The sequence below is a fragment of the Hordeum vulgare genome, chromosome 1H (genome assembly GCF_904849725.1).
Source record: "Hordeum vulgare subsp. vulgare chromosome 1H, MorexV3_pseudomolecules_assembly, whole genome shotgun sequence".
NCBI lineage: Eukaryota > Viridiplantae > Streptophyta > Magnoliopsida > Poales > Poaceae > Hordeum > Hordeum vulgare.
The window spans coordinates 58,270,818-58,342,906 of NC_058518.1; the positions used below are offsets into that span (position 1 = coordinate 58,270,818).

General features: G+C 43.0%; 3 protein-coding genes across 4 annotated transcripts; 2 read left to right on the forward strand and 1 right to left on the reverse strand.

Annotated features, from left to right (window-relative positions):
- The first annotated feature begins 29,110 nt into the window (after positions 1-29,110).
- Positions 29,111-33,340, forward strand: LOC123423347 (aspartic proteinase). The gene is made up of 12 exons (XM_045107843.1): positions 29,111-29,312; positions 29,722-30,081; positions 30,199-30,259; positions 30,354-30,448; positions 30,535-30,647; positions 30,749-31,022; positions 31,403-31,516; positions 31,647-31,711; positions 31,815-31,956; positions 32,057-32,176; positions 32,732-32,820; positions 32,907-33,340. Exons 2-12 carry the CDS (start codon positions 29,743-29,745, stop codon positions 32,989-32,991), a joined length of 1,497 nt encoding a protein of 498 aa, XP_044963778.1. The 5' UTR covers positions 29,111-29,312; positions 29,722-29,742; the 3' UTR covers positions 32,992-33,340.
- Positions 33,341-33,409: 69 nt separating this feature from the next.
- Positions 33,410-35,547, forward strand: LOC123423501. Its single transcript, XM_045107862.1, has 4 exons — positions 33,410-33,831; positions 34,776-34,826; positions 34,917-35,050; positions 35,127-35,547. Exons 1-3 carry the CDS (start codon positions 33,501-33,503, stop codon positions 34,946-34,948), a joined length of 414 nt encoding a protein of 137 aa, XP_044963797.1. The 5' UTR covers positions 33,410-33,500; the 3' UTR covers positions 34,949-35,050; positions 35,127-35,547.
- A 2,281-nt stretch (positions 35,548-37,828) lies between these two features.
- Positions 37,829-40,638, reverse strand: LOC123423658 (1,4-dihydroxy-2-naphthoyl-CoA thioesterase 1-like). Of its 2 annotated transcripts, XR_006621357.1 has the most exons (4): positions 40,398-40,638; positions 40,095-40,286; positions 39,208-39,423; positions 37,829-38,260 (listed from the first exon to the last, which is right to left on the reverse strand). XR_006621357.1 is itself a non-coding variant. In XM_045107887.1 (3 exons), exons 1-3 carry the CDS (start codon positions 40,572-40,574, stop codon positions 39,271-39,273), a joined length of 522 nt encoding a protein of 173 aa, XP_044963822.1. In that variant the 5' UTR covers positions 40,575-40,634; the 3' UTR covers positions 39,154-39,270. The 2 variants fall into 2 exon arrangements, 1 of the variants encoding a protein (XP_044963822.1); XM_045107887.1 differs by lacking the exon at positions 37,829-38,260 and having other exon boundaries at positions 39,154-39,423; positions 40,398-40,634.
- Positions 40,639-72,089: the final 31,451 nt, after the last annotated feature.

Sequence of the window (72,089 nt, forward strand, 5' to 3'; positions counted from 1 at the left end):
TCACCGTTGCTCCACGTTGCCTGCGTCGCGTCGGTGCTCGAGGACGCCGTCGGCTTCGCCGCCATGCGCAAGAGCCGCGCGCTCCTCGCCGGCAAGTTCTGGCCCGCGGCGGCCGTCTTCCTCACGCTCGACGCCTGCTTCGTCGCCCTACAGCTCGCCTTCGCCCGGCTGGTGTTGGGCGACGCGTTGGGCATCGGCCTCGGCTTCCAGGTGGCCGCGGGGGTGGCCATGTTCCTGGATCTGTCGGCGGTGGTGCCGCTGACGGTGATGGCGCAGCCGGTGGTCTACATGGTGTGCAAGAACCACCACCACGAGGTGGTCGACAAGGTCCCACTAGTAGAAAACAGGGCTACCGTTCGGCCCTGGCCAGCCCATTAGTCCCGGTTCTTCAAGAACCGAGACCAATGGGGGGGTATTAGACCCGGTTCGTGAGCCTAGGGGGGCGGCCGGGGCCTCGTGGGCATTGGTCCCGGTTCGTGTGGAACCATTTGTCCCGGTTCGAGACACGAACCGGGACCAATGGTCCTCGCTGCTGGCCCACAACCATTGGTCCCGGTTCGTGGCTTGAACCGGGACAGAAGGGTTGGCTTTAGTCCCGGTTCATGCCACGAACCGGGATAAATAACTTGCCTACATATACCCACCGCCGCGGCAGAGCACTCCACAATGCTCTGTTTTTGTCAAGCCGGCGAGGGGAGGGCATTTGGGTGCTCTAGTTCACCTCCTATGCACATGAGGTGTTCGATGAAATGCCCGAGCCACACTAGTTAAGCTTTCTCCTCTCGAAACTCGACCTTCGAGCTCCATTTTCAATGAGATTTGTCTAGATTTAGCGGTCCGTCACGCCCCGTCCCCGCCCCGTCTTCACCACCGTCGATCGCCCGCGCCGATCTCGTCGCCGGCACCACGGTGGTGAGCCTCTTGTTCTTATCTTCTTTCTGAAAGAAAAAAATTCTGACTTCAGATAGATACTTGTCTAATTTTCTTACTTTTATTATTCCTTGTTATTATATACTGTGATGGTTTTGGTATCCGCCCCCGTCGGCCCTCGTCCTGTCTATGATTCAGATGTGGTATATATTTTATTTTCATAACTATTTGGTTCATTTATTGTTTATGACAATTATGCCGACCAATGTGACATAGATTTTATTTATGTAGGAGGTTGTTGAACCGGAAATTCCAACCGACCCTATTGTCGAGAGGTTAAATTTAGTTGAAGAAGAAAACAATTACTTGAAGAAAAAATAAGAAAAATTGAGGAGGAGAAGATGATATTGGAGTTGCATGTTGCGGATGTCGTCGATGATCACAAGATCAAGATGGATGCAATGCCGTTGAAGATTAAAAAGATTAGAAAATATGCCATTCATACCGAGGCTTGGTATCATTATGCAGTTGGATCAGTTGTTACCTTGGTTGCGATTATGATCGCATTTGTTTTTGCATTGAAATGTTTTACATAATTTCAATGTATGTTTTAATTAGATGCTCTCGAGAGCTATATGTTGTTCAATGAGAACTATGTATGTACTTTGGTTTTAATGCTCTGGAGAACTATGTATGTACTTTGGTTTCAGAGTTCATTTCAAATGCTTTTCAACTTCATGGTCTTACAGCTTTGAATGGTGCATTTTGAACACAGAAAAACAAGGGAGTTCAAATAAGTTCAAAAAAATTGAAATCCCTTTGTTACACACGAGTTTCCGTATGAAACCCTCATACTTTGAAAGAGATTGTCCGTTTTGTACACGAAGTACATCCAGTTTTTGCCGTAAGCCTCTCTACTTTCTTGCACATGCTATGTGGGTGAAATGATGATACCATGCCAACTTGGAACCTTTTGAGAGTTCATTTCAAATGCTTCTCAATTTCATGGTCTTATAGCTCAAAATAATCAGTAAATGCATGAAAAATAACAAATGAAGTCAGAAAGGGTTGTAAATTGATGATGTGGCTTTGAATGGTGCATTTTGAACACAGAAAAACAAGGGGGTTCAAATAAGTTAAAAAATTTTGAAATCCCTTTGTAACAGACGAGTTTTCGTATGAAACCCTAATACTTCAAAGGAGATTGTCTGTTTTGTATACGAAGTGCATCCAGTTTTTGCCGTAAGCCTCTCTACTTTCTTGCACATGCTATGTGGGTGAAATTATTATAACATGCCAACTTGGAACCTTTTCAGAGTTCATTTCAAATGCTTTTCAATTTCATGGTCTTATAGCTCAAAATAATCAGTAAATGCATGAAAAATAAAAAATGAAGTCAGAAAGGGTTATAAATTGATGATGTGGCTTTGAATGGTGCATTTTGAATAGAGAAAAACAAGGGGGTTCAAATAAGTTCAACAAAAATGAAATCCCTTTGTAACAAACGAGTTTCCGTATGAAACCGTGATATTTCGAAGGAGATTGTCTGTTTTGTACACGAAGTGCATCTAGTTTTTGCCGTAAGCCTCTCTACTTTCTTGCACATGCTATATGGGTGAAATGATTATAACACGCCAACTTGGAACCTTTTCAGAGTTCACTTCAAATGATTTTCAATTTCATGGTCTTATAGCTCAAAATAATCAGTAAATGCATGAAAAATAAAAAATGAAGTCAGAAAGGGTTGTAAATTGATGATGTGGCTTTGAATGGTGCATTTTGAACACAGAAAAACAAGGGGGTTCAAATAAGTTTAAAAAAATTGAAATCCCTTTGTAACAAACGAGTTTCCGTATGAAACCCTGATACTTCAAAGGAGATTGTCTGTTTTGTATACGAAGTGCATCCAGTTTTTGCCGTAAGCCTCTCTACTTTCTTGCACATCCTATGTGGGTGAAATGATTATAACATGCCAACTTGGAACCTTTTCAGAGTTCATTTCAAATGCTTTTCAATTTCATGGTCTTATAGCTCAAAATAATCAGTAAATGCATGAAAAATAAAAAATGAAGTCAGAAAGGGTTGTAAATTGATGATGTGGCTTCGAATGGTGCATTTTGAACACAGAAAAACAAGGGGGTTCAAATAAGTTCAACAAAAATGAAATCCCTTTGTAACAAACGAGTTTCTGTATGAAACCGTGATATTTCGAAGGAGATTGTCTGTTTTGTACACGAAGTGCATCTAGTTTTTGCCGTAAGCCTCTCTACTTTCTTGCACATGCTATGTGGGTGAAATGATTATAACACGCCAACTTGGAACCTTTTCAGAGTTCATTTCAAATGATTTTCAATTTCATGGTCTTATAGCTCAAAATAATCAGTAAATGCATGAAAAATAACAAATGAAGTCAGAAAGGGTTGTAAATTGATGATGTGGCTTTGAATGGTGCATTTTGAACACAGAAAAACAAGGGGGTTCAAATAAGTTAAAAAAAATTGAAATCCCTTTGTAACAAACGAGTTTCCGTATGAAACCCTGATACTTCAAAGGAGATTGTCAGTTTTGTATACGAAGTGCATCCAGTTTTTGCCGTCAGCCTGTCTACTTTCTTGCACATGCTATGTGGGTGAAATGATTATAACATGCCAACTTGGAACCTTTTCAGAGTTCATTTCAAATACTTTTCAATTTGATGGTCTTATAGCTCAAAATAATCAGTAAATGCATGAAAAATAAAAAATGAAGTCAGAAAGGGTTGTAAATTGATGATGTGGCTTTGAATGGTGCATTTTGAACACAGAAAAACAAGGGGGTTCAAATAAGTTCAACAAAAATGAAATCCCTTTGTAACAAACGAGTTTCCGTATGAAACCGTGATATTTCGAAGGAGATTGTCTGTTTTGTACACGAAGTGCATCTAGTTTTTGCCGTAATCCTCTCTACTTTCTTGCACATGCTATGTGGGTGAAATGATTATAACACGCCAACTTGGAACCTTTTCAGAGTTCATTTCAAATGCTTTTCAATTTCATGGTCTTATAGCTTAAAATAATCAGTAAATGCATGAAAAATAACAAATGAAGTCAGAAAGGGTTGTAAATTGATGATGTGGCTTTGAATGGTGCATTTTGAACACAGAAAAACAAGGGGGTTCAAATAAGTTCAACAAAAATGAAATCCCTTTGTAACAGACGAGTTTCCGTATGAAACCCTGATACTTCGAAGGAGATTGTTTGTTTTGTACACGAAGTGCATCCAGTTTTTGCCGTCAGCCTCTCTACTTTCTTGCACATGCTATGTGGGTGAAATGATGATACCATGCCAACTTGGAACCTTTTCAGAGTTCATTTCAAATGCTTTTAAATTTCATGGTCTTATAGCTCAAAATAATCAGTAAATGCATGAAAAATAACAAATGAAGTCAGAAAAAAATAAAGAAAAATAAATAAGTAATTTGAAACGAAATAATAGAAACTTTAATAAAATAGATAAGTAGAAATAAAAAAACTTTAATAACATAAATAAAATTTTTGAAACTAAAATTATCAAAGTATTTTCGGTTCAAAACATTATAAGCAACTTCTAGTATTATTGAAACTAAAATTATATAAAATTCATGCAACTAAAATTATCAAAGTATTTTTATTCAAAATCATTAAAAGCAAAAAGAATCTTCATAAAGAACTTTTTTGTTAGAAACTTTAATAGCAAAAAGAATTATCATAAAATAAAATTAATAAGTAATTATAAACAAAATAAAATAAAATAAATAAGTATTTTTTTGTAAGTAGAAACAAAACAAAATAAATAAAGCAAAAAAGAAAACAAAAAAACTCGGAAAAAATAAAAAAATTGCCACCACGGCCTGAATACGACTAGAAACCCATCCATGGGCCAGGATTCAGGCCCGCAGTAGGCCTAGAAGGCCCATTAGGTAAAGCAGTAGCAAGTAGGCCCGTAAGCCTGCAGTGGAGTGGAGCTCGAGAGGGGTGCGGTAGTGGGGCTTATAAACCACTGCGCGTCCCTCTCAACTAGCGAGGTGGGACTAAACTTTGGTCGCGACGCGGGGAGCACACGGGCCTTTGGTCCCGGTTGGTGCCACGAACCGGGACCAAAGGCTGCCGCTTCCCGCCCTTTGGGTTGCTCAAAAGTGACCGTTGGTCCCGGTTGGTGGCACCAACCGGGACTAAAGGGGGGCATTGGTACCGGTTGGTGCCACGAACCGGTACCAATGCCTTGGGTATATAAGAAACACTTAGCAGTTTCTGCAAAAATCACTTCTTCTCCGCCCCGACGCCCCCACGCTGCTCCTCGTCCCCGTCACCGCCGAGCCCTGCCCCGACGCCGTCGCCCGCGCCCTCGCCCGACACCGACGCCGCTCGCCGCCCTGCCCCGACGCCGTCGCCCGCGCCCGAGCCCGACGCCGTCACCGCTCGCCGCCCTGCCCCAACGCCGTTGCCGTCGCGCCGCTTGCCGTCCTGCCCCGACGTGCGCCGCCCCGGCCCTGCCCCGACGCCGCTCGCCGTCGCCGCTTGCCGCCCTGCCCTGACCCCGCGCCCCTGCCCCTCCTCACCTTGGTCCGGCGGCGCCCTCCCCTGTTTTTTTAATATACGTGATAATTGTTTTTGTTCATATATATGATGATTTCTTATAGAATATGATTTTTTTAGATTATATGTATATTATTTTTTTATAGAATATGATGTTTTTGCTTTTTTATAAAAATGTATATATGTTTGTATGCTCTTTGTGTATATATGTTCATATATGCAAATGTTAGATTTAGTACATTTTAGGATAGTTTAATTTTTGGAAAAATTTAAAATATCTAGCTAGGAAAGGAAGAAGAAGAAAAAGAATGAGAGGAGAAAAAGGAAAATAAGAAGAGGAAGAAAGGAGAAGAAGGGGAGAGGAGGAAGAGGAGAAATAAATAAGAAGAGGAAAAAGGAAGAAAAAGAAGAGGAGAAGAAGAAAGGAATAGAGGAGAAAGAAGAAAAAAAATAGAAATATTCTCCTTTTTTTCTTCTTTTTTTTCTTCGATTGCTTCTCTTCTATTCCTTTCTTCTTCTCCTCTTTTTATTTCTTCTTTTGTCTTCTTTTTTTATCGGGTATGTCGTTGTCGATATACCCCCTCCCGATCGAACTTCAACACGAGGGGGGGTACCGATATACCCCCTCCCCGATAACATTATTTTCCCATGTATATGTATGTTGCGTCGTTGTCGATATAACCCCCTCCCGGATAACTTCGACATGAGGGGCGGTCGATATATATACCCACTCTTGACCGTGATAACTTATACCACGGGAGCACCCCCCCCCCTCGGCCCTCTCGCTCGACCAAAACTCTCGAGGACACCCAAACTCTAGAGAAAAAACGATGTTGGTCTCCTACCCCCTCCCGCCGCGCCCCTACCCGACAAATTCTCTCGAGGCCACCCAAATTTACCAAGTTAAAAGAGCGTTGTCGTTGAGGCCACCCCAAACCCTTGAAGCGTTGTGTCGAGGCCACCCCAAACCCTTGAAGCGTTGTCTAGGCCACCCCAAACCCTAGAGAAGCAGCGTCGAGGCCACTAACATGATTCCTTATTGTGATTAGCTAGCTAGTTCTACGTTTGCCACTAATATATATCCATCCGTACCATGTTTGAATAATAATTGACATGTTGTAAATATTTGCAGAAACTATGGATCACTCCCGAGATGAAGCAACAGAAGCGATGTTGGGGGAGATAATCGCACAAGGAAGTGATGTCGTTGCATCGTTTCTCTACGACACCGATGGTCAGGAAGGACCGGGTGAAGAAGAGGGCTATGTTCATGATGGCTTCGGTGACCCATTAATGCCGGTACAAGAAGAGGGCTATGTTCATGATGGCTCCGGTGACCCAATGGAGGTACAAGAAGGAGACCGTGATGACGGCTCCGGTGACCGAACCTAGTCCGGCCAGGTATATATATATTAGTTAAGCCCGTGCTGACTAGTTAATTGATGCATTCATTATTTTCATATGTACACATATTAATTAACTCTCGGCTTTCTTCTTTTTTCTCTAGCCCTCCGGATCGAGCTCAACTTTGGTAAAGAAACGAGGCCCGAAGAAAAAGTTGCGCTCGGATGAAAGGTTTGAGATCACAGCAATCGCGCGCGATGGCAAGCTGATTGAACCCATCCGGACAAGGGATGCATTTCGTGCTCAGTGCGGGGTTCTTGTTAGGGACAAGATCCCGATCAGTGTCCAGCAATGGTTAAAGCCAAAGAAGGAAGACCCTGAGGTGCCGACGTCTTATGTCTCCGATATGCAGAAAGAAGATCTTTGGAAAACGCTTAAGGCAAATTTCACCCTACCGCCAGAGGAGGATCCAGAGAAGCCAGTTAAAGAGGAATTGATCAAGTCTCATGCTCTTAAGAAGATGGCAGAACTATTCAGGAGGTGGAAGAATGAGCTGAAAACGTTTGTCGACAAAGAAGAGACACCAGAATTCACCGGCCGGTTCGAGAAGATCAGAGATCAATGGCCCTCATTTGTGGCCCACAAGACATCGGAAAAGAGTAAGAAGATGTCAGCGAGAAACAAGAAAAATGCTGCGAAGAAGAAGCATCACCATCGCATGGGGTCAGGTGGTTACCTCAAAGCCTGACCTTTGTGGGACAAGGCTGAGAATGACCTGATTGCTAAAGGGGTCGAACCAGAGACATTGAGATGGCTAGACCGTTGCCAGACTTGGTTCTTCGGGGTTGGCGGAACCTTGGACCCTGTATCAGGGAAGTGTGTTTGGACGGAAGAGCAACTGCGAGTACCCGTCAGGAAGCTTCGACACTATATCGCCGCAGCACAGGAAGGGACGTTCGTTCCAGACAGAGAGAAGGACGAGCTCACAATGGCCCTCGGGAATCCTGAGCACCCTGGTGAAAGTGCATACTATGCCCCTAATAGACTTTTGGTGTTAATGACAACACATACATAGGAAACTAATCCTATTTGTTGAGTGTATCTCAGGATGGCAAGTACTTTAGTAGATTGAGAATTATGTGCCAAAGGTGGTCTAAGAAGATCGGGATTTATATTTCAAGAAGGCTCGAGATTGAGAAAAGATGATGTAGACTATCCTTTTGAGTTTACTATTATTGAGTATAGGGATCCCGCACTATTAAGAGGGGATCACAGGTTTTGCGATAAACTTGCTCATACCACATCTTCACTATCCTACCCAATACCACATATTCTCTACTCTGTTCCTATCTCAAAACAGGTCTATTACCTCGGACTTCCGGCTCCCTTCGGACGTCCGAGGGCCGGACGACGGGCAGGCTTCGGAAATCCGGAGCCCTCCACCAGAAGTATTTGAGTCATATAACTCGGATTTCCGGCTCCCTCCGGACATCCGAGGGCCGGACGTTCGACTAGCTTCGGAAATCCGGAGCCCTGCACCAGAAGAACATGAGCTCTATAACTCGGATTTCCGGCTCCCTCCGGACGTCCGAGGGCCGGACGTCCATCCCGTTTCGGAAATCCGGAACCTCCCACCAGAAGAAGTTGAGTCGAATAACTCAGATTTCCGGCCTTCTCCGGACGTCCGGTCGCTATTCAAATTCACAATGTTTCCAGTCATAGCTGCAACCCTCGGACGACCGACCCGTGTCGGACGTCCGACCCCTTGCGGACGCCCGGACTTCCGAGAACTGCCGGACGTCCGGACCCTGTGTGACTTAAAGTGTCCCCAACGGCTGTTTTACGCTCCCCACTATATATACCCCTCACCCACTTCCTGAGTAGGCGTTCAACACAGCTAGAATACATCCAAGAACATCTTTCTTCTCACTCACTCTTGTCTACACCAAATCTTAGATCCCAAGAGCATTTGTGAGTCCCTTTGAGTGTTGTTCCAATCAAAAGATAGATCGTCTCCCTCTCCTCCTTCCCACCAAAGTGATTTGTGATTTGGGCAAGTTTTGAGCAATCCTCGTGATCTTGTTACTCTTGGAGGTTGGAGACTCCTAGGCGGTAGGAGTCTTCGGAGAGGAAACAAACCATTGTGGTTTCCCCCGGAAAGTCTGTGAAGGTTTGGAAGCCACCTCAAGGCTTACCACTAGTGGTTGAGAAACGCCTTCGTGGAGTTATCTCAAAGGGAGAATAGGGTGAGCCTTCGTGGCGTTGGTGTGCCTTTGTGGTAACATCCGCCCCTCTAACGGTGACGTAGCTTCCCTCCAAGGAAGTGAACATCGGGATACATCCTTGTCTCTCTTGGAGTTTCGGTTATTCCTAACCCTAACTCTCTACTTGTGTTAATCCTTATTACGTACTTGTATTTGATTATTGTTTACCGCTTGTCTTACTTCACTCTAAATAGATTACTCCTTGTCGTAGCAATTATTAGGCCTACACTCATATTCCGCACTTTTGCCTAAAATTGCTAAGTAATTATTAAAATTTGGAACTGTACCTATTCACCCCCCCTCTAGGTCCATCTCGATCCTTTTCAATTGGTATCAGAGCCTCGTGCTCTATTCTTGTGGCTTAACTGCCCTAGAGCGAGATGGACGGGGTTCCAACTACGGTAGCTCCAGTGCAGAGGGACGGGACTTCCACGGAAGTCAAGTCTTTCACCTCTGAGGACCTGGAACGGGCCCTTGCCAAGCAAAAGGAGGAGCATGATGCTTCTCTTGAGGCCATGGTCCAAATGAGACTGGCATCACTAACCACGGGGACAACCACGTCCCCGAGGGCCTCAGGGCCACATGTGCCCGATACTTCTTTTGGCCAACAACCTCCGGAAAGGAACCAAACCAGTGTTCCATGGCTTTATGCTAGATCTCAAATTGAGAAACCTAAGTACAATCCTGGAGGAAAACCTCCCTTGCTTGATGACAATTCCGATTTTGCTTTGTGGAGAGTTGGTATGCAGGATCATCTTAGGTACGCCAATGATAAGATGTTGGACATCCTCGAGCATGGGTACAATCCTGTAGATCCAAGGTGCCTCACTCCCAGAGAAACTTATGACAAGCATCTCAATGACACCGCGATCATGTGCATAAGAAAAGGAATGAATGACAAGCAACGGAGACCTTACATTCACATCACAAGTGCCAAGGAACTGTGGGATAGCATTATCAGGACCAAGACCGGTACCTCCACTCTTCGGCTTGCTCAATATGAAATTGCCAAGGGGCAATTACAGAATTTCTGTATGGAAAAGGGTGAATCTCCCAAGCAACTACTAGAAAGGCTCATGACTCTCGCCGCAGACATTGAGTCATGTGACTGTGACAAGACGCAAGATGGTTTCAATCTGACCAAGAGATTTCTCGTGGACAAGTTACTTCATGCTCTTGCTCCATATCACCATGAAATGGTATGGGACATGAGGCGCACCATGGGTTCAATGAAATGACTCCAGATGACATCATATCCACTTTCCAATTATTTGAAGAGTCAAAGGCAAATGCAACAAAGCACCTTCCCATGCATGGCACTTCAACATCAAAGATCAATCTTGCTTTGAAAGCCAAGCATGAATGTGACGAAGAAGAAAGTGAAGAGGAAGAGGGTGATGATGACTGCGAAGATGGTGATGATGTTTACTCTGATGAAAGCCCATCTTATGAGGACATTGCTCTCTTTGTAAAGAAGTTCAGTGCAGGAAAATTCAAGGGAAGATTCCCAAAGAAGAAGGTAAGGAAATGCTACAACTGTGAGGAAACCAACCACTTCTCAAATGACTGCCCTTATGAGAAGAGAGAAGACAAACCAAGGTTTCCAAAGACCTTTGTAAAGAAGAAGTTGCCAAACCCTATGAACTCCAAGATCAAGAGGACAGATGGAAGAGCAATGGTTGCACAAGAAGAATCAGATCCAGAAGATGTTGGTGGGGTTGCCGGAGTAGCTCAGGATACACAAAACACCTTGAGGCTAGTCAACAAAAGTGGTGATGTTGTTCACTACAACTATATGAAGGACTACAAGGGCAACGCTCACAAGTGTTTGATGGCAAAGACTGCCATGGGAGATGAGGAAGACCAAAGCTCCCATGATAAGGTTAAGGTAACTCCACGGTTAAACTCTTTCAGTCTAGTTTCTACCCCATCTGATGAGTATCTTGATGCGGAAGATCACTATGAGGATAATGATCTAGATCATCCCATGTTTGCTAAAATAAACAAATTTATGTGCTCTCTTAAAGGAAAGAAACTCACTATGTTTTGCATACTTATGGAAATGGTGAGTAAGCACACCAATACCATCAAGGAACTCGAAACCCTCGTCACTGAGGAGAAGGAAAGAAATGAGATCCTTGAGCATAAAGTCCTGTATGAGGAAGCACAAAATGATGCATTATGCTCGAAAGTAGGTGAAAACCTTGAAGAACATGCTAATGATCTTGCCTCCTTGAAAAAGGCTGAATCTGTGTGCAAAGAGTTACTAAATGATAAAAACCGACTAGTGAACTCTCATGCTTCCCTTTCTAAGGACTGTGAGCGTCTATCCTTGTCTCTCAAAGACAAGCAAGAGAAACTCACTGTTCTTACAAAGAGCTTTGAGGCACTCAAGGTTACTTATCTTGACACTTTAGCTAAGGCCTACTCCTCACCTATTATTAATGTTGATACCTGCACTACTAACTCTAGTAGTGAACTGACATCTATCCTTGAGGAAAACTGTTCGCTAAAGGCACAACTAGACAGAGGTCTCATGACATGTGCACAAGGACAAAAGACTCTCAATGAGATCTTAAGTCGACACAATGGAGGCCTTGCCAAGGAAGGGCTTGGGTTCAACCCAAGCACTGCCAAGAAAAGTGCATCTCCTCTCAAGTGTACCACTCCGCTTAAAGAAATATTTGTACGAGAGGGACACAAGGAGAAAGGTAAGGTTGTGAGTGGGTCGATCACTAAGGGTTCGCCTACTCACAACAAGACAACCGAATTCATGCCTCCATCCTATGTACTACGCAAATCAAAGGAAGGAGAGGTTTATGCTAAATTCGTTGGTCCCCGTAATGCATTCCGATTCTATGCTATTTGGGTCCCTAAGACTCTTGTAACTAATGTGAAAGGCCCCATGACGAAATGGGTACCTCAAACCAAGTCTTAATTCGTTACAGGCTCTTTTCTCCGGAGGAGCCAAATGGGTGATCGATAGTGGATGCACCAATCATATGACCGGAGATAGTAACTTTCTCTATGACTTCATGCAAGCCATTCGACCATACATGAGTATTGTATTTGGTGGAGGGTCGAAAGGGCAGGTAATTGGGTTGGGCAAGGTGGCAATCACTAATGTCATGTCTATTGCAAATGTCATGCTTGTTCAATCTCTTCAATATCTTTTACTTTCAGTTCGCCAATTGGCTTCCGTCGGTTATGACACATTATTTGGACTAACAGATGTGAAAGTATTTAAGAGAGACACTCTCGAAGTGGCCTTTGTTGGAGAGTTGGATGGCAACCTTTACACGGTTGATTTCTCGAAAGAGAGCACCTTCCATACAACTTGTCTAATGGCCAAGGCCGACATGGGATGGTTGTGGCATCGCCGGCTCGCCCATGTTGGCATGAAAAATCTTCAAAATCTCTTAAACGGCAATCACATCCTTGGACTAACAAATTTATCTTTTAAGAAAGATCGTGTGTGCAGTGCATGCATAGCTGGGAAACAACATCAATCAAAACATCCACCCAAGAACATTGTATCCACTTCGAGGCCGTTAGAGCTCCTTCATGTGGATCTGTTTGGGCCTCCTTCATGGGCAAGTCTTGGAGGGAAAAGGTATGGGCTAGTCATTGTTGATTATTACTCAAGATATACATGGGTGTTCTTTCTCAAGTCCAAGGACGAGACGAAGATCACCTTCATTGATTTTGCCAAACAAGCCCAGCGGAGGTTTGACAAGGACATCAAGGCAGTAAGAAGTGATAATGGCTCTGAGTTCAAGAACTACACCCTAGAAGAATTTCTTGGTGATGAGGGAATTTAACATCAGTACTCCGCACCTTATACCCCTCAGCAAAATGGTGTGGCAGAGAGGAAGAACCGGACACTTGTGGAAATGGCAAGGTCCATGTTAGACGAATACAAGTCACCACATAGTTTTTGGGCTGAGGCCGTCAACACAGCATGCCATGCATCAAAGCGGCTCTTCCTTCGATCAATATTGGAGAAGACTCCATATGAGCTCCTAACTGGGAACAAGCCCAATGTTAAGTACTTTCGTGTGTTTGGATGCAAGTGTTTCATCCTCAACAAACGGGAATGGTTAGGAAAATTTCAATCCAAAACAACTGAAGGGATTTTTGTTGGCTATGGGTCAAACTCTCACGCCTACAGAGTCTACAACAAATCCACTAGATGTGTTATAGAAACCTGTGACGTGGCGTTTGATGAATTTAACCGCTCCCATGGGGAGCAAGTTGACCTAAATGATGCAGGTGAAGAAGACTCCCCACAAGATATCTTAAACATGGGTGTAGGTGCACTTCTTCCCATGGAACAAAGACCCCATGATGATGATGAAGATGATGAGAGTATTTCTCATCCTCAAGATAGTTCACTGCCCGTACCTCCACAAGATACTAGCACACACACATCATGCCAGTTGTTGAGGATCAAGTGGGAGAACATGTCTCTCACCCTGATCACACTCAAGAACAAGTTGATCTTCACGAGCTAGACCAAAGTATGGGTATGTTTGATGATGAACCTCAACAGGTGCAACGCGAAGAGGAATATCTTCCTCCGCACATAAATGATCCATATGTTGAGGACGTTGATGATGGAAACGAAGTCGAACCTCGTGAAACCCTGACCTCCATCATGCCACGTGTGGCCAGTCGTGTTGATATTGATCAAATCCTCACCGGCGTGTCGGAAGGTAGAGTGACTCGAAAACAATTAACAAACTTTTGTGCTCACTTTTCGTTTGTCTCTAGTACTGTGCCACACAGGGTTCAGGATGCATTGTGCGATAATGACTGGCTCCTTGCTATGCAAGAGGAGTTAAACAATTTTACATGCAACGAAGTATGGTCATTGGTAGAACGACCAACTGAGGAACATAATGTCATTGGAACTAAATGGATTTTAAAGAACAAGGAAGATGAGAATGGGACTGACCTACACAACAAGGCAAGGTTAGTAGCACAGGGGTACTCCCAAGTTGAAGGTTTGGACTTTGGTGAAACTTTCGCCCTTGTTGCTCGTCTTGAGTCCATTCGCATTTTATTGGCCTATGCTGCTTTCAATGGTTTTACTTTGCAACAAATGGATGTGAAAAGTGCTTTTCTTAACGGTCCTCTACAAGAAGAGGTATATGTATCACAACCACCTGGGTTTGTTGACCCTCACCACAAGGACCATGTATACAAACTTCACAAGGCTCTGTATGGCCTCAAACAAGCACCCCGTGCTTGGTACGATCATCTTAAGAAGTTCTTACTCGATGATGGCTTTGTGGTGGGGGTGATCGATCCCACTATTTTTACTAAGAGGGAAAATGGTGATTTGATCTTATGCCAAATCTATGTAGATGACATCATTTTTGGTTCTCCTAACATCCATTTATGCAAGAAGTTTGCGGCTTCCATGACCAAGACCTTTGAGATGTCACTCAACACGGACTTGAAATTCTTTCTTGGTTTTCAAATACAACAATTTCAAGAAGGGATTTTCTTGTCTCAAACTAAGTACCTCAAGGACATTCTTGAAAATTTTGATATGACAAATGCTAAACCAATGAAGACACCCATGGCCACAGATGTAGCTCTAAATGAAGACACAAACGGTATTCCTTTTGACCCATCTACTTACCGCTCCATGATTGGTTCGCTACTTTATCTTTGCGCATCTAGACCGGACATCATGTTAAGTGTAGGCATATGTGCTAGATTTCAAGCTTCCCCTAGGGAAAGACATCATACGGCGGTTAAGCATATTCTTAGATACCTTGTTCACACCCCCAAAGTTAGGCTTATGGTACCCCAAGGATGCAAAGTTCGATCTTATTGGGTACTCCGATGCGGATTGGGCTGGTGACAAAGTGGGACGGAAATCCACTTCCGGTGCATGTCAGTTTCTTGGACGCTCCTTGGTAAGTTGGTCCTCGAAAAAGCAGAATTGTGTTTCTCTCTCCACGGCCGAGGCCGAATATATTGCAGCCGCAAGCTGTGCAACCCAACTGCTATGGATGAGGCAAACACTAAAGGATTATGGTATCACGTATCGACACGTTCCTCTTCTCTGTGATAATGAAAGTGCCATAAAGATCTCCGAGAACCCCATTGATCACCCTCGCACAAAACATGTTGATATTAGGTATCATTTCTTGAGAGACCATATGCAAAAGGGTGACATTGATATTACCCATATGGGTACCGACATGCAGCTAGCCGACATTTTCACCAAGCCGCTTAGCGTAGCTAGGTTCTGTCAACTTAGGCGTGAACTTGGTATCTTGGAGCTTGACAACATAACTTGAAACCTTGCACACATACACACACTCACATTATGTTTATGTCTTGATGTGGGCATGCATTTAGGGGGAGTGAGTCTTAATTTTTTTTGTTTTTGAGCTTACAAAGTACGCATAAATCAATTTTTGTCCACAAGTAGTATATGTAATGCTTGTAGGCAACTATGTTCGTACTTTTTGTGAGAAACCATGAAAATGATCATCTCATCATCAAAAATTCCAGAATCAGCCTCTGCCTCCTCCTCTTTCTCGGTCATCCGACGTGTCTCGGACGTCCGGCGGCAAATCTCCTTTCGGTCGTCTGACCAGTGTCGGTCGTCCGGCGGCACAATCCTCTCCGGACGTCCGACGCATCGGGGCCTATAAATAGCTGGGCGCGGGGCTGGGCTTTGCCCTAGCCGTCACGCGCCCCCTTTTTCCCCTGCCGCCGCCGCCAGCTCCAGGTGCACTCGCCAGCGCCGCCACTCCCGAGATCTGCCCGATCTCCTCCGCGGATCCTTCTTTTCTTCCTCTTCTTCCTCCGCGGGATCCGTCTACAGGTAGCTCCTCCGTTCCCCTCGCGTTTGGTTCCCTCTCTTCCAAGTCCACATGTTCGTTCCTATGGTTTGACCATGTTCGTTCCTTATTTGGGATTTCCATCCGTGTAGGATATTGTGCACCATGCCCAAGACCAAGCACGCCGCTCGGAAGAACGTTGCTGGCTCATCCTCTCGCGCCCCTACTAGCACGGGGTCGGACTCGGACGGGCCACGTCGTCCCTTCAAACGGACTGCCCGGCGTTCTCTGTGTCCACAGCTCCCCTCGTCGTATGATTGTGATGACTCCGACTTCGAGGATGAACTTGCCGCCGAGGACCTTGCTGACCCGCCCGCCGATCGGAGGTCCAAGCCAAAGCCCGAGACTCGCAGGGCGTCCTACATGCCACCACCTCCTCCTGCTCAGCCCGCAGGTGAAGCTCGTCGCATCTCACTAGAACCCCCTGCTACCTTAGGTCGTGCAATCACGAACTTCACCACACTTGCCAAGTCGTCATACCTCACTTTCCGCCGCGACATTGATCAATACGCTGTCGTACGTGACTCTACGGACTCACGTTTCCGCACACATGTCCAGGCGGACATTTTTACTACAGTCATAGTTCCTAAGGGTTTATCTGTTCATCTCTATATAGATCTTGAGCATATTCGCATGCACCCGGCGAAATATCCGGGTGCCATTGAGCTTATTGAGGCATCGGGGCTTGCCGCTCCATTTGCCTTTCATCGCGACTTTAATGCTGCTGCCATTCACCAGTTCTATGCCACATGCTTCTTTGCTCCAAACCACACTGTTAGCTGGATCACCTCTGACGTTCGCTTCACAGCTTCTTATCATACATTTGTTGCCGCACTTGGTTTCCCCAACTCCGGCTTCAAAATACATAGGGATGATCCTAACCATGCGCCTAAGTCCATTGAGGCGTGTGGGTATCTTCTCAAACCACTAAGTGAGCTTGATGCGGATGAACGCATGAAGGATCTTAACCAGGTATCCATCTGGCGCTCACCTTACTTCATCATCTTTCAGTGTCTTATCCGCACCCTCTATCCCAAGATGGGTGATAAGGGCTCTTGCAGTGGCTATTGTATTGACATCATGTCTCACTTGTACGAGCACCCCAAGAGCAAAATTAATGTGCCTCACTTTCTATGGCATGAGATTCGGCTTGCTAGCTTTCAGTACAAGCGAGCCTTTCCTCATGCCCCCTTCATCCAGGCTCTTATTTATCATGTTGCTGATTTCTCTGTTGCTGTCACTCACACACATCGCAAGTGGGTCATTCCCGCTCACATGGCGGATAACTATGCTTCCAAGAAAGCCCCATCCTCCACATCCACTCGCCGCACTGCTACCCGGTCAGCCACCCCCTCATCTTGCTCCGCTCCGCTCGGTCGCATTGCCAAATTCCTTTCCAGTGTAGTCAAACCAATGAGGCACATTCTGCTATGATGAAGGCCGTCTCTTTCCAGTGTGGTCAAACCAATGATGTGGTTTCTCGCCTAGTCTCCTCCAAGAATGCCCTCAAGGCTCGTCTGAGAGCCTCGGGTGCTCTTGATGTGAGTGATGATGAGGCCCCTCCTGCTGCTCCTCCTTCTGACTTCGGCTTCCCATCTGGTCCTGAGTGGGCTGATTTCCTTGATGAGGCTGGTGGCAGTGGCTTGCCTGACGATGGTGATGATGCTGATGATGATGCTGATGAGCTCTGAGCGTGGTTGGTGCTATTGGTGCCTCCCTTTTTGGTACTTGGTGCCAAAGGGGGAGTAATGTATCGTAGTTTTTAGTCTTTGGAAATTTAATGTAATGGATAAACTCATGTATGGCTACTTATGAATGATTGTGATTGCTATGGATTGCTATGATATCATCATAGACTATTATGTTTTGCTCCACTACTTCTATGATGATCTATTGTCTTTCTATGATGATCTATTATCTTTGTATGATGATTCATTATATGTTCGATAAACGCATTAAAAGGGAGCTCCGATATTTTATCATGCACATACTAAGGGGGAGCTCCGTACTAAATATCTCCTAGGCTATAATGTATGGTAAATCTTTTTGAGACCTATGTATATGTTGTCATCAACTACCAAAAAGGGGGAGATTGAAAGTGCATGCTATGCCCCTAATAGATTTTTGGTGTTAATGACAACACATACATAGGAAACTAATCCTATTTGTTGAGTATATCTCAGGATGGCAAGTACTTTAGTAGATTGAGAATTATGTGCCAAAGGTGGTCTGAGAAGATCGGGATTTATATTTCAAGAAGGCTCGAGATTGAGAAAAGATGATGTAGACTATCCTTTTGAGTTTACTATTATTGAGTATAGGGATCCCGCACTATCAAGAGGGGATCACAGGTTTTGCGATAAACTTGCTCATACCACATCTTCACTATCCTACCCAATACCACATATTCTCTACTTTGTTCCTTTCTCAAAACAGGTATATTGCCTCGGACTTCCGGCTCCCTCCGTACGTCCGAGGGCCGGACGACCGGCAGGCTTCGGAAATCCGGAGCCCTCCACCAGAAGTATTTGAGTCATATAACTCGGATTTCCGGCTCCCTCCGGACATCCGAGGGCCGGACGTCCGACCAGCTTCGGAAGTCCGGAGCCCTGCACCAGAAGAACATGAGCTCTATAACTCGGATTTCCGGCTCCCTCCGGACGTCCGAGGGCCGGACGTCCGTCCCCGTTCGGAAATCCGGAACCTCCCACTAGAAGAAATTGAGTCGAATTACTCGGATTTCCAGCCTTCTCCGGACGTCCGGTCGCTGTTCAAATTCACAGTGTTTCCAGTCATAGCTGCAGCCCTCGGACGTCCGACCCCTTGCGGACGCCCGGACTTCCGAGAACTTCCGGACGTCCGGACCCTGTGTGACTTAAAGTGTCCCCAACGGCTGTTTTACACTCCCCACTGTATATACCCCTCACCCACTTCGTGAGTGGGTGTTCAACACAGCTAGAATACATCCAAGAACACCTTTCTTCTCACTCACTCTTGTCTACACCAAATCTTAGATCCCAAGAGCATTTGTGAGTCCCTTTGAGTGTTGTTTCAATCAAAAGATAGATCGTCTCCCTCTCCTCCTTCCCACCAAAGTGATTTGTGATTTGAGCAAGTTTTGAGCAATCCCCGTGATCTTGTTACTCTTGGAGGTTGGAGACTCCTAGGCGGTAGGAGTCTTCGGAGAGGAATCAAACCATTGTGATTTCCCCCGGAAAGTCTGTGAAGGTTTGGAAGCCACCTCAAGGCTTACCACTAGTGGTTGAGAAACGCCTTCGTGGAGTTATCTCAAAGGGAGAATAGGATGAGCCTTCGTGGTAACATCCGCCCCTCTAACGGTGACGTAGCTTCCCTCCAAGGAAGTGAACATCGGGATACATCCTTGTCTCTCTTGGAGTTTCGGTTATTCCTAACCCTAACTCTCTACTTGTGTTAATCCTTATTACGTACTTGTATTTGATTATTGTTTACCGCTTGTCTTACTTCACTCTAAATAGCTTACTCCTTGTCGTAGCAATTATTAGGCCTACACTCATATTCCGCACTTTTGCCTAAAATTGCTAAGTAATTATTAAAATTTGGAACTGTACCTATTCACCCCCCCCCCTCTAGGTCCATCTCGATCCTTTTCACCTGGACGGACACGAGGCACGCCAGGCTCCCTTCCGTGGAATGCTGGGTTTCCGAACGCATGGGGTTACAAAACCTAGGAGAGGAGGAAGAAAGTGGAGCATAGCCAACTGCAGGCGTTGCACGAAAGGGTACAAGGGCTAGAGGAACGAGAAGCAGATCGCAGCAAACGACAAGCTTCCCCTGAAGCTACCCCGCCATCTCAGCGGAGAAGCAGCGTGGCTTCCACCGAGCAGACTCAGCAGCTGGAGCCTGTCTTCACGGGCTACCCCGTGGATGCTATCACAGAGTCTCAACATTGCCACCATATGACGCGATGGATGACATTGAAAGTCCAGGCGGCTGTTGGCTCTATTATACCTAATGAACCTGGCTCAACCTACCATGGCCAGCCGATTCTAGAAGGATATGCTAGGGTGATGGTGGATCAAATAACGAACGGATTTGAGGACCTTGAGCTTGACCACCCTACGGGTGAAGGGGAGATTCGGCTGGGTTCTTCTCTGAAGACTCCATGCCTATGGCGGAAGGAGCTCATCAACCTTCCGAACTGGACGCCTCCGCCTCCTCCTCCTCCTCCTCCTCCGGCGAGTCAGGGCACTCCGCCTCCTCCTCGTCCTCCTCCTCCGGCGAGTCAGGGCACTCCGCCTCCTCCTCCGGCTCCTCCGGCGAGTGATCAGGGCACTCAGCCTCCTTCTCCGGCGCGTGGCGACACTCCGCCTCCTTCTCCGCCTGCGCTGGCGCGCCCGAGCAGCCAGCTGCCTCCTCCTTCTCCGCCTCGTCAACAAGGACGGAAGAGACCCGCCACCGCTCCGGCTCCTCCGGCGCGTCGTCCTTCTCCTCCGCCTCGTAACAAAGGAAAGACAGCCGCAGCCGCTCCGTCTGCTCCGGCGTCTAGCAGTACAGCCAGAGGCAAGCAATACAGATACGGTCCTTCTCTGAAGACTCCAGAGAAGTTACCATACGAGAGGAGCCAGGAGGAAAACGCGAAGATCGTGCAAGCCGAAGTGACCAACTTCTTTGAAGGGGTGAAAGCAAAGAAAAATCCACCTCCGGTGGAGAAGATATATCCGGTAAAAGCGAAGCGTACTCTGGCTGCCCTGACGAAACCACCAAAGTCTCCGGTGAAAGACAACTATGAGCGCATTCTTACAAAGTCATTTATCGAAGCGGAGCGGTCGGGAAGTACTGTCAGTGCTCAAAGGTTAGCAGAATGACGAGCTGGGAAAAAAGTTGCCCAACTCGGCGAACAAGCGAACCAATCGTTGCCTCCGGTCCAGGTGTCTAGCGTCGTCGCGAATCATCCGGGCGGGATGGTGCCCGGTTATAACGATCTTGGAGATTACCTGCCCGACGATGCACATTTTGATTTCTTGGAGGTGGACGAACACAGATACGTGTACGGGAAGCCTCTCGTCAAAGATGAAAAATCTCTAACAACGATGATGCGAAGATTACATGATTGGTATATGAAAACCTGCAGAGAGTCTGAGGGGAGGAATATTTTGACGCTCAGAGTTAAATAGGTGCATGACCTCGTTGGAATTGATCTGTTGAATGTTCCATTTGATGAGTTCTTCGAGTTTTTCAATCTAAAGGCCCTCGATAAGTTAATGATCACTTGCTACTACCTGTAAGTAGTACTACTTCTGTCATTAAGTCTCTATATATAGGTCAGCTCTTTCATTGCATGTATCTTTAATTATTCTCACTATATTATGCAGATTGAAGATCGCCGAATTGCAGAAAAGACAAATCGATGATATTGGGTTCATTAACACAAATCTCATAGATGCATATATGGTTAAATTTCAGGCCAAAGATATCGAGGCCAAGCTGCTACAATCGTTTATATTAAATCAAAACAAAGCTATAATACTCTTCCCTTACAACTTTGAGTGAGTGTTACTGTCTTGTGCATATTCGGTTTACCTTATTAGTCGAGGTTATAGTAATGTAATTGATGAGTTATGCATGCGTGCGTAGGTTCCACTATATTCTTCTAGAGATTATTCTTGAGCAGGGACTAGTAACCGTCTTAGACTCAAGACAAAAAGATCCCAAGAAGTACGCGGACATGACTGAAATTCTAAAGAAGTAAGTTAAATCTATCATTATCGCACCATATCGGCAACTTTAATTTGTTCATTTCCTGATATCAAGTAATTGTTTTCTTTGTCTGGCATGGTTTGGAGTAAATTCACCTCAAAAACTCAGGGATTGCCAAAGAAGCTGTAGTTTAGACACCCGGAAGTAAGTACTATAGTAGCATATATGTTCCACGCATCTCCTAGTGATTCAAGCGCTAGTTTCATCAATACCATTTAGTATGCTTGCTAATTATCAGTTTGATTGACCTCTATTTCTTGTAAAGTGGTCGTGGCAGGAAGAATGGACTAATTACTGTGGATACTATATTTGCGAGTCCATCCGCCAGACGACCTGTGAGCGGGGCTACTCCGAGAAACAATATGAAGTGCGTAAATAATTATATTCACAATTTTATTTTATTACCACCATTTGTGTTCAGTTTCATTTATTCATATATATATGTATTGACCCCCTTCTTTAAATTAGATATTTCGGATGCGAGATAAACTCCTAGCACCAGATCGTATGCGAGGAATTCAAGAGGAATTGGCGGCATTCTTTCTTGACCACGTGATCGCTAAAGACGGAGAATACTATGTGGACCCTAATGAGTTCAATTTTAATTAGGAGATTATATTGTAAAAGATACTTATATTGTATATATGTAGCCAGTAGTGTCGGATAGATATACGAGAACTTGTTGTTCGACCAATCTCTCAGAGAAGGAGAGGTGGTCGATATCACTTCTCTTTGTATGCATCTGTTCATGACGATCTTCTGTTTCCTTCATTTGCTTAACTAGCTAGCGTGTCTAGTCCTCTCTATACGTATAGTACGTAACGTCGACCAAGCACGGAGATAAGAAAGAACACTTCTCTCTATTAATTAGCATGCTAACACAATATATGAAACACCTAAATTAACCCCCCAAAACCTCCAAACCCTTCCTCCCCTTTAAAAAACCAGCACCTGAGATGCTGACGCGTGGATGTCTATTGGTCCCGGTTGATGGCCAACCGGGACCAAAGGGCCTCCTGCCTGGACTCGCCGCAACGGCCATGTGGAGGCCCATCTGTCCCGGTTTATGCAAGAACCGGGACTAAAGGTTTAAAGCATTAGTATCGACACTTTAGTTCCGGTTTAAAAACCGGGACAAATGACCCTCACGGGATAATAGGTTCTTTTTCTACTAGCATGAGCACCACAGCGGCGTGGAGCTGCAGCCGGTGACGACGGAGCTAGCTAGCTGAGACGACTCCACCACGGTAGCACTAACTGGTAACTACTCCAAGAAGCTTTCTTGCTACTACTAGTACTACCTAGCTAGCTTCAAGAAGATTTGAGACAATTCATATGATGATTCAGTCGTCTGATGTTATTATGTCTGATCCGCTTGTCAGCGTACAAAGTAATGTGTGTGCTTAGTACAAAGTAATAAGTGCATTTGGATGAACAGTATGACTTTATGCATCAATTCAGGTGTTTGATTTGCTCCATTTTTATTTTCCGGAGCAACCCTTATCTTGAGAAAATCAATACATGGATCCACTTTCCATGCATGGTTACTTTAAGATTTGTGGCTTTGTGCTACTTCTTTTAACTCTTTCTAGAATTTATTTTGTTTCAAAGCTTTTCTTTCTTGAGGCAATCTTGTTTCAAAGCTTTTTTCTTTTGCGACGATATCTTGTTTCAAAGCTTAACATTGAGTTTTCCCTCTCGTTCGAAAGTGCATCTTAATGCTTCCTTATGTATCATCGTCTACATCAAACCTGATCCAAAACAAGTGTATTAACTTTTTGTTGGTACATTCTAAAAAAATAACCTTTTGTTGGTACACAAAGAAACATGATGATGCACCTTAAAACAAGGGAGGGGATCTGAACGAAACATTTTAAAACAAGATAAACTCTGACAACAAACAAAATGGTAGCAAAAATCTGAAAATAACCAATTTAAGAGAAGATATCTTCTTTTTCTGGAAAAATAGAGCGAGAATGTAACATGGGCTTCGGCCGGCAGGAGGACTATGGGCTGCCGGGGCACCAAATAGGCCTCTCAGTTACTGTAAATACCCTAGCAAATGATCTATATATTCACAAAATATCGGTGTCATCGGATTGCAAGAATGATGTAGAAGCAATACGAAAGGGAACCTCCTCACATATGGAGCAGCTGTGCTGGAGATTAAGGAGTCATCTAGGTCTTTTATTCCTATAATTTCTTACATGAGTTTAGAATTTGAATGTCGAGGCCTACAAGTTAGGAAAGCACGCATTATCACTAGGGACTGGCCGTCATGTTTGGTTAGGCCACCCTAGAGACCTCTTTTTCGTTCATGTAAACTGTGTGACGGTTGATTAAAAGCTTCACGAATTTGCCTCAAAAAAGTTATTGTAAATGTGCTCAAATCTTCATAAAAACTAGGGTGCTTCCTATTTATTGTGCATGTCGCTAGTCAGGGACATAGCGCATATATCAACGCTTATATGGACTGGTTCATTTTACGGGTTTTTTTAAAGTCTATTTTACACTGGTTTTTGGAAGGTTAACCATCACCGGCCTTTTTATAATTTCCCCCCTTTTCTATTTTTGAAATCATAAAACGTTTCTTGCATTTGCAAGCATTTTTTCAATCCGTGAACCAATTTTGGAACAGAAATATTTTCCAAATTCACAATCCTTTTTAGAGTTCACAACCATTTTTTAATTTGTAATCATTTTCTAAATTTATGAAAATATTCTGAAGCATGAACATTGTTTGTATTTCTGAACTTCTTTAGAATTGCAAACACTTTTCAATTTCACAAACATATTTTTCATGATGTGTTTCAAATTTATGGTAAGTTCCTTGAATTTGTAAATATTTTCTAAATTGGCATACATTTTTGGAATTTTAAATATTTTTTGAATCATGGAACACTTAATATTTTCACGAATATTTTTTAATTATCACACATTTTTTGAAATTGCACACATATTTGGACTTCATGAACATTTTTGGAATTATGAAGCTTCTTAAAGTTTGCAAAATTTTGGAAATTATGAACAATTGTAAAATTTATCAATATTTTTTGAATTCGTGAACATTCTTCGAAAAAATAAAGATTGTTTTTAGTTGTGAACATTTCGAAATCATGATCATTTATTGAATTCATGAGCATTTTTCGATATCATGAAGATCGTTGAAGTTTGCAAACATTTCGAAATCTTTATCATTTGTTGAATTCATGAACATTTTTTGAAATCATGAAGATTGTTTAAATCTGCAAACATTTTGAAATCATGATGATTTTTTGAATTCATGAATATTTTTAAAACTTGCAGATACTTAAAAAATGCAATGTTTTTTAAATCATGCATTAAAATTACTAATATTTTCGTATGTACGAAATTGTTTCAAAGATTTTATTTATTCACAAACGATTTGTAGAATTCGCAAACATTTTCTTATCAGACTTTTTCTATATTTACCAACTTTTGGTGAAGATTTTATGAAATTTATAAAAAAAAAGGGAAAAAATCAAAAAGAGAATGCGCCCTGCAACCCACACTGGGCCGGCCTATAGCCTTGAGCATGGCTGCGCGTTTTCTTGCAGTCCATTGCTCCATGCGCTGATTAGGAGGTGAAAAAAGACCTCGCAAAATACTCGAGCAAAGAGCCCGTAATGTGTACTTTACGCGAACTAACATGTGTTTGGACGGGGTAGTACTTAGGAGGCTAGTGATATTCTCTGTCACTGGAGTTGAAGTCCTGGACTTATTTGATGCTCGCACTATTTTGGATTTATTTTAGGGCTTTCGACGATGTGCATTCGGTGAGAAGAAACATTCCCCTCGATTATTAAGGTGTCTGTAGAGACTTCGTCAATCTAAAGATGATGTGTTGGCTCAATCTTTCAAAGATGCTCATAGATGTAGGAAGTGTGTGTATGCGTTCATACAAATGAATGTATGTGCATATGTATAAGTGCGGAAATCCTATACGAAGCACGTTACATCAAATTGTCTAGGTTCCGCACATGCTTCACGACCTAGCGATGCGATCTGGACTGGCCCGTTAATGGTTTCTGCTATACCGATTTTGGGAACTTTCTAGACTCCCAACTGTTTTTTTTATTTTGAGAACCTTTTCAAAGGTTCTTGAATCGGGTTTTCCCTACTTTTTTCCATTCCCATTTTTGTCCCTTTTTTATTTTCTTCTTTCTTGTTTCTTTTTATTGTTTTTATATCCTTTCCCCCTTTTTTTGTTTCTCTTTATTCCCTTTTCTATTTTATTTTATCTTTTCCATTTAGTTTTAAATGTTTATTTTTAATGAAAATTACAAATTCCAAAAAATGTTCACAGTTTCCAATTTTTTGGAGATTTTATCTTTTTCTCTTTCAATGTTGTTTTATATTTTTTCAACTACATTCACGTTCAAAAATTCTTATTAAATTCTGGAAAATGTTCTTCCTTTAAAAAATTGATCTAAGTTTCAAAAATTGTCGTTTTTCAAAAAATAAATCATAACCTGAAAAAAATGTATGTAATTTTCAAAAAATGTTCTTGTATTTAAAACATAATCTTGTTTTTTCAATAAAATGTTCTTCTTTTTGTTTTCAGTTTTTTACTTTACTTTTGTTTCTGTTGTTCATATTCCGTCTTCCTTTGTTTGATATTTTCTATTTTTTATTCTGAAGGTCAAAAAATGTTCTCGTGTTCATAATTTTTATTTAAGTATTCGTGCTTCAAATAATAATCAGGAATTGCAGAAAATATTTATATTTTGAAAATAATTCTGGGATTTAAGAAAATGTGTCCATATTTTCAAAATGTGTTCAAATTTCAAAATTGTTTGTGTTTCAAAAATTGTTTACATCTTAAAAAAACTACACGATTTTTCAAAAATAATTCAGGGATTTAAGAAAATGTTCATGTTTACAAAAAATCAGGATTCCATAAAAATATTTGTATTTCAAAAATTCTTCTCCTTTTAAAAATTTGTTCACGATTTTCATAAGTATTCATGTTTTGAACAAATAGTCTCATTCTCAAAATTTGTTCATGATATTCTTAAAATTATTTGTGTTTCAAAAAGTGTCCACGAATTTCAACAAATATCTCTTTTTTAAAAATTTGTTCACAATTTAAGAGAAATAGTTTTTGAAACTTTATTCACAATTTCAACAAATATCTCTTTTTTGATCATTTTTTTAGGCCTGTGATTTTTTTAGTTAGTGAATAAAAAGTAATAATAGAAACATTTTTTGAGCTTCTGAATATTTTTTGTAATATTTTAAGAAAGTAGACAATTTAAAGAACAATAAAGAGAAGAAAAATGAATTTAAAATCAATAGAAGATGAAATATATAACATAAAAAAATTAATCTAAAAAACGAAAAAGGAAAAACTGAAAAGAGAAGCAGAAAAAGTAAAGACAATGGAAAAATATATTTTTTGCGTCATCTCATCGGCAGGTCCAGCTTGAACGTAAAATGGGCCAGCAATTTGAAACTAGGTGGCTTAATCTCATCGGCAGGTCCAGCTTAATCTCGTCGCTAGGTGGCTTCTGCTGTGCGAAGCCCTGGCAATTTGAACCAAAGAACGTCAAATAAGGAAGTAACTAGTTAGAAAGTACTCCTTCGAAAGCCTTCCAACGATACCTTCCACACGTCGTCATTGGATGCATTCTTAGCCGCTGCCATCAATCGCGTTCTGATCGTTTTCTTAGAATTATTTTATTTTTTATTTTTTAGCATGCGTTTTTGACTTTTCAGACTGTTTTTTTGTTTTTTTTGGTGTTTTGGGCTTTTACCCGCCTTTCTTAGTTTTTCGATAAAAAATCTTATTCTTTTTCATAAAAAACGTCTGTTTTTTGCGAGGGATATGATTATGCCTTTGTGGGAGACACAACCGTGCCTTTCGAAAATAACGTTTTCTAAACAAAAATCACGTGGGGCATGGTTTTGCTTCAGCGAGAGGCACGACCGTGCCTCCCGGAAACGAAAAATGTGTTTTTCTATTTTTTTTATGAGAGACACGATTTTGCTTTCATGAGAAGCACGATCATGCCTATCAAAAATGATTATTTTAATTTTTATGAGAGACACATTTTTTACTTCCACGAGAGGTACGATTGTGTCCCCCGAAACGAAAAAAACACATTTTTTGTTTTTTTGCGAGAAGCATGGTTTTGTTTCCACAAAAGGCACATACATGCCTATCGAAAACAAAAAAAAATGCATTTTTCTGTTTTTTACGAGAGGCACGGTTTTATTTCCACGAGAGGCACGACTCTGCCTCTCAAAAACGAAAAAGAATATATATATAGATATATTTTAATTTTTACGAGAGGCACGATTTTGTTTTTAAGAGAGATACGATTTTCCTTTCGCAAAAGGCACGGTCATACCTTTCGAAAATAAAAAAAACATGTTTTTTTGTTTATTCTTCTATCATGAGAGGCACGTTTTTTTCTTTCTGTTTTTTTATAAAAATGGTTTGTCAAAACCTATTAACATGGAATCTGGTTTAAAGATCTCGATGCGAGGAATCTAAAAATGAAAATGGTTTAAAATTTAGATACACGATTTAAAAGATAAAATATTTTAAAGATACAGATTTAGAAAAAAGAAAAAAAAAATCAAATAACACACATATAATGTGTCATTTAGCACAATCTGAAAAGGTGAAATTGATTTTTTGTAAAAATACTTCTCAATTAGTAATTTCGGTCAAATACAGATTTCCGTATAACTTGTTTGCATTTGTAAGTAAATTATTTTTAGAACAATACTCGACCTAAATTTTTCTAGACTTTAAAATGGATACCTCACAAAATACGGGAGTAGATAGCGGAATGGAAACAGAGAGTCCTTTATACATACTCTATAGCAAATCAACTTGTGGTTGGATGATTAAAAAAACAGTGATATTCATAGCCCATCAGAATTTAAATAGCGGTGCTTACATTTTTTTTGGATTTATTTCAGAATTTCCGACGATAAGCATTTAGTGAAAGGAGACGTTCCCGTCAACGACGAGGCGTTTATGATGACTTCATAATATCTTAAAATAATATGCCGATTCAATCTCTTAAAGATGCTCATAAGAATAATTCATTAGAATGAATGTACGCACGTATATATAAAATCTTACGTGTGTATTATGTTAAAAAAAATATACCTTGCCGACCCCTAAAAATCACTCAAAAAGATAACCTACCCCTAAATAAAACGTGGCCCACGTAATAACACCGCAGTTAATTCGGGAGTCGGACCAGGAAAACAAAACTCGAAAATATCTCGGGGGCGTGGAGCACGCCACCGGCAACACGTTGCTCTCGTGACCCGCGCGCCTTCAACCCCGATGTCTCCGTCCCATCCACCCGTCCAGCAACCCAGCCACGGACACGCGGGCCCCGTAACCCGCTCGGCCCCACTGCCCGGCGACACGTGGCTCGATACCGCGCACGCTTTTATGAGCTCAGCTGCCTGCGGCGGAGAGGAAAGACGAGAATAATACGCCGCGCGCACTCTCCCTCGTGTGATTGGCGGGCGCGTCTCTCCCTTTGTTTCTTGCTTCTCCCTTTCCCCCTCCCCCTCCTCCTCCTTGACTTCGCCGCCGTCTCACTCGCCCGTCTGCTTGCTATCTCTTGGGGAGAGCTGGGAGCGGGGGAGCTCGCCGACGCAGCGGCGCAGGCGAGGACGCTGAGGTAAGCGGTTTCTTTCACCTGCTAAGCGAAGCATCTGCTCTAGTAGTATGTAGTTACTTACCGATGCTAGCAGTAGCAGTCTGGTTGGTGCAAACCCTGATGATATAAACTGCTATGGTTTCTACTGCGCTAGAGAAAGTGTACCGAATCTGCGATAAATCTTACGACGTTGTACATACTGGTAGTAGTTGCCAGCTTCCCCTGCTTCAGGGGAAGTTGCAAGCGCGTGCAGAGTTGTAAAATTTGCTTGCTTCTTTGGGGGTTTGGGCTCTATGTCATCAACGGCACATATCACTGTTTGACTTCCAACTTGGCTGGCTTCAGCCACACATGAACAAGGATGAGCCAGTGAGGACCAGCATATCTTTATCCTAAAATCGGCTAACTCCGCCAAATAAAATTTCCCCAGGTTTTTTGAGTTTCGGGCACCATGGGGCAGAGGCTCCTCTTATTGGTGACCACTTGTCTGTGGGCCATTTCATGCGCCGTGCCGCACCATGCTTCCTCGCGTGACGGACTGCTAAGGATCAACCTCAACAAGAGGAGCTTGACCCATGAGTCTCTGGCCGCGGCAAAGGCCGCGAGGCAGCACGGCGCCCTCCGGCTGAAGAGCGGCAATTCAGACAGCGACATCGTGCCTCTTGTCGACTACCTCAACACCCAGTACTATGGGGTGATCGGCCTCGGCACGCCGTCGCAGAATTTCACGGTGATATTCGACACCGGGAGCTCCAACCTGTGGGTTCCCTCGTCGAAATGCTATTTCTCGGTCAGTGTTCGTGCCGCAGATTCACCAAATTCATGTGTGCTTTAACCCGTGGCACTCTTTTACATTATGTTTTCTTTTTTCCTTGATGTGAAATCATGAATGCAAATGGACTTGCAGATAGCATGCTACCTCCACCCCAAATACAGGTCGAGCAGGTCAACCACTTACAAAGCAGATGGTATGATCTGCCTTTCTCAAGTCTGGATCTCATGTCGGGTTATTCACGAGATTATTGCTCAATGTCATATGTGTTGTCTATTCAAATTATTCAGGTGAGAATTGCAAAATCACATATGGTTCTGGAGCAATCTCTGGATTTTTCAGCAATGATAATGTGTTGGTTGGGGACCTTGTTGTGAAAAATCAGGTAAATTAGAAGTTGAATATAGTAACTCCTAATGTTAAACTTCACGTGTTACAACTCTAATACTGCAATTTATTTCCTCATCTCAGAAATTCATTGAGGCAACACGTGAAACAAGTGTCAGTTTTATCCTCGGGAAGTTTGATGGCATCCTTGGCCTTGGCTACCCTGACATCTCCGTTGGGAAAGCCCCTCCAGTATGGTACGTCGTCAAGTTATTTTGACTGCTTGTGTACAAGCACATCAGCCACATTGCCAGTTTATCAAGTGAACAAGTCCTTTTTTTCTTTTGTGCGACAACAGGCTGAGCATGCAAGAGCAGAAGTTGCTCGCTGACGACGTATTCTCATTTTGGCTTAACCGGGATTCTGATGCACTTTCTGGTGGTGAGCTCGTCTTCGGTGGCATGGACCCACATCACTATAAGGGAAACCACACCTATGTCCCCGTGAGCCGCAAAGGTTACTGGCAGTTTAACATGGGTGATCTCTTGATTGATGGCCACTCTACTGGTTTCTGTGCCAAAGGCTGTGCTGCTATTGTGGACTCCGGGACTTCCCTGCTGGCTGGCCCAACAGTATGCATCGATATCTTGAAATTATAGATCCAAATTCCATATTTATCCTGTATTTGTATGATCATGGCCAGTGGACCACAGATTTCATTGCTAAACGGGAGCTATTGATCACTAGATTAATTTCATATGAAAGAAGCTGAATGCTAGATAATACTCCCTCCGTCCGGAAATACTTGTCCTAGAAATGCATGTATCTAGACAATTTTAGTTATAAATACATCCATTTTATTCATTTCTAGGACAAGTATTTCCGGACGGAGGGAGTATCTGGTTTCTGTTCAAATATGGTGAAGGGCTGAAGGCCTTCAAGTACGGAACTAGATTATGACTTGTGCCAATATGGCATGACTAAATTGTTGCATATGTTGTGCTGTTTTCAGGCTATAGTTGCGCAGGTGAACCATGCAATTGGAGCTGAGGGAATTATCAGCACCGAATGTAAAGAAGTGGTGAGCCAGTACGGAGAGATGATCCTCGAAATGTTAATAGCACAGGTTTGCCATTTTATCTATTTTCAGTCTCTTGTTCAAAATTTCCATCCATGGAAGAGTTTCTCGTGAGATGGTTCTTATATGAATTAACCCTGAACTGTAACTGATATGGCGATGATCTATGTTCGTGCAGACACAGCCACAGAAAGTATGCAGTCAGATTGGTCTGTGTTTGTTTGATGGTACTCAGTCTGTCAGGTTAGTTCCTTATCACAGAACGTTGTAATGTACGTACATGAATACACCTGCCCTTTCAGTATTACTATTATACTCCTTTTCACGATGGGATAAATTTCTGCAGCAACGGGATTGAATCCGTTGTCGGTAAAGAAAATGTTGGCTCGGATCTCATGTGCACAGCCTGTGAGATGGCTGTTGTGTGGATAGAGAACCAGCTCCGTGAGAACAAAACAAAGGAGCTGATATTGCAATATGCTAACCAGGTTACTTCCTTTGTGATCTGCTTTGCCCTTTTCCATTATCTGCAACGTAATTCGTGAAAAAAAGGTAATTGGTGACAAGATTTTGCCTTTTATTTTCCAGCTGTGTGAGCGTCTACCAAGCCCCAATGGAGAGTCAACAGTCAGCTGCCATGAGATGTCAAAGATGCCAAATCTTGCTTTCGCCATAGCAAACAAGACTTTCGTGCTAACACCAGAGCAGGTGCTTTTTCGCTTGCAGCGCATCTCCTAACATCAGTATCCATTAGTTTTACCATATGCTGTCCTTTGTAAACAACCAATCGACTTTACCATCTAAATTATTTTCTTAGCATACTGTGAACAAGTTATCAGTGAAACATTTGTGTAGTCCATACCGTACTTCGTTCTGAAGGTTATTATGAAATATATACATTTCCTAGGCATCTTATACATTCAGAGTGAGATAGATATATGTACAGACAATAGGTTGAACTTGAATCAAAAGTTTAAAACCTATTGATCAAGTTCGTAAAAGAGAATCTCTTTTATCGAGATTAGGATGAGAGAATTAGTACATTGCATGTGATTGAGTTTTGTTGGAAAGCAAATTCGGTTGACTATTGTTTGTTCTTGTCTATTCTACTCTGCTTCATATGTTGATGTTTCCTTTTAATACACAACAACATACATTTAGGTGCATATGTTTGAGAATAAAAGGTTTCAAGTTCAGTACCAATCTATATTCATCGCTGCACGTCTCTATGCATCCTTACACCGTGCGGAACTTGTGTTGCAGTACATTGTGAAACTGGAGCAATCAGGGCAGACCGTCTGCATCAGTGGGTTCATGGCATTCGACATACCGCCCCCACGCGGTCCTCTCTGGTATGCGGCATAACACCTAACACCGCCTACATTTCGCCTCCTTTTTTCTCCTCTTTCAATGCACAATTTGCCATGAACCCTTGCAGGATTCTCGGGGATGTCTTCATGGGCGGTTACCACACCGTGTTCGACTTCGGCAAGGACAGAATCGGGTTCGCAGAATCGGCTTGAGGAGTCGAGAGCACTGTGACGTTCCACGTATCCTAGAATAGTTTGTGCATCTTCAGACATGGGAGCCCTGCTGTAAACCGTTGATAAGTAAAAAAGCTGAAACAAAAGAGAGAACCTTTTATTTCTTTCTTAAACCAAGAATAAATGGACGCCTAAACTCTGAAGAAAAGAAGTACGTTTGTATCCATTATGGCTGTTGCTGTGTAATGAAGAATGGAGTGCTTGCACGATGAGAAGTGAGAGCAAATAGGCAACACATGGTTTGTAAAAAGGTTTGTTGTATTTGTAAACGGACGAACGTGTAGCAATCAATTCAATAATATGCTTCTTTCTGGAGTATTTTTCTTGATTTTGCATCAAATCGAACGTTGGATTTATTGATCATGGCAAATCGAACGTTTTTCATGGCAATGGGGATTGTCGTTTCTTCTTCCTTTGGTCTTTCATTTTTTGGTGATTCTCTGTACATCTTAGCCAAGTACAGTACATTCAGGCTAGCGCTATTGTAGATGGTCTTGCTCAGCTCTCACTCTCACTCTCAGCCCGTTGCCTTCCATGTCGTGCGGCGCCCAGACAACACCCGGCAGCTGGCTCTCCGTCTCTTCGCCGGCGGTGCAGCTCCCGCCGCCGTCGGGTCACCCGCGCTGCCGCCTCTCCGTCAGGGCCACATGCGCTCCCACCTCCTCCCTCGTCCCGGCCAGTGGCGGCAGCACGCGCCACCAGACCCGGCCGCGCCTCGTAGCGACGCACTCGGTACCTCCGCCGCCGCCCCCTGCCGCCTGCACCGTCCGGAGGGACGCCGCGACGGGGCTCGCTTTCCTCCTCTTGGTGCTCGGCCTGGTATGCCTCTGTTATTTGGGGAATTTGTCCGTGTAACAAGTTACTAACAGATCTGTCAAGTGTCAGCGCACCTCAACATTTCAATCGCGTTGAGCTATCGGCCCTTGATTGCTCGATAGACCACACAGTGGCTAACTCGATCCTGACTGGAGGGTGTGTACAACATAAATGCGTGCAAAATTCTGCAGTTCTTTCACATTGGCTGGATTGTCCTCATACCTAGCTGAGCACAAGTTTCCGTGTTGCAAGGAATGGACTTTGTCTGAAATGTTAAGGGGCTTGGTATCTTGGGGTCTTGATGGATGGGATAGCACAAGGTTTGAAGTCATAGATTAGCTGGGAGCCTGTCATGTCAGATGCTTTCCTAGGATGCTTAAGCATGTTAGTCAGTACAAGTGCAGAACTTACAGCCCTTTGTGTGGTGTTGATGAGTATAAACTGGTATCTTACAATAAGCTTGCAAAAATCTAAAAGTTCCTTATCAGTGAGGCTACGTTGGAAACTGCATGGCATCTATTGGTTGTTCAGATAAGTTTCTACTGAAGTTGACAATTGACACCCTCCCCTTGCAGGTTCCTGTGCATTTCGCCTCGTTGTTCCTTTTTGGTTCCACTCTGTCATTTATTGGTCTTTTGATCTTTGCCACTTTCAAATTTCACTGTTCAACTCTTTCCTTCACTCCATAAGGAATTAAGGTTTGCATTATCGATACTCAAGCTTATCGTTGAAAGAAAATACTGTCGCCACCCTGCAGTTGTGTTTATGTCCTGAAATGGCTCGGTGAAATATGAAACTAGTTTCAGTTTGTCCTGTACGGTTGTACGCTGTCGTAGAGTGTTGTTGTCCCAGGCCCTTCTGCATCTATTGTTTGTCATTGTCAAAATTCATTCTAGTCCTTGCACACACTGCTAATCGGTAGAGTTCAACTTTCCTCCTAATTTCAGGTGATCAGCTCAGTTCTATCACTAGTTATCTTCTCATTTCCAGCATGGAGAGTGAGTAAATCATCTCAATAAATGCTATATACACCTCATGAAGTCAAAAATACTCTTTAGCCAACACATCTTCTTGTTCATCGTGAATAGGCTCTGCAGCAGATGGAAATTGCAGCTCGTAAATTGTCGAAATTAGCAGCACAAGAGGTACCCGGAACTCTATTGTCACTAAAGCTGTCATTCATGGAGATCAACGATTTAACCAGCCAACTAAAGAAAATTAGGTAAGTTTCATCAGTTCTTCAAATATCATTGAAGAATAATGGTAGTTATAATTTTATTTCCTTCTGATATATGCAGGAACATTTTCACAACAAATAGATCTGGGAAGGATAGATGACTAATGTGGTAGGATGATCACGGACTCGATACCGAAACAGGGGCGTGTGTGGATTATTTAATAATCTGTAGTGATGATGTCTTAGTCCTTAGTACTACTTTGTTAGATTACCACTTCTACCTCAATTTCTTGATCATGTGATGCATCATGCATGTTGTCACAGTATTGCTGGACACTGCAGAAACATGCGCCTGACAGTTGCCGTGGCGCCCAAGTTGCTGTAGCTTGGCAAATACTCCCTCCGTCTCATAACATAAGAGTGTTGCTGTGTTGGGAAGTACCGAACGGCAACATGAAACCCAAACATCTCCCAGAAGAGAATGGTTATATTGACAAGGGGATGTGTTCTGCAGCAAATTTTTAATACAGTATCTTCTATTACTTGGTTTTTGTTGGACAACACCAACATTAGCTATTCATCTGCTCTGGTGTTTGCTAGTCGGTTAGTGAGGTAACCCTTGCGGTTGACACCAGATCTTTCCGCTCTGAAGTGGGATGGTTCATCAGCCATATCTGGACCTCCTTGTCCCTTTGTCTGTTCTACTTTGTCATCCATTGTTCTTCTCCACTTTCTAATTTTACCGTCCAACAGTTCCCCTCTCCCCAATCTAGCTGCTAAAACTTGTTTTCTGGCTCCAGGAACATCTTAAGTTCAAAGGACGCATTTTAACATTATTGTATGTCCAAGTAAGCAAGTGATGGTTTTTCTTTGTCTGTACATACGATCATCGATTCAAGGACTGTTTGAAAGAAAATAATGTTGCCACCCTGCAATTGTGCTCATGTGCTGAAATGGTTATTTGTACTAAAAACCCAGTTCCAGTTACACATGTACAAATTCTAGACTTAGATAGAATTGACCGTTGAGTAATACTTCCCCCATGTTACTTCACTGACAGCTATCTCCAGCATCGCCGTATCCTGTGGTACAAAGTTTCAGTTCCATATCACTTCTGCACCTGTATGTCTTCCAGTCAAAACTCACTCTAAAAGTCGAGCAGAGTGCTAGTTAGTGGAGTTTAGCTTCCCTGATCCTAGTTTCAGGTGATAAGCTCAGTTCTGTCACTGGCCATCTTCTCATTTCCGGCAGGGAGAGAGTAAATTATCTAAATAAATGATTTCTAATTCGTAGAATGGCAAACTTTTTCTACTTTTTCAATAGGCTCCGCAACAGTTGGAAACACAACTGATAACTTGACAAAAGTAGTTGCAGAAGATGTAATGGTAAATGTATCATCAGCTACTCGCTAAAAGTGGGGTAGCTTTTCATCAGTTTCCCAAAACTGTGATTGAAAGAAAAGTTAGTCATGATCCTATTCCCTTTGGATACTATGCGGACAGAGTATCACAGTGAGGCAAAATCGACAAAATTGACCCCTAAACGAAACAAATTCGCAAAATGGACTACGTTCAAAATAAATTCACTCAGCTGATCCTTTTGTGTGGCGTCCGACAGTCGGGCGTCACACTACACTATGTAACGCCTAGCATATGGACGTTACACTTCTGGCCAACGTGGCACCCGGGGCCACACTCCTGATTGTGTGGCGCCTAAGAGTAAGGAGCCACACTACATTGTGTGGCGTCTGACTGTAAGGAGTCACACTATCTTATATTAAAACGGATGTAACTTTTAATCCGTACATCCGATGAAAACGTGCCTTATATGAATATTGTGTAATTTTTCGTGTTCTACGCAATGGTGACATTTTCAGCTATATTAGGATAATTTTTAATGAAAAATATGTTATAAAAATACATCATAATATAACTAACCATATTTTTAAGACTTAAATTTGACATGATGATAGCCATTGACCTATAACTCTTATGTATTTGAATCCTACATGAGGTTTGCACTACATAATGTGTACGTCCAGTCATGCCTATGCTTTCCATGTTAGTCATCTTTAACATGTTCATGTCTTGCATCTAAGTGACTAACATGATATAAATAAAATTTCATTACAGAAAGCTACATTTTATGAGATCCATGGTAAATCTAGTGAAGGAAGACCCAGTATGTCTTGAGCAAGAAGAATCACGGAGCCCATCAATCCATCACATGTAGCATGTCTTGTGTTCTTGTTTGTCCCCTTACATATTGCAATATATAGGATAACACGTACCTTGCAAAATTCAAAAAAGGCTTCTCCGAGTAAAAACCAAGATTTTACTCGGAGAAGCCTTTTTTGAATTTTGGTTTTAACTCGGAGAAGATAACACGTACCTTGGTTTTTACACGTACCTTGGTTGAAGAAAAACAAAGGTATTGCCCCGAAATTCTATGGGAACCAATGAGTCTGCGATACCGCTATTCTGCGGGAAATTCTATGGTCTGCATACTTATGTGACAGAATTAAGAGATGCTTCTGTATGGCAGTGTTCATAATTACATACCAAGTGTCACATTGTCTGGACAAGTTGCAATGAGGCTTCAAGATGTAGTACTAAACTAGTTTCATCGCGGTTACAATGGTCTTGCACAAGTTGGACCAAACTAGTTAGGCTAATTATCAAATTATTAGGATATGTACGGTAAAAACTCCAGAAATTTTGATAGGCTCATGTATAAATTTCTCTTCACCACTCTGTCACATACAGAGTCTGACTCAAACATTGTGTACATACATCTGATGTAATATACTTTTTTTCAAACCGGGCTTTCCCCTTTCCATTATAAAGCATAACGGAAATACACAGTTTTTTCCTCCGAGCCAGAACAAGAACAAGGGAAAGAGGGAGAAGCGATTTCGGGGCAATACCAGAAAACCCATCGTCTGCGCCTGTCATCAGGAACACAAGACTATGGGGCAAAAACCTAGTACGTGTAAAAACCAAGGTACGTGTTATCTTCTCCGACCAAAATTCAAAAAAGGCTTCTCCGAGTAAAACCTTGGTTTTTACTCGGAGAAACCTTTTTTGAATTTTGCAAGGTACGTGTTATCCTATATATTGCAATATGCAAGGGGACAAACAAGAACATAAGACATGCTGCATGTGATGGATTGATGGGCTCCGTGATTCTTCTTGCTCAAGACATACTGGGTCTTCCTTCACTAGATTTACCATGGATCTCATAAAATGTAGCTTTCTGTAATGGAATTTCATTTATATCATGTTAGTCACTTAGATGCAAGACATGAACATGTTAAAGATGACTAACATGGAAAGCATAGGCATGACTGAACGTACACATTATGTAGTGCAAAACTCATGTAGGATTCAAATACATCAGAGTTATAGGTCAATGGCTATCATCATGCCAAATTTAAGTCTTAAAAATATAGTTAGTTATATTATGATGTATTTTTATAACATATTTTTCATTAAAAAATTATCCTAATATAGCTGAAAATGTCATTATTGCGGTAGAACACGAAAAATTACACAATATTCATATAAGGCACGTTTTCATCGGATGTACGGATTAAAAGTTACATCAGTTTTAATATAAGATAGTGTGACTCCTTACAGTCAGGCGCCACACAATGTAGTGTGGCTCCTTACTCTTAGGCGCCACACAACAAGGAGTGTGGCCCCGGGTGTCACGTTGGCCAGAAGTGTAACGCCCATATGCTAGGCGTTACATAGTGTAGTGTGACGCCCGACTGTCGGGCGCCACACAAAAGGGTCAGCTGAGTGAATTTATTTTGAACGTAGTCCACTTTGTGAATTTGTTTCGTTTAGAGGTCAATTTTATCGATTTTGCCTCACAGTGCATTGATATGGGAATTTGGCTAGTGATGTAGGAAGATGTCAGACTGGATGACAAAAAAAAAAGGAGCCGGGATATTCAATCTGTAGCACTATCTGAATTCTCACTTTGATCGTCGTAACAAGTCTTGATCAAATGATACATACTTGTCACGGTAGTCCTGGACATTTGCAAAAAATTGTGCATCATGATTGTCATGACGTGCTAGTGGCTGCGGCATGGCAAATGTAATGTGATGGAAGTACCAAATAGCAGCAAGAACCCAAATCTCAAAGAAAATTGACTGGTTATTATTATCAAAAGATGTTTTCTTCTACACTTACAAATCAATCTGTATACTCAATTCTTGCTGGGCTGCAATATATTGTGCTTAACATATCCAGACCCTAAAGTTTTGCATATTTCTTGATGCCCTCTTCATAGCTCTTCATTTGCTCTGGTGTTGACAAGTTGGTTAACAGGGTAACCCTTGCTGATGATACCAAATCTTTGCGCTCCGATGTGGAAGGGTCCAACAGCCATATCTGGACCTCCCAAACCTGTCAGATTCACGATGTATTTGTTAGCAAATACAGACACTCTTGACCGACAAGTTGTGCAAATAACTGAAATACCTGAAGAAACAGGAACAATATAGAAGAGGAGCCATATCCACATCTATACTTGTGCAGTATGCATACTTTACACATACTGAATGCTAAATTCTAAGCAACTACTAGTACTGATGTAATTGTAGAGCGAGTTCACTGAGTCTTAACAAAGTATATTCCGACAGCACGATACGTGGACATTCAATGGTTAATCATGGGCTGCTGCAATTAATCTCACCCCATACGTCACTTTCTTGTGCTGAATATTTTTCTTCTTTTAGTGTGTTTGATTGAAAAGAGAAATGTGTTAGCACGCCAGAGAAGACTTGTGAGTCAGACAGAACAGAAGTGTCAAACTTGTGCAGCTCATCTTTTCCACTTCCAACAATCTTGCTGCCTTCACGTTTACCTTTTCCAACCCCCAACCAACTCGGAATCTCGATCATCACTTCCAGATGCAGCAGGTGACTAATCAAATTGCAGTTGAGTAACAGACTGGCTTTTTATCAATCGATCGATCTTTCATTTTGGGCGATGATGAACTCCGCTTGAAAACAGAATGGGGGAATTTTGTTTCGTGTGGGGAGGGATAAAGTTGTGTTGGATTGTACGTATTTTACCTGGACGTTGCGGCCGACCTGAATGGGGTTCGCCTTGGCCTCGATGCGGTCGCCGAGGCGGGCGGGCTTGAGGTGGTTGATGGAGAGCTGCACGCCGGCCACTCTCCGGTACCCCGACGCCATGTACCCGCCGATGCTCGCGGACGACTCCGCGATCAGCGCCGACACGCCGCCGTTGAGCATCTTGAACGGCTGCGACCACGCCGACGGCAGAAAATGATTAGGACGACCAAGGCGAACACACAGACACAGACATGGTTTGGCACCGCGGATTTTGGGCGGCGGCGGGCGCACGAGACGTACCTGGCAGCAGGTCTCTGTGACGGCGAGGCGGCCGAGGACCTCGCTCCCCGTGATGCGGGTGTACTCGAAGCCCAGGGCGTGCAGAGCGTTGTCCGGCGGGGCGCCCTCGCCGAACCCCGGGGGCGGCCCGGGAGGCGGCGCCGCCGAAGTTCTCCCGGTTTCGCCGGAGCGTGCCATCGGTATCCCTCCCCTGTGTGATTGCGGTCGTTTTTGCACTTTTCGAACACCGGGCAGAGCCACCAGATATAAGAGCAACTCCAACAAAGAAGCTAGATAGAGCCGAAAAAGTTTTTCCCGCTGCAGAACATCCGACGATAGAAGCTGAAGCGGAAACAACATAGTCACGGTCAAAAGAAACAAAATAAAAAAAACAAATACCAACATCGACGGATCGACAAAAAACACAAAAGACTCGTGACCGCTGCGCCCACCAACACTCTTCCACCAAGCTCCATGACTCCGAAGCACCGGTACCCATCAACACCTCCAAGAAGGAATGCGATGATGACGACGCTGCTGCCAAAGGTTTCCTTCGGTACGCGACGAGGCACGAGGAAGGGTAGCCCCGACACCCTCCAGGAAGGTTCGGCGACACTCAAAGGCGTTACCGCGTCAGTGTCGACCGGGCCGACAGGGGTTTTCCCCGATCCCAACCTGCACCTCGGACGCTCTGGAGCCTGCCACCAAACCGACCTACACCCTGCACCAACACGGTCTTGAGGCCCCTGCGCCATCTCACCACGACACTGTAATAAGGAGAAGCCTGCACAACCATGAAGAGGAGCCGGGACTAGGAGCAGCAGCACCGTCGGCACGCGAGAGGGCTTAACCTCCACCGTCAACGACGGTAGCCCACGAGACGCATTAGCAGGAGCATACCAGGCCTGTGGGCCCACATGCCCGGCCAGGACCCCCTCCCACAAAGCTCCCGCCATCACGCTGCAACAAGCACGCCGTCGGCGATGCCACCCCCTGTCCAAGCTGCTCCTCCTCACCACCACGCAGAAGACACCACAACTATGCCGGGAGCAGGCCCGCTAGGACCCAGATGGGGCCCGCAGGGCCCAGATCTGGGCCGGGGGCACGCAGCCAACCATCGCGCACCACCACGCCGCCCTGCCGCCAAGGAGCAGCGTCACCACCTCACCCGTCGCCGGCCACCACCACTGGGTCGCCGGACCCCAGTCGGTTGAGCTGCACCACCGCCGTTCCCTGCCCCGGGAAGGGGGAACGCGCTATTGGAAATATGCCCTAGAGGCAATGATAAATAGTTATTATTATATTTCATGTTTAAAGATAATCGTTTATTATCCATGCTACAATTGTATTGAATGAAAACATAGATACATGTGTGGATACATAGACAAAACAATGTCCCTAGCAAGCCTCTAGTTGGCTAGCCAGTTGATCAATGATAGTCAAGGTTTTCTGACTATGAGCAAGTGTTGTCATTTGATAACTCGATCACATCATTAGGAGAATCATGTGATGGACTAGACCCAAACTATAAACGTAGCATATTGATCGTGTCGTTTTATTGCTATTGTCTTCTGCGTGTCAAGTATTTGTTCCTATGACCATGAGATCATATAACTCACTAGCACCGGAGGAATACCTTGTGCGCATCAAACGTCACAACATAATTGGATGACTATAAAGGTGCTCTATAGGTATCTCCGAAGGTGTGATGACCCACAAGTATAGGGGATCAATCGTAGTCCTTTCGATAAGTAAGAGTGTTGAACCCAACAGGAGCAGAAGGCTTTGATAAACGGTTTTCAGCAAGGTAATAACTGCAAACACTGAAAGTAGCGGTAACAAGTGATGGTGTAGCGAGGTGAAACGTAGCAAACAAAAAGTAACAAGTAACAAGTAGTAGCAACTGTGCAGCAAGTGGCCCAATCCCTTTTGCAGCAAGGGACAAGCCTGAACAAAGTCTTATAGGAGGAAAAACGCTCCCGAGGACACACAGGAATTTCTGTCATGCTAGTTTCATCATGTTCATATGATTTGCGTTCGTTACTTTGATAGTTTGATATGTGGGTGGACCGGCGCTTGGGTACTGCCCTTACTTGGACAAGCATCCCACTTATGATTAACCCCTCTCACAAGCATCCACAACTACGAAAGAAGAATTAAGACAACGTCTAACCATAGCATTAAACTAGTGGATCCAAATCAGTCCCTTACGAAGCAACGCATAGACTGGGGTTTAAGCTTCTGTCACTCCAGCAAACCATCATCTACTTACTACTCCCCAATGCGTTCCTCTTGGCCCAAGTATGGTGAAGTGTTATGTAGTCGACGTTCACATAACACCACTAGAGGAAAAACAACATACAACATATCAAAATACCGAACGAATATCAAATTCACATGACTATTATCAGCATGACTTATCCCATGTCCTCAGGAACAAAAGTAACTACTCACAAAGCATAATCATAATCATGATCAGAGGTGTAATGAATAGCATCAAGGATCTGAACATAAACTCTTCCACCAAATAATCCAACTAGCATCAACTACAAAGAGTAATCAACACTACTAGTAACCTTACAAGTACCAATCGGAGTCGCGAGACGAAGATTGGTTACAAGAGATGAACTAGGGATTGGAGAGGAGATGGTGCTGATGAAGATGTTGATGAAGATGCCTCCCCTCCGACGAGAGGAGTGTTGGTGATGACGATGGGGACGATTTCCCCCTCCGGGAGGGAAGTTTCCCCGGCAGGATCGTCCTACCGGAGCTCTAGATTGGATCTGCTCAAGTTCCGCCTCGTGGCGGCGGCAAAACCACGAAAAAGCTCCCGATTGATTTTTTTTCTGGAACGAAACCATTCATATAGCAAAAGAGGGTGCTAGTGGTCCGTCAGGGAGCCCACAAGCTTGCCCTCCGCCACCAGGGGGGTGGCAGTGGCAGGGCTTGTGGCGCCCTGGCAGCCCCCCTGTGGTAGTTCTTTCGCCCAGTATTTTTTATATAATCTCCAAAAATTCCACGTAACTTTTCAGGGCATTTGGAGATGTGCAGAATAGTGGACTAAGATTTGCTCCTTTTCCAGTCCAGAATTCCAGCTGCTTGGACTCTTCCTCTTCAATTAAACCTTGCAAAATAAGAGAGAAAAGGCATAAATATGGCACCACAAAGTAATATAACAGCCCATAAAGCAATAAATATCAACATGAAAGCATAATGCAAAATGGACGTATCAACTCCCCCAAGCTTAGACCTCGCTTGTCCTCAAGCGAAAACCAAGTTCCATAAACATGTTCACATGTTTAGGGACGAAGGTGTCGATAAAACATAATACAGACATGAGGGCATCATGATCACACATAGGACAACAATACATCATAGAGATTCTTATGGGAAAGTAACAATTCCTTCACAAAGCAAATCATGAAGCAAAAAAACTTACCGAGAAGTAACCAACAATAGTCCAAAGTCATTGTAGCAATTGCAATTTATCACAACATCAGAAAGAGTCAAATAAGAGCTTGTAAGGCAAATCCACATACTCAATCATCTCTTTGTTTTCCACAATTGTTACAACTCACGAGGTACTCATGGTGTCAAAGTTTCAGCTGGACACAGAGGAAGATAGGGGCTTATAGTTTTGCCTCCCAACGATTTACCCCAAGGGTAATGTCAACAATAATGAAGCATGAGTACTCAACTCCAAGTTGATATATGAATATAGATCTTTCCCAAGCATGTGACGGTAGCTAAGACAAAGGCAAAAATAGGGAATTGGTGAAGATCACCATGACTCTTACAAGGGCAAAAAGTAAAGGTACAAGATAGGCCCTTCGCAGAGGGAAGCAGAGGTTGTCATGCGCTTTTGAGGTTTGAATGCGTGTCCTCTTAGTGCGGAGGAACGTCACTTTATATTGCCTCATGTGATAAAGAACTTTATTATGCAGTCTGTCGCTTTTATGTCTTCCTCATCACAGGTTCGTACAAAGCTTATTTTCCACACACTAATAGATCATACATATTAGGGAGCAATTTTTATTGCTTGCACCGATGACAACTTACTTGAAGGATCTTATTCAATCCATAGGTAGGTATGGTGGACTTTCATGGCAAAACTGGGTTGAAGGTTTATGGATGCACAAGTAGTATCTCTACTTGGTGCGGGAGTTTTGGCTAATATGAGCTCTAATCATATAACATTGTTTGGAACCAAGCAAACACAATTCATTATGTTGTCTTCCTTGTCCAACATCTACTCTTAAGCATGTAATAGTTTGGTGAGTGCTCACAATTTTAAAAAGTGTCTAAGATGATATATTTATATGTGAACCTCTCTTTCCTTATTACTTCTTATTAATTGCAACAATGACTGAGGTCTATGTTGATTTATTCTCAACAAGTTCCAATCATCATACGTGTCATATGTGAAGTTATTACTTTCCATAAGATCGTCTCATGACCTTTCATGCTATCATTCTTTTCATACTTTTGATCATGGCACAAAGCAAAACCCTTGACTAAGATACTCTTTATTATATAGCTCGCAAGCTCGAATACATCGGGGGAGAGACAAAAGCAAAAGACTCAAACTAAACACTAAAGACTTATTCCTCTAAGAGAATAAATAAAAACTGAAAAGGAAAGAACTAAAACAAAGGTAAAAGCAAAAGATATAAAGATGATACGATACCAGGGCAACTCCCCCAAGCTTGGCAGAAGCCAAGGGGATTGCCCATACCAATGCTTAGTTGTCTTCCTTTGGTGGTGAAGGTGGTGGAGTTGTTGAAGCAGTCTTGAGCTTGTCTAATTTCCACTTGAGCAAAAAGTTCTGCTCCCTTAGATCGTCATTTTCCTCCTCAAGTTTCAACACTCTATGGCAAAGTTCCTGCTTACTCTCCTACAAGAAACGAGAAGGGATAAACAAGGTCTTAGGCTTCTTCCTATGGTCAGGGAGGCCTGACTTCTGGAACTCCACATGAGTGCGTCCAGGTTGAGGTAGAGGAGCTTCCTCTTCATCGGAACTCGTTTGTTCCTTCCCCTTGGGCTCATAGTCCTCTTCCTCGTCAGTGGTCCAGCCATATGGTTCCAAGTCCCCATTAATCCTAGAGTTAGCACGATCATGAGCCACATAGATCTCTTCTTCTGAATCTTGAGAAGACATCTTGACCTAAATTTGCGGCAGACAACAAGCTCGAAACGAAAACAGAGGAAAACTGCGCGATACGGAGATCAAAACCTTTGGGCGAATATATATATTGATTTTTTCTGGACCAGAAGGAGTGCTTCGCAAGAAAACAGAGTCCGGGAGGCACACGAGGTGCCCACAAGCCCTCTCTACGCCACCAGGGGGTAGGTGGCGGCGTCCACGCTTGTGGCCGCCTCGTGCGCTCTCCGGACTGCTTTTTATTTTTTTAATTTTCCAAAAATTCCAAAACGGAGGAAATTTCCTATTGGGAAAGCGTCGGAGTCCAATTTCTTACCGAAACAGATACCTCTTTGTTTTTAGGGTCTGAAATAGGCTGATAAACATCCCTTATGTCCTCCTCTGGAGTTATGACATTGATGATATCGGTCTCAACATTTATGGGAGTACCAGAGATGTAATGCTTGATTCTTTGCCCATTTACCACTCCAGGAAAATTTCCTTCCGTGTTATTGATTTTGATGGCACCGGAACGATATACTTCCTCGATAACGTAAGGACCTTCCCATTTAGAGAGAAGCTTGCCTGCGAAGAATCTCAAACGAGAATTGTATAGCAGGACATAATCACCTACATTGAACTCTCGTTTCTGTATTCGTTTGTCGTGCCATCTCTTAACCTTTTCCTTGAACAACTTGGCATTCTCATATGCCTAGGCCCTCCATTCATCTAACGAGCTGATATCAAACAACCGCTTCTCACCGGCAAGTTTGAAATCGAAGTTGAGCTCTTTGATTGCCCAATAAGCTTTGTGTTCCAGCTCGAGAGGTAAATGACAGGCCTTACCGTAAACCATTTTATATGGTGACATGCCCATGGGATTCTTATAAGCAGTTCTATAAGCCCATAGTGCATCGTCAAGTTTGCTAGACCAATTCTTTCGAGATCTATTGACGATCTTTTGTAGGATCAACTTGATCTCCCTATTACTCAACTCCACTTGACTACTAGACTGAGGATGATAAGGAGATGCAACTCTATGGTTGACATCATACTTAGCGAGCATCTTGCGGAAAACACCATGAGTGAAGTGTGAACCGCCATCAGTCATCAGATATCTAGGGACTCCAAATCTTGGGAAAATGACTTCTTTAAGCATCTTAATAGAGGTGTGGTGATCAACATTTTTAGTGGGGATAGCTTCTACCCACTTAGTGATGTAATCCACAGCAACTAAGATGTGAGTGTACCCATTGGAACTCGGGAAGGGTCCCATATAATCAAAGCCCCAGACATCAAATGGTTCAATGACAAGTGAATAGTTCATAGGCATTTCCTTACGCTTAGTGATGTTCCCTATTCTTTGGCATTCATCACAAGACAAGACAAACTTACGGACATCCTTGAAGAGAGTGGGCCAATAGAAACCTGATTGCAATGCCTTATGGGAAGTTCTATCTCTAGCGTGGTGTCCTCCGTAGGCTTCGGAATGACACTTCTGCAAGATCTGTCCCTGTTCATGTTCAGGCACACAACGTCTAATAACACCATCTACTCCCTCCTTGTAAAGGTGAGGATCATCCCAAAAGTAGTGTCTCAAATCAAAGAAGAATTTCTTCTTTTGCTGATAGGTGAAACTGGGTGGTATGTATTTGGCTACGATATAATTTGCGTAATCAGCATACCACGGTGCACTATGTGAAGTGCAGATGACATTTAATTGCTCATCAGGAAAGCTGTCATCATAGGTCGTGGGTCATCAAGGACATTCTCTAGTCTAGACAAGTTATTTGCTACAGGGTTATCAACACCCTTTCGGTCAACGACGTGCAAATCAAATTCCTGTAGCAGGAGAACCCATCTGATCAGCCTAGGCTTAGTGTCCTTCTTCTCCATAAGGTACTTAATAGAAGCATGATCAGAGTGAATAGTGACTTTGGAGTCAACTATATAAGATCTGAACTTTTCACATGCAAACACGACTGCTAAAAATTCCTTCTCCGTAGTGGCATAGTTTCTTTGGGCACTGTCTAGAGTTTTACTAGCATAGTGAATAACATTCAACTTCTTGTCAACTCTTTGTCCTAGAACAGCACCAACAGCATAATCACTAGCATCACACATGATTTCAAAGGGCAACTTCCAGTTAGGTGGTTGAACAATAGGTGCGGTTATCAAAGCCTTCTTAAGTATTTCGAAAGCTTCCTCACAATCCTCATAAAAAACAAAAGGAACATCCTTCTGCAAGAGGTTGGTAAGAGGCCTAGAAATCTTAGAGAAGTCTTTAATGAACCTTCTATAGAAATCAGCATGACCTAGGAAACTTCGTATACCTCTGATATCTGTGGGGCAAGGCATTTTCTCAATTGCATCAACCTTAGCCTTATCAACTTCAATGCCTCTTTCAGAGATTTTGTGTCCTAAGACGATGCCTTCATTAACCATAAAGTAGCACTTCTCCCAATTCAAGACGAGGTTGGTATCTTCGCATCTCTGCAAGACTCGATCAAGGTTGCTGAGGCAATCATCAAAGGAAGACCCATAAACGGAGAAGTCATCCATGAAAACCTCGACAATCTTTTCACAAAAGTCACAGAATATAGCCATCATACATCTTTGAAAGGTGGCCGGTGCATTACATAAGCCAAAATGCATACGTCTATAAGCAAAGGTACCGAAGGGGCAGGTGAAAGTGGTTTTCTCCTGATTAGATTGTGCAACAGGTATTTGCGAGAAACCTGAATAACCATCTAGAAAGCAGAAGTGTGTGTGTTTTGATAGCCTTTCTAGCATTTGGTCGATAAACGACAAAGGATAATGATCTTTCCTGGTTGCCTTGTTCAGTTTCCGGAAGTCTATCACCATCCTATAGCTGGTAATAATCCTTTGTGGGATTAGTTCATCCTTATCATTAGGAACGACGGTGATACCTCCCTTCTTAGGTACGCACTGTACTGGACTTACCCAATCACTATGAGCAACAGGATAAATGATTCCTGCTTCCAGAAGCTTTAATGTTTATTTTCTAATGACCTCTTTCATCTTAGGATTTAATCTCCTTTGATGATCAGCAACTGATTTAATGTCAGGATCGGTTTTAATCTTGTGCTGACATAGAGTGGGACTAATACCCTTAAGATCATCAAGAGTATATCCAATAGCAGCATGATGATTCCTCAGATTTCTTAGCAACTTCTTCTCTTCGTGCTCTGAGAGGAGATCACTAATAATAACAGGATATATCTCCTTCTCATCAAGATAGGCATACTTAAGAGTATCAGGCAACTGTTTAAGCTCGAACACAGGATCACCCTTTCGTGGGGGAGGATCCCCAAGCAGTTCAAGAGGCAGATTATTCTTGAGAATATGATATTGTTCTAAGACAATTTTGTCTATCTCATCTCTCTCCTTCATATACATATCATTTTCATGCTCAAGCAGATATTGCTCTAAAGGATCCGTAGGAGGTACGACAATAGAGGCAAGAGCAATGATTTCATCCCTTCTAGACGACTCTTTTTCATGGGGTTGTCTTCCAAACTTGGATAAGTTAAATTCATGAGACACACCCTCGAAACTAACTGTGACAGTCTGCTTAATGCAATCAATGTGAGCATTGACAATGTTGAGAAAGGGTCTACCAAATATGATGGGACAAAAGCTATCTTGTGCAGTACCAAGGACGAGGAAATCAGTAGGATACTTCGTCTTACCACACAGGACTTCTATGTCTCTCACAATTCCCAAAGGGCAGATAATGTCTCTATTATCTAGCGTAATAGTGACATCAATGGGTTCTAACTCAGCAGGTGCAATCTCATCTTTGATTTCATCATATAGAGAACGGGGTATTGCACTAACACTAGCTCCCATATCACATAAACCATGGTAATAGTGATCTCCTATCTTGACAGAAACAACGGGCAGGCCAACTACATGTCCGTATTTGTCTTTCGCGTGAGGTTTAGCAATTCTAGCGGAGTCCTCACAGAATTTGATAACATGCCCATCTATGTCTTCGGCTAAGAGATCTTCGATAATAGCAATACTAGGTTCAACTCTAATCTCCTCAGGGGGTTCAAGTGGTCTAATGTAACCCCTACGTATCATAGTTGGAGCTTTAGAATAATCCTTTATCCTAGCAGGGTATGGTGGTTTCTCAGTGTAAGCACAAGGAACAACATGATCAATAAAGGCAATGACTTTCTCCTCAACTAGATTGGTTTTGGCTATGTTGCTTTCTACAGGAGGATGATATTTAAACCACTTCTCTTTGGGAAGATCAACATGAGCAGCAAAAGATTCACATAGGGAAGCTACTATCTCAGAGTCAAGTCCATACTTAGCGCTAAAATCTCTAAAAGTGTTTGTCTCAACAAAAGATTTAACGCAATCAAACTAGAAATTCATACCTGACTCCTTACCTTCCTCCAGCTCCCAATCTTCAGAGTTGCGTTTGATTCTCTCCAATAAATCCCACTTGTGATCAATATCCTTCTTCATAAAAGAACCGGTACAAGAAGTGTCAAGCATGGTACGATCTTCATGAGAAAGCCGAGCATAAAAGTTTTGAGTGATAATTTCTCTCGAGAGCTCATGATTGGGGCATGAATATAGCATTGATTTAAGCCTCCCCCAAGCTTGAGCTATGCTTTCCCTGTCACGAGGCCAAAAGTTATAAATAAAGTTCCGATCACGATGTACTAAATGCATAGGATAGAACTTTTGATGAAATTCCAATTTCAACCGATTGTAGCCCCATGATCCAGTATCATCACATAGCCTATACCATGTCAACGCCTTATCCTTCAAAGATAAAGGAAAGACTTTCTTCTTTATCTCATCCTCGGGCAAACCTGCAAGCTTAAATAAAACACAAACTTCATCTACATAGATTAGATGCAAGTCTGGATGTGAAGATCCATCTCCTGTAAAAGGATTAGCCAGCAGTTTCTCAAGCATACCCGAAGGAATTTCATAAAAGATATTTCAGTAGGTACCTCAGGTCGAGGAACAACTCCTCGTGCTTCTGTTCATGGTGAAGATACCCCGAACAAACTCCTCAAAGGAACAGTTTCCATAGTGACAAGTGACAGTAAATTTCAGCACATTATAAAAATGTTTCCTTACCAATTTCCACTTACCAAAGGCGCTTCACTCCCCGGCAACGGCGCCAGAAAAGAGTCTTGATGACCCACAAGTATAGGGGATCAATCGTAGTCCTTTCGATAAGTAAGAGTGTCGAACCCAACGAGGAGCAGAAGGCTCTGATAAACGGTTTTCAGCAAGGTAATAACTGCAAGCACTGAAAGTAGCGGTAACAAGTGATGGTGTAGCGAGGTGAAACGTAGCAAACAAAAAGTAACAAGTAACAAGCAGTAGCAACGGTGCAGCAAGTGGCCCAATCCATTTTGCAGCAAGGGACAAGCCTAAACAAAGTCTTATAGGAGGAAAAACGCTCCCGAGGACACACGGGAATTTCTGTCATGCTAGTTTCATCATGTTCATATGATTCACGTTCATTACTTTGATAGTTTGATATGTGGGTGGACCGGCGCTTGGGTACTGCCCTTACTTGGACAAGCATCCCGCTTATGATTAACCCCTCTCGCAAGCATCCGCAACTATGAAAGAAGAATTAAGACAACGTCTAACCATATCATTAAACTAGTGGATCCAAATCAGCCCCTTACGAAGCAACACATAGACTGGGGTTTAAGCTTTTGTCACTCCAGCAACCCATCATCTACTTACTACTCCCCAATGCCTTCCTCTAGGCACAAGTATGGTGAAGTGTTATGTAGTCTACGTTCACATAACACCACTAGAGGAAAGACAACATACAACATATCAAAATACCGAACGAATATCAAATTCACATGACTATTATCAGCATGACTTATCCCATGTCCTCAGGAACAAAAGTAACTACTCACAAAGCATAATCATAATCATGATCAGAGGTGTAATGAATAGCATCAAGGATCTGAACATAAAGTCTTCCACCAAATAATCCAACTAGCATCAACTACAAAGAGTAATCAACACTACTAGTAACCTTACAAGTACCAATCGGAGTCGCGAGACGAAGATTGGTGACAAGAGATGAACTATGGATTGGAGAGGAGATGGTGCTGATGAAGATGTTGATGAAGATGCCTCCCCTCTGACGAGAGGAGTGTTGGTGATGACGATGGCGACGATTTCCCCCTTCGGGAGGGAAGTTTTCCCGACAGGATCGTCCTGCCTGAGCTCTAGATTGGATCTGCTCAAGTTCCGCCTCGTGGCGGCGGCGAAATCACGAAAAATCTCCCGATTGATTTTTTCTGGAACGAAACCCTTCATATAGCAAAAGAGGGGGCTAGTGGGCCGTCAGGGAGCCCACAAGCTTGCCCTCCGCCACCAGGGTGGTGGCGGTGGCAGGGCTTGTGGCGCCCTGGCAGCCCCCCTCTGGTACTTCTTTCACCCAATATTTTTTATATAATCCCAAAAAATGCCACTTAACGTTTCAGGGCATTTGGAGATGTGCAGAATAGTGGACTAAGATTTGCTCCTTTTCTAGTCCAGAATTCCAGCTGCCTGGATTCTCCCTCTCAATTAAACCTGGCAAAATAAGAGATAAAAGGCATAAATATGGTACCACAAAGTAATATAACAGCCCATAAAGCAATAAATATCAACATGAAAGCATGATGCAAAATGGATGTATCAAGGTGTCCGTTGAGTTAGTATGGATCAAGACTCGAATTTGTCACTCTGTATGACGGAGAGGTATCTCGGGGCCCACTCGGTAATACAACATCACACACAAGTCTTGCAAGCAATGTGACTAAGTGTAAGTCATGGGATCTTGTATTATGGAACGAGAAAAGAGACTTGCCGGTAACGAGATTGAAATAGGTATGCGGATACCGACGATCGAATCTCGGGCAAGTAACATACCGAAGGACAAAGGGAATGACATACGGGATTGCCTGAATCCTTGACACTGAGGTTCAACCGATAAGTTATTCGGAGAATATGTAGGATCCAATATGGGCATCCAGGTCCCGCTATTGGATATTGACCAAGGAGTACCTCGGGGCCTCTCTACATAGTTCTCGAACCCGCAGGGTCTGCACACTTAAGGTTCGACGATGTTTTAGTATAGTTGAGTGATATGCGTGGTTACCGAATGTTGTTTGGAGTCCCGGATGAGATCACGGACTTCACGAGGGTTTCCGGAATGGTCCGGAAACGAAGATTGATATATAGGATGACTCCATTTGGTTACCGGAAGGTTTTCGTGCATTACCGGGAATGTACTGGGAGTGATGAATGGGTTCCGAAAGTTCACCGGGAGGGGGGCAACCCACCCGGGGGAAGCCCAAAGGCCCTAGGGTGGCGTGCCAGCCCTTAATGGGCTGGTGGGACAACCCAAGAGGGTCTATGCACCAAGGATAAGAAAACCAAAGAAAAATAAAAAAAAAGAAAGGTGGGAAGGAAGAGAAGGACTCCACTTTCCAATCCTAGTTGGACTAGGATTGGAGTAGGACTCCTCCTCCTCCCTGGCCGACGCACCCTTGAGGGCTTGGCCCTCAAGGCAAGCCTCCTCCCCCTCCCTCCTATATATAGTGGTGATTTAGGGCTGATTTGAGACAACTTTTGCCACGTGCAACTCAGATCTAGACACCATAGTTTTACCTCTAGATCATATTTCTGCGGAGTTCGGGCGGAGCCCTGCAGGAGTAGATCCTCACCACCACCCAAGCGCCGTCACGCTACCGGAGAATTCATCTAGTTCTCCATCTTGCTTGCTGGATCAAGAAGGCCGAGATCATCGTCGAGCTGTACGTGTGCTGAACGCGGAGGTGCCGTCCGTTCGACACTAGATCAGAGCGGATTGTGGGACGGATCGCGGGACGGTTCACGGGGAAGATCGAGGGACGTGAGGACGTTCCACTACATCAACCGCGTTTCTTAAACGCTTCCGGCTGTGCAATCTATAAAGGTACGTAGATCCAAATCTCCTCTCGTAGATGGACATCACCATGATAGGTCTTCGTGCGCGTAGGAATTTATTTGTTTCCCATGCGACGTTTCCCCAACAGTGGCATCATGAGCTAGGTTCATGCGTAGATATAATCTCGATTAGAACACAAAAGGTTTTGTGGACAGTGAAGTTCGATTTGCTGCCCTCCTCAGTCTTTTCTCGATTCGGCGGTATTGTTGGATTGAAGCGTCCCGGACCGACATTATTCGTACGCTTACGAGAGACTGGTTTCATCGCTTGACATGCAACCTCGTTGCATAAAGATGACTGTCGGGTGTCGGTTTCTTCAACTTTAGTTGAATTGGTTTTGACCGAGGCGGTCCTTGGAGAGTTTAAATAGCAATTTGCACATCTCCGTTGTGGTTTTTGCGTAAGTAAGATGCGATCTACTAGATACCCACAACAGCCACGTAAAACATGCAACAACAATTAGAGGACGTCTATCTTGTTTTTGCAGGGTATGCTGGTGATGTGATATGGCCAATGACGTGATGTGATATATGGGATGTATGAGATGATCATGTTGTCATAGTTAATATCGACTTGCACGTCGATGGTATGTCAACCGGCAGGAGCCATAGGGTTGTCTTTAAACTAACGTTTGTGTTTGCAAATGCGTTTACTATATTGCTAGCACGTAGCTTTAGTAGTAATAGCATAAGTAGCATGACAACCTCGATGGTGACACGTTGATGGAGATCATGATGATGGAGATCATGGTGTGGCGCCGGTGACAAGAAGATCATGGCGGTGCTTTGGTGATGGAGATCAAGAAGCACATGATGATGGCCATATCATGTCACTTATGAATTGCATGTGATGTTAATCCTTTTATGAACCTTATTTTGCGTAGAACGACGGTAGCATTATGAGGTGATCTCTCACTAAAATTTCAAGACAAAATTGTGTTCTCCCCGGCTGTGCACCGTTGCTACAGTTCGTCGTTTCGAGACACCACGTGATGATCGGGTGTGATAGACTCAACGTTCACATACAACGGGTGCAAAACAGTTGCACACGCAGAACACTCGGGTTAAGCTTGACGAGCGTAGCATGTGCATACATGGCCTCGGAACACATGAGACCGAAAGCTCGAGCATGAATCGTATAGTTGATATGATTGGCATAGAGATGATTATCACTGAAACTATTCTCAACTCACGTGATGATCGGACTTGAGTTAGTGAATTTGGATCATGTACCACTCAAATGACTAGAGAGATGTACTTTTTGAGTGGGAGTTTAACAAGTAATTTGATTAGTTAAACTCTATTTATCTTGAACATAGTCTATGTCCACTTTGAAAATATTTGTGTTGTAGATCAATGGCTCACGCGAGAGTCACCCTGAATTTTAATACGTTCCTAGAGAAAGGTAAGTTGAAAGATGATGGAAGCAACTTTGTAGACTAGGCTCGTAATCTTAAGTTGCTCGTGCAAGCTGGGAAGAAGGATTATGTCCTTAATGCTGCGCTAGGAGATGAACCACCCACCAATGCTGACCAAGATGTTAAGAATGCTTGGTTAATACGCAAGGAGGACTACTTAGTAGTTCAATGTGCAGTCTTGTATGGCTTAGAGACGGGACTTCAACGTCGCTTTGAGCATCATGGAGCATTTGAGATGTTCCAGGAGTTGAAGTTTATCTTCCAGAAGAACGATGGATCGAGAGGTATGAGACCTCCGATAAATTCTATGCTTGCAAGATGGAGGAGAATTCGTCTGTCAGTGAACATGTGCTCAAAATGTCTGGGTACTCAAACCGTCTAGCTGAGCTGGCGATTGAAATCCCGCAAGAAGCTATCACTAACAGAATTCTTCAATCACTGCCACCAAGCTACAAGAGCTTCGTGTTGAACTATAACATGCAAGGGATGAACAAGTCACCCGGCGAGTTATTCGTGATGCTGAAAGTTGCAGAGTCAGAACTCCGTAAAGAGCATCAAGTGTTGATGTTGAATAAGACCACTAGTTTCAAGAGAAACGATAAAGGGAAGAAGGGTAATTCAAAGAAGAGCGGCAAGCCTGTTGCCAATCCGACGAAGAAACCCAAAGCTGGACCTAAGCCTGAAACAGAGTGTTATTATTGCAAGGGTCTGGGTCACTGGAAGCGCAACTGCCCCAAGTATTTGGCTGATAAGAAGGCGGCCAAGGAAAAATCAGGTATATTCGATATACATGTTATTGATATGTACTTAACCAACTCTCTAGTAGTGCCTGGGTATTCGATACCGGTTCTGTTGCTCATATTTGCAACTCGAAACAGGAACTATGGAATAAGCGAAGGCTGGCGAAGGATGAAGTGACGATGCACGTGGGAAATGGTTCCAAGGTTGATGCAATCACCGTCTGCATAGTTTCACTTCAGTTACCATCAGGATTAGTTATGAACTTAAATAATTGTTATTTAGTGCCTACATTAAGCATGAACATTATATCTGGATCTTGTTTATTGCGAGACGGTTACTCGTTTAAGTCAGAGAATAATGGTTGTTCTATTTCTATGAGTAATATCTTTTATGGTCATGCACCCAATGTGAGAGGATTGTTCATATTGAATCTTGATAGTGATAATACACATATACATAACGTTGAGACCAAAAGAGTTAGAGTTAACAATGATAGCACCATGTTTTTATGGCACTGCCGCTTAGGTCATATTGGTGTAAAGCGCATGAAGAAACTCCATTCCGATGGACTTTTGGAGTCACTTGACTTTGATTCACTTGACACATGCGAACCATGCCTCATGGGTAAGATGACTAAGACTCCGTTCTCCGGAACAATGGAGCATGCAAGTGACTTGTTGGAAATCATACATACCGATGTGTGCGGTCCGATGAGTGTGGAGGCGCGGGACGAATATCGTTATTTTCTCACCTTCACTGACGATTTGAGTAGATATGGTTATGTCTACTTGATGAAGCACAAGTCTGAAATGTTTGAGAAGTTCAAGCAATTTGAGAGTGAAGTCGAAAATCATCATAACAAGAAGATCAAGTTCCTACGGTCTGATCGTGGGGGTGAATATCTGAGTTTCGAGTTTGGTGCTCACTTAAGACAATGTGGAATTGTTTCACAGTTGACACCGCCTGGAACACCGTAGCGTAATGGTGTGTCCGAACGTCATAATCGTACTTTATTAGAGATGGTGCGATCTATGATGTCTCTTACCGACTTGCCGTTATCGTTTTGGGGTTATGCATTAGAGACAGCTGCATTCACTTTAAATAGGGCACCATCAAAATCCGTTGAGACGACACCATACGAACTGTGGTATGGCAAAACACCAAAATTGTCATTTCTTAAGTTTCGGGATGTGATGCTTATGTCAAAAAGCTTCAGCCTGAAAAGCTGGAACCCAAAGCGGAAAAGTGCGTCTTCATAGGTTACCCAAAAGAGATAGTTGGGTATACCTTCTATCTCAAATCTGAGGGCAAAGTATTTGTTGCTAAAAATGGAGCTTTTCTTGAGAAGGAGTTTCTCTCAAAAAAATTGAGTGGGAGTAAGATAGAATTTGATGAGGTTGTGAACCTCTGATTCCTCTAGATGGTGGAGCAGGGCAAGGGGAAACCCGTGTTGCTGCGGCGCCGGTTGAGGAGGAAGTTTATGATGATGATCATGAAACTTCGGATCAAGTTGCTATCGGACCTCGCAGGTTGACAAGATCACGTACTGCTCGTGAGTGGTACAGTAATCCTGTGTTATCAATTATGTCATTAATGTGACCGTTTATAAAGCTCGACTTGTGGCAAAGAGTTTTTCACAAGTTCAAGGAGTTGACTACGATGAGACATTCTCACCGGTAGCGATGCTTAAGTCCGTCCGAATTATGTTAGCAATAGCTGCCTTTTACGATTACGAAATCTGGCAGATGGATGTCAAAACGGCGTTCCTTAATGGTTTTCTTAAGGAAGAGTTGTACATGGTGCAACCCGAAGGTTTTGTCAATCCTAAGAATGCTAAAAAGTGTGCAAGCTCCAACAATCCATTTATGGACTGGTGCAAGCATCTCGGAGTTGGAATAAGTGTTTTGATCAGGTGATCAAAGCATTTGGGTTTATACAAGTTGTTGGAGAATCTTGTATTTACAAGAAAGTGAGTGGGAGCTCTGTGGCGTTTCTAATATTATATGTGGATGACATATTGCTGATTGGAAACAACGTGGAGCTTTTGGAGAGCATAAATGTTTACTTGAATACAAGTTTCTCTATGAAGGACCTAGGAGAAGCTGCTTACATTCTAGGCATTAAGATCTATAGGGATAGATCGAAACGCTTGATAGGACTTTCACAAAGCACATACCTTGATAAAGTTTTGAAGAAGTTCAAAATGGATCAGTCCAAGAAAGGGTTCTTGCCAGTATTACAAGGTATAAAGTTGAGTAAGACTCAGTGCCCAGCAACTGCGGAAGATAGAAAGACAATGAGTTATGTCCCCTACACTTCAGCCGTAGGTTCTATCATGTATGCAATGCTGTGCACTAGACCAGACGTCAGCTTGGCCATAAGCATGGCAGGCAGGTTTCCGATTAATCCAGGAGTGGATCACTGGACATCGGTCAAGAATATTCTGAAGTACCTGAAAAGGACTAAGGAAATGTTTCTCGTGTATGGAGGTGACAAAGATCTCGTCGTAAAAGGTTATGTCGATGCAAGTTTTGACACTGATCCAAATGACTCTAAGTCACAAACCGGATACATATTTATTCTTAATGGGGGTGCAGTAAGCTGGTGCAGTTCCAAGCAGAGCGTCGTAGCAGATTCTACATGTGAAGCGGAGTACATGGCTGCCTCCGAGGCAACAAAAGAGGGTGTCTGGATGAAGCAGTTCATGACAGACCTTGGAGTTGTGCCAAGCGCACTAGATCCATTAACCCTGTTATGTGACAACACTGGTGCCATTGCCATAGCAAAGGAACCAAGGTTTCACAAGAAGACCAGACACATCAAACGACGCTTCAACCTCATCCGCAACTACGTCGAAGGAGAGGACGTGAATATTTGCAAAGTGCACACGGATCTGAATGTAGCAGACCCGCTGACTAAACCTCTTCCACGGGCAAAGCATGATCAACACCAGAACTGTATGGGTGTTCGATTTATTACAATGTAAATCGCATGGCGATGTGAGGACTAGATTATTGACTCTAGTGCAAGTGGGAGACTGTTGGAAATATGACCTAGAGGCAATGATAAATAGTTATTATTATATTTCCTGTTTAAAGATAATCGTTTATTATCCATGCTATAATTGTATTGAATGAAAACATAGATACATGTGTGGATACATAGACAAAACAATGTCCCTAGAAAGCCTCTAGTTGGCTAGCCAGTTGATCAATGATAGTCAAGGTTTTCTGACTATGAGCAAGTGTTGTCATTTGATAACTGGATCACATCATTAGGAGAATCATGTGATGGACTAGACCCAAACTATGAACGTAGCATATTGATCGTGTCATTTTATTGCTATTGTTTTCTGCGTGTCAAGTATTTGTTCCTATGGCCATGAGATCATATAAATCACTCGCACCAGAGAATACCTTGTGTGCATCAAACGTCACAACGTAACTAGGTGACTATAAAGGTGCTCTACAGGTATCTCCGAAGGTGTCCGTTGAGTTAGTATGGATCAAGACACTGATTTGTCACTCCGTGTGATAGAGAGGTATCTCGGGACCCACACGGTAATACAACATCACACACAAGCCTTGCAAGCAATGTGACTAAGTGTAAGTCACATGATCTTGTATTACGAAACGAGAAAAGAGGCTTGCCGGTAAAGAGATTGAAATAGGTATGCGGATACCGACGATCGAATCTCGGGCAAGTAACATACCGAAGGACAAAGGGAATGACATACGGGGTTGCCTGAATCCTTGACAGTGAGGTTCAACCGATAAGTTATTCAGAGAATATGTAGGATCGAATATGGGCATCTAGGTCCCGCTATTGGATATTGACCGAGGAGCACCTCGGGGCATGTCTACATAGTTCTCGAACCCGCAGGGTCTACACACTTAAGGTTCGGCGATGTTTTAGTATAGTTGAGTTATATGCGTGGTTACCGAATATTGTTCGGAGTCCCGGATGAGATCACGGACGTCACGAGGCTTTTTAGAATGGTCCAGAAACGAAGATTGATATATAGGATGACTTCATTTGGTTACCGGAAGGTTTTCGGGCATTACCGGGAATGTACGAGGAGTGACGAATGGGTTCCGGAAGTTTACCGGGAGGTGGGCAACCCACCCGGGGAAGCCCAAAGGCCCTAGGGGTGGCGCACCAGCCCTTAGTGGGCTGGTGGGATAGCCCAAGGGGGTCTATGCGCCAAGGATAAGAAAACCAAAGAAAAAGGAAAAAAAGAAAGGTGGGAAGGAAGAGAAGGACTCCACTTTCCAATCCTAGTTGGACTAGGATTGGAGTAGGACTCCTCCTCCTCCCTGGCCGACGCACCCTTGAGGGCTTGGTCCTCAAGGAAAGCCTCCTCCCCCTCCCTCCTATATATAGTGGTGATTTAGGGCTGATTTGAGACACCTTTTTCCACGTGCAACTCAGATCTAGACACCATAGTTTTACCTCTAGATCGTATTTCTACGGAGCTCGGGCGGAGCCCTGCAGGAGTAGATCCTCACCACCACCTGAGCGCCGTCACGCTGCCGGAGAACTCATGTACTTCTCCGTATTGCTTGCTGGATTAAGAAGGCTGAGATCATCATCGAGCTATACGTGTGCTGAATGCGGAGGTGCCGTCCGTTCGGCACTAGACCGGAGCGGATCGTGGGACGGATCGCGGGACGGTTCGCGGGGCGGATCGAGGGATGTGAGGACGTTCCACTACATCAACCGCGTTTCTGAAATGCTTCTTTCTGTGCGATCTACAAGGGTACGTAGATTCAAATGTCCTCTCGTAGATGGACATCACCATGATAGGTCTTCGTGCGCATAGGAAAATTTTTGTTTCCCATGCGACGAATCCCCAACACACGCGCGCGGGAAAGTAGGGCCTTGCGCCGCCGACACCACCCGGGCCAGCGTCGGGGGTGCCCACCGGCGGCGGCATGGGAGGAGACGATATGGACAAAAGCCCGCGGGAGAGGAGCTCACGTGCCGCCCCGGCCAACTCCCGGGGAGGCGGCGCGAGGGCGGATCTAGGAGGAGGGGGAGGGGGAATCATGTGATGTATAAATTGACACATGATCATGCTAGATTTAGAGTGCACGGTAGAAAACGTACTTTTGGCGCACATCCGATGGAAACGCTCCAACAGATGCAAAACTTCGACGTGCTAAAAGAAACTGCACGCCCGACAGTTTTGGCATGTCTCGTTACGCGGGTTCTGTAAAAGCTGCGCGCTAGAGACTGCCAACCATTCTTTCGTCGTCGTTTTCTCTGTTTCGTCGCTTTCTCTGCGCCACCGCCCCCACTACTTTCTTCCTTGTCTCTGACGCTTTTCTCTTCGCTCCTGCCACCTTCCCCCCGCCATGTTGCCTCGCACCTGGAAAAACTCCGGCTATCATGGCATCCGCGCCCACCCCTCCGTCATGTACTACGCGGAGATATGCTCTGGTACTACACGCGTGAGGCTCAGGACTTTGAGACCTCCCAAGCTGCGCCCCCGCGTACGATGCGACAAAATGGCGACTGAGGAGGCCACGAGCTCAGATGAATTTCTCGAAAGTTCAGACGCGCAAGAAGGTGTTGGCCCGCACAGCTCCACCGCAGCTAATCACCACAGAGGAGCACCGCATCCAGCAGAGGCGGGAGCGCCGCATCCTCATCGCCGAGATGGATGAGCAGGCCATGATGGCGTGGTGCGAGCGCTTCCCGCAGGATGTTGGTGACGAACACGCATTCTAGGTGCACAGGAGGGCGGAGCGACTGATGACCCACAAGTATAGGGGATCTATCGTAGTCCTTTCGATAAGTAAGAGTGTCGAACCCAACGAGGAGCACAAGGAAATGACAAGTGGTTTTCAGCAAGGTATTCTCTGCAAGCAATGAAATTATTGGTAACAGATAGTTGCGGGATAATATAATTCGTAACGGGTAACAAGTAACAATAGTAACAAAGGTGCAACAAGATGGCCCAATCCCTTTTGTAGCAAGGGACAAGCCTGGACGAACTCTTATATAAGGTAAAGCGCTCCCGAGGACACATGGGAATATCTGTCAAGCTAGTTTTCATCATGTTCATATGATTGGCGTTCGCTACTTTGATAGTTTGATATGTGGGTGGACCGGTGCTTGGGTGCTGTCCTTACTTGGACAAACATCCCACTTACGATTAACCCCTCTCGCAAGAATCTGCAACTACGAAAGAAGAATTAAGACAAAATCTAACCATAGCATTAAACTGGTGGATCCAAATCAGCCCCTTGAGAAACAACGCATAAACTAGGGTTTACGCTTCTGTCACTCTAGGAACCCATCATCTACTTATTACTTCGCAATGCCTTCCTCTAGGCCCAAATAATGGTGAAGTGTCATGTAGTCGACGTTCACATAACACTACTAGAGGAAAGACAACATACAACGCATCAAAATATCGATCGAATACCAAATTCACATGACTACTTATAGCAAGACTTATCTCATGTCCTCAGGAACAAACGTAACTACTCACAAAGTATAATTATGTTCATGACCAGAGAGGTATTGAATAGCATTAAGGATCTGAATATATGATCTTCCACCAAGTAATCAAACTAGCATCAACTACAAGGAGTAATTAACACTACTGGCAACCTTACAAGTACCAATTGGAGTTGCAAGACGGAGATTGGGTACAAGAGCTGAACTAGGGTTTGGAGATGAGATGGTGCCGATGAAGATGTTGATGGAGATGAGTCCCCTCCGATGAGAGGAGTGTTGGTGATGACAATGACGACGATTTCCCCCTCCGGGAGGGAAGTTTCCTCGATAGGACGACCCTGCCGGAGCTCTAGATTGGTTCTTCTCAAGTTCCGCCTCGTGGCAGCGGCATTTCTTCCCAAAAGCTCTCTCTTTATTTTGTCTGGGGCGAAACCCTCCATATAGCAGAAGATGGGAGCCGGAGGGGTAACAGGGGCCCACGAGCCCCCCAGGCATGCCTAGGGGGTGGGGCGCGCCTGGCAGGCTTGTGACCTCGTGGTGGCTCCCCTCCAGTATTTCTTCCGCCCAGTATTTTTTATATATTCCAAAATAATTCCTCGCTGATTTTCACGGCTTTTGGAGTTGTGCAGAATAGGTATCTCAAACTTGCTCCTTTTCCAGCCCAGAATTCCAGCTGCCGACATTCTCCCTCCTCATGTAAACCTTATAAAATAAGAGAGAAAAGGCATAAGTATTGTACCATAATGTGTAATAACAGCCCATAATGCGATAAATATCAATATAAAACATGATGCAAAATGGACGTATCAACTCCCCCAAGCTTAGACCTTGCTTGTCCTCAAGCGGAAGAGAAGATCAATAAATATGCCCACATGTTTAGAGATAGAGGTGTCGAAAAAATAAAATACAGACATGCATGCATCATGATCATATTTAGAACATCAATATCATCATATAATCTCTTATGCTAAAGTGACTATTCCTTCACAATGTAAAGTATGGATAAAGAATCTTATGGAGAATTAACAACAAATAGTCTTCAGTCATTGAAGCAATTGCAATTTATCATAACATCGGAAGGAGTCAAATAAGAGCTTGTAAAGCAAATCCACATACTCAATCATCTTTTATTATTCTACAATTGCTAAAACTCATGCGGTACTCATGAGATCAAAGTTTCAGTTGGACACAGAGAAAGATAGGGGCTTATAGTTTCCCCTCCCAACTATTTACCTCAAGGGTAATGTCAACAATAATAATTCATGATTACTTACTTCCAAGTTGATATATGAATATAGATCTTTCTCTAGCACATGACGCTCGCCAAGATAATGGCGAAATAAGGAATTGGTGTCGATCACCATGACTCTTTTAAAGATAAAAAGTAAAGGTACAAGGTAGGCCCTTCGTAGAGGGAAGCAGAGGTTGTCATCCGCTTTTGAGGTTTGGATGTGTGATCTCTTAGTGTGAAGGAACGTCACTTTATATTGCCTCCTGTGATAAAGAACTTTATTATGTAGTGTGTCTCTTTTATGTCTTCCTCATCACAGGTTCATACAAAGCTTATTTTCCACACACTAATAGATCATACATATTTAGGGAGAAATTTTTATTGGTTGCACCGATGACAACTTACTTGAGGGATCTTATTCAATCCATAGGTAGGTATGGTGGACTCCTATGGCAAAACTGGGTTGAGGGTTTATGGATGCACAAGTAGTATCTCTACTTAGTGCGGAAGTTTTGGCTGATATGAGGTGGAAGCAAGCGTCACATGCTAAGGGATCTCTAGTCATATAACATTGTTAGGAACCAAGCAAACATAATTCATTATGTTGTCTTCCTTGTCCAACATCTACTTATTAGCATGTAATAGTTTAATGAGTGTTCACAATCATAGACGGTGTCAAAGATGATATATTTATATGTGAACCTCTCTTTCTTTATTACTTCCTATTAATTGCAACAATGACCAAGGTCTACGTTTGTCCACCCACAACAAGTTTCAATCAACATTCTTTTTATATGTGAAGCCACCACTTCCCATAGGATCATCACATGATCTTTCATGCTTTTGTTCTATTATTATTCTTTTATTTAGATCCTGGCATGAAGCAAAGCCCTTAAGTAAAACACTCTTTATTATATAACTCACGAACTCGATTACATTGGGGGTAACACAAAGCAAAACTCAAGCCTAGATCATACTAAGAACTTTATTCTACTAGATAAAGATATTACCAATAAGGATCGAACTAAGATAAAGGTAAAGGCAAAAGATGTGATGGTGATACAATACCGGGGCAACTCCCCCAAGCTTGGCACAAGCGAAGGGGAGTGCCCATACCCGTGTTTAATTGCCTTCCTTTGGGGGTGATGGTGATGAAGCAATCCTGTCTTTTAGTTCCAAGAGGGCCATCAATCTTCGATTTATACTTAGGAGCTCTGTGATTCGTTTCTCCAGCAAAATAACTTCACGGGTGAGATAAGTATTGCGAACACGAGTTATTTCACATAACCTTAAGAGTTCGATCAAGGATGGGGATAGCAGGTGGAGGTAGGGTTGGAGGAAATCATCTTCCTCAGCTTCTTCCTTGTTGAGCACAGATTTCCCTTCGTCTGACGCCGGATTCTCCTCCTTAGTTTTGCCCTTGGTTTCTTCTAGTAGCTCTTCCTTAGCCTCCGTGACTTCCACCCTTTTCAAATCAGCATTTACTTCTTCATAGACTTGAGGGAAATCGTTCTCCCTGATAGATTCCTGAGACGACATCCTTGCCCTAAATCCGCTGCTGAAACATGCTCGAAACATAAAAGGGGATATTTGCGTGATACGAGGGTCAGACCTTTTGGGAGATTATATAATGAATTATTACCGACCATAAGGAGTATTCCACAAGAAAACGGAGTCCGGGAGACACACGAGGTGCTCACGAGCCCCCTAGGCGCGCCCAGGGGGGTGGGGCGCGCCTGGCAGGCTTGTCACCTCCTCGTGCGCTTTCCGGACTACTTTAAAATTTTCTAAATATTCAAAAACGGAGAAAAAATTCTATTGGAAAAGTTTTGGAGTCGGTTTACTTACTGTATCACATACCTCTTCGTTTTTGGAGTCTGAAACAAGCTGGTAAATATCCCTTATGTATTCCTCCGGAGTTATGGTATTAATAATATTGCTTTCAGCATTCATGGGAGTACCTGAGAAATAATGCTTGATTCTTTGCCCATTTAAAACTCTCGAAAAATTACCTTCCGCGTTGTTGATTTTTATGGCACCGAAACGATATACTTCCTCAACAATGTAAGGTCCTTCCCATTTAGAGAGAAGTTTGCCTCCAAAAAATATTAAACGAGAATTGTATAGCAAGACATAATCACCTACATTGAACTCATGTTTTTGTATCCTTTTATCATGCCACCTCTTAACTTTTTCTTTAAACAACTTGGCATTTTCATATATCTGAGTTGTCCATTCATCAAGTGAGCTAATATCAAATAACCTCTTCTCACCAGCAAGTTTGAAATCAAAGTTGAGCTCTTTGATTGCCTAATAAGCCTTATGCTCTAGCTCAAGAGGTAAATGACATACTTTACCACAAACCATTTTATACGGAGACATGCCCATGGGATTCTTATAAGCAGTTCTATAAGCCCACAGTGCATCATCAAGTTTATTAGACCAATTCTTTCTAGACCTATCAACAGCCTTTTGCAAAATTAATTTAATTTCTCTATTACTTAACTCTACTTGACCACTAGACTGAGGATGATAAGGAGATGCAATTCTATGGTTGACATCATAGTTAGCAAGCATTTTACGAAAAACACCATGAATAAAATGTGAACCACCATCAGACATTAAATATCTAGGGACTCCAAATCTAGGAAAAATTAACTTCTTTAAGCATCTTAATAGAGGTGTTATGATCAACACTACTAGTTGGAATAGCTTCTACCCACTTAGTAACGTAATCAACAGCAACTAGAATATGAGTATACCTGTTGGACTTTGGAAAAGGTCCCATATAATCAAAACCCCAAACATCAAATGGTTCAATAACAAGTGAAAAATTCATAGTCATTTCCTGACGTTTATTGATATTACCTATTCTTTGACATTCATCACAAGACAAGACAAACTTACGAGCATCCTTGAAGAGAGTAGGCCAATAGAAACCGGATTGCAATACCTTGTGTGCAGTTCTATCTCCCGCATGGTGTCCTCCGTAAGCCTCGGAGTGACACTTCTGTAGGATCTGTCCCTGTTCATGCTCAGGTACACAACGTCTAATAACACCATCTACTCCTTCTTTATAAAGGTGAGGATCATCCCAAAAGTAATGTCTCAAATCATAAAAGAACTTTTTCTTTTGTTGGTATGTGAAACTAGGTGGTATATATTTAGCAACAATATAATTAGCATAATCAGCATACCATGGTGTACTGCGTGAAGCATTGATGACATTCAATTGTTCTTTAGGAAAGCTATCATCAATAGGTTGTGGGTCATCAAGACCATTCTCTAACCTAAACAAGTTATCTGCTAGGGGTTCTCAGCACCCTTCCTATCAATAATATGCAAATCAAATTCTTGTAGCAAGAGAACCCATCTAATAAGTCTAGGTTTAGCATCTTTCTTTTCCATGAGATATTTAATAGCAGCATGATCAGTGTGAATAGTAACTTTGGGATCAACAGTAAAAGATCTGAACTTATCACATGCAAACACAACTGCTAAAAATTCTTTTTCAGTAGTAGCATAGTTTCTTTGGGCACTGTCTAGAGTTTTACTAGCATAATGAATAACATTTAATTTCTTATCAACTCTTTGTCCTAGAATAGCACCAACAACATATTCACTAGCATCGCACATAGTTTCAAAAGGTAGATTTCAATCAGGTGGTTGAACAATAGGTGAAGTTATGAAGGCCTTCTTAAGTATTTCAAATGCTTCTTCACAATCATCATAAAAAACAAATGGAATATCTTTTTGCAAGAGATTGGCGAGAGGCCTAGAAATCTTAGAGAAGTCTTTAATAAACCTTCTATAGAAACCAGCATGACCAAGGAAACTTCTTATACCTTTAATGTCTGTAGGGCATGTCATTTTCTCGATTGCATCAACTTTAGCCTTATCGACTTCAATACCTCTTTTAGAAATTTTATGTCCCAAGACAATGCCTTCATTAACCATAAAGTGGCACTTCTCCCAATTCAAGACAAGGTTAGTATCTTTACATCTCTACAAAACCCGATCAAGGTTTCTCAAGCAATCATCCAAAGAAGATCCGTAAACGGTGAAATCATCCATGAAAATTTCAACAATCTTTTCACAAAAGTCAGAGAATATAGGCATCATACATTTTCAAAGGTAGCAGGTGCATTAAATAAACCAAAAGGCATACGTCTATAAGCAAAGGTACCGAAAGGGCAAGTAAAAGTGGTTTTCTCCTGATCAGATTGTGCAACAGGTATTTGGGAGAAACCAGAATAACCATTTAGAAAGCAAAAGGGTGTATGTTTAGACAATCTTTCTAGCATTTGATCAATAAAAGGTAAAGGGTAATGATCTTTCTTAGTAGCTTTATTTAATTTCCTAAAATCAATTACCATCCTATAGCCAGTAACAATTCTTTGAGGGATCAATTCATCTTTATCATTAGGGACAACAATAATACCTCCCTTCTTAGGGACACAGTGCATCGGACTTACCCAATCACTATGAGCAATAGGATAAATAATACCTGCTTCCAGGAGCTTTAGTATTTCTTTTCTTACCACCTCTTTCATCTTCGTTGGTGATCGACAACTGGTTTGGAATGAGGATCAGTTTTAATTTTATGCTGGCATAGAGTGGGACTAATGCCCTTAAGATCATCAAGAGTATATCCAATAGCAGCACGGTTCTTCCTCAGAGATTTCAATAATTTCTTTTCTTCATGCTCTGAAAGGTTAGCACTAATAATAACATGATATATCTCTTTTTCATCAAGATAAGCATACTTAAGAGTATCAGGTAATTGTTTAAGCTCAAACACAGGATCACACTTTGGTGGAGGTGGATCTCCAAGTAATTCAACATGCAAATTATTCTTAAAGATAGGACGTTGTTCAAAGATAACTCTATCTATCTCATTCCTTTCATCCATATGCATATCATTTTCATGTTCAAGCAAGTATTGCTCTAAAGGATCAGTAGGAGGCACAACAATAGAAGCAAGAGCAATAATTTCATCCTTAATAGACAATTCTTTTTCATGTGGTTGTCTACCAAACTTAGAAAAATTAAATTCATGTGAGACACCTCCAAAGCCAACAGTAACAGTTTGTTTCTCACAATCAATTTGAGCATTAACAGTATTGAGGAAAGGTCTACCAAATATGATGGGACAAAAGCTATCTTATGTGGTAGCAAGAACGATAAAATCAGTAGGATACTTAGTTTTACCACACAAGACTTCAACATCTCTAACAATTCCCACAGGGCAGATAGTATCTCTATTAGCAAGTTTAATAGTAACATCAATAAATTCCATCTCGACAGGTGCAATCTCATCTTTAATTTCATTATATAAAGATTGAGGTATTGCACTAACACTAGCACCCATGTCACATAAACCATGATAACAATGATCTCCTATCTTAACAGAAACAACAGGCATGCCAACAACAGGTTTATGTTTGTCTCTAGCATGAGGTTTAGCAATTCTAGCAGCAGCTTCACAGAATTGAATAACATGCCCATCAACATTATCGGCCAAGAGATCTTTAATAATAGCAATACTAGGTTCAACTTTAATTTCCTCAGGGGGTGTGGGTGTTCTAATGTAGCCCTTATGTATCACAGTTGAAGCTTTAGCATGATCCTTTATTCTAACAGGGAAAGGTGGTTTCTCAATGTAAGCACTAGGAACAATAGAATCATTATAAGCAATAACTTTCTATTCAACTGGATTGGGTTTTACTACATTAACTTCTATGGGAGGATGATATTTAAACCACTTCTCCTTAGGGAGATTAATATAACCAACAAATGATTCACATATAGAAGCTACTATCTCAGAGTCAAGTCCATGTTTAGCGCTAAAATCACGAAAAGTATTTGTTTCAACGAAGGATTTAACGCAATCGAACTTAAGATTCATACCTAACTCCTTACCTTCATCAAACTCCCAATCTTCAGAGTTGCATTTAATTCTTTCCAATAAATCCCATTTGAAATCAATATCTCTCTTCATAAAAGAACCGGTACAAGAAGTGTCAAGCATGGTGCGATTGTCATGAGAAAGCCGAGCATAAAAGTTCATAATAATAATTTCTCTAGGGAGCTCATGGTTGGGACATGAATATAACATTGACTTAAGCCTCCCCCAAGCTTGAGTGATACTTTCCCTATCACGAGGCCAAAAATTATAGATATAATTCCGATCACGATGTACCAAATGCATAGGATAAAACTTTTGATGAAATTCCAATTTCAATCGGTTGTAGTTCCATGATCCAGTATCATCACATAGCCTATACCATGTCAATGCTTTATCCCTCAAAGATAAGGGAAAGACCTTCTTCTTGACCTCATCCTCGGGCAAACCTGCAAGCTTAAATAAACCACAAACTTCGTCGACATAGACTAGATGCAAGTCGGGATGTGATGTTCCATCTCCTGTAAAAGGATTAGCCAACAGTTTCTCTAGCATACCTGAAAGAATTTCATAATAAATATTTTTAGTAGGTGCAGTAGGTTGAGGAGCAACTCTTTGTGCTTCCGTTCGAGGTGAAGATACCCCGAACAAGCCCCTCAATGGATTAGGTTCCATAGTGACAAGTGACAATAAATTTCAGCACACTATATAAATGTTTCCCTACCAAATTCCACTCACCAAAGGCGCTTCACTCCCCGACAACGGCGCTAGAAAAGAGTCTTGATGACCCACAAGTATAGGGGATCTATCGTAGTCCTTTCGATAAGTAAAAGTGTCGAACCCAACGAGGAGCAGAAGGAAATGACAAGTGGTTTTCAGCAAGGTATTGTGTGCAAGCACTGAAATTATCGGTAACAGATAGTTGCGGGATAAGATAATTCATAACGGGTAACAAGTAACAATAGTAAAAAAGGTGCTGCAAGATGGCCCAATCCCTTTTGTAGCAAGGGACAAGCCTGGGCGAACTCTTATATAAGGTAAAGCGCTCCCGAGGACACATGGGAATTTCTGTTAAGCTAGTTTTCATCATGTTCATATGATTCGCGTTCGCTACTTTGATAGTTTGATATGTGGGTGGACCGGTGCTTGGGTGCTGTCCTTACTTGGACAAACATCCCACTTACGATTAACCCCTCTCGCAAGCATCCGCAACTACGAAAGAATAATTAAGACAAAGTCTAACCATAACATTAAACTGGTGGATCCAAATCAGCCCCTTGCGAAGCAACGCATAAACTAGGTTTTAAGCTTCTGTCACTCTAGCAACCCATCATCTACTTATTACTTCCCAATGCCTTCCTCTAGGACCAAATAATGGTGAAGTGTCATGTAGTCGACGTTCACATAACACCACTTGAGGAAAGACAACATACAACACATCAAAATATTGAACGAATACCAAATTCACATGACTACTTATAGCAAGACTTATCCCATGTCCTCAGGAACAAACGTAACTACTCACAAATCATAATTATCTTCATGATCATAGAGGTATTGTACAACATTAAGGATCTGAACATATGATCTTCCACCAAGTAATCCAACTAGCATCAACTACAAGGAGTAATTAACACTACTGGCAACCTTACAAGTACCAATTGGAGTCGCGAGACGGATATTGGGTACAAGAGATGAACTAGGATTTGGAGATGAGATGGTGATGATGAAGATGTTGATGGAGATGAATCCCCTCCGATGAGAGGAGTGTTGGTGATGACGATGGCGATGATTTGCCCCTCCGGGAGGGAAGTTTCCCCGGCAGGACGGCCCTGCCGGAGCTCTAGATTGGTTCTGCTCAAGTTCCGCGTCGTGGCGGCGGCATTTCTTCCTGAAAGCTCTCTCTTGATTTTTTCTGGGACAAAGCCCTCCATATAGCAGAAGATGGGAGCCGAAGGGGTAACAGGGGGCCCACGAGCCCCCAGGCGCGCCCAGGGGGGTGGGGCACGCCTGGCAGGCTTGTGACATCCTGGTGGCTCCCCTCCAATATTTCTTCCGCCCAATATTTTTTATATATTCCAAAATAATTCCTTGCTGATTTTCACGGCTTTTGGAGTTGTGCAGAATAGGTATCTCAAACTTGCTCCTTTTCCAGCCCAGAATTCCAGCTGCCGACATTCTCCCTCCTCATGTAAACCTTATAAAATAAGAGAGAAATGGCATAAGTATTGTACCATAATGTGTAATAACAGCCCATAATGCGATAAATATCAACGTAAAAGCATGATGCAAAATGGACGTATCTGCGACTTGCGGAACACAACGAGAAATGTAGGCGCAAGGCTTTGGAGGTTTTTTAGTCGGAGAACCCGTACACGTTGTGGAGCTCGAACAATGAAAGGTGGACGGACGTGTTTCTTACGACTTCCGACAGCACCGACTACAATGATGAAGAGTAGTCTACTTTTATCTAGTTTTTAACTTTTATTTGGTTTTAGTTTTAAGTTTTTTAATATATTTGCATCGTACTATCGTTTTCTTGTATCGTGTGGAGTGAGAAATGTTATTTGGGCTTGGTGAGGGTGCTGTAAATATAGCGCGCCTGCTGGAGCTGCATCGTCGAGCCCTTTTTTTCAGCACGTGCTGGAGCTGGCACCGTGTCGCGCGTTAAAGAAACAATTTTGACACCCTAAAATACTTATAGCGCAACGCGCTGTTGCGTGCCTGTTAGAGTTACTCTAAGGGAAACTCCAACACACGATCCAAATCGTTTGCCCATGTCCATTTGGGGGTAAACAGACACAAGCTG

What these genes read in the sequence shown, in the direction of transcription:
- LOC123423347 (XM_045107843.1), top strand. Translation starts at nt 29,743, where the DNA reads ATGGGGCAGAGGCTCCTCTTATTGGTGACCACTTGTCTGTGGGCCATT. An exon ending in CGTCGAAATGCTATTTCTCG is followed by an intron (nt 30,082 to 30,198) that starts GTCAGTGTTCGT and finishes ATGGACTTGCAG; the next exon opens with ATAGCATGCTACCTCCACCC. An exon ending in CCCCCACGCGGTCCTCTCTG is followed by an intron (nt 32,821 to 32,906) that starts GTATGCGGCATA and finishes GAACCCTTGCAG; the next exon opens with GATTCTCGGGGATGTCTTCA.
- LOC123423501 (XM_045107862.1), top strand. Translation starts at nt 33,501, where the DNA reads ATGGTCTTGCTCAGCTCTCACTCTCACTCTCAGCCCGTTGCCTTCCAT. An exon ending in TCCTCTTGGTGCTCGGCCTG is followed by an intron (nt 33,832 to 34,775) that starts GTATGCCTCTGT and finishes TCCTAATTTCAG; the next exon opens with GTGATCAGCTCAGTTCTATC. An exon ending in TCTCATTTCCAGCATGGAGA is followed by an intron (nt 34,827 to 34,916) that starts GTGAGTAAATCA and finishes CATCGTGAATAG; the next exon opens with GCTCTGCAGCAGATGGAAAT.
- LOC123423658 (XM_045107887.1), bottom strand. Translation starts at nt 40,574, where the DNA reads ATGGCACGCTCCGGCGAAACCGGGAGAACTTCGGCGGCGCCGCCTCCC. An exon ending in TCACAGAGACCTGCTGCCAG is followed by an intron (nt 40,287 to 40,397) that starts GTACGTCTCGTG and finishes GCGTGGTCGCAG; the next exon opens with CCGTTCAAGATGCTCAACGG. An exon ending in AGGTCGGCCGCAACGTCCAG is followed by an intron (nt 39,424 to 40,094) that starts GTAAAATACGTA and finishes TGAATCTGACAG; the next exon opens with GTTTGGGAGGTCCAGATATG.